This window comes from Meriones unguiculatus, chromosome 15 (assembly GCF_030254825.1).
Source record: "Meriones unguiculatus strain TT.TT164.6M chromosome 15, Bangor_MerUng_6.1, whole genome shotgun sequence".
Taxonomy (NCBI): Eukaryota; Metazoa; Chordata; class Mammalia; order Rodentia; family Muridae; genus Meriones; species Meriones unguiculatus.
The window spans coordinates 2023799-2092774 of NC_083362.1; the positions used below are offsets into that span (position 1 = coordinate 2023799).

The 68976-nt window shown below is 41.7% G+C and overlaps 2 protein-coding genes across 3 annotated transcripts; both read left to right on the forward strand.

Annotated features, from left to right (window-relative positions):
- The first annotated feature begins 5309 nt into the window (after positions 1–5309).
- On the forward strand, positions 5310–8478 carry LOC110542686 (olfactory receptor 2AE1-like). The gene has a single exon (XM_060367968.1). The coding sequence runs from the start codon at positions 5323–5325 to the stop codon at positions 6256–6258; it is 936 nt and encodes a 311-aa protein (XP_060223951.1). The 5' UTR covers positions 5310–5322; the 3' UTR covers positions 6259–8478.
- Positions 8479–33570: 25092 nt separating this feature from the next.
- LOC110566943 (cytochrome P450 3A9) lies at positions 33571–60489 on the forward strand. Of its 2 annotated transcripts, XM_060367969.1 has the most exons (14): positions 33571–33756; positions 34871–34964; positions 37461–37513; positions 39539–39638; positions 41658–41771; positions 41910–41998; positions 43753–43901; positions 46225–46352; positions 48148–48214; positions 52923–53083; positions 56045–56271; positions 58457–58619; positions 59239–59319; positions 59706–60489. In XM_060367969.1, exons 1-14 carry the CDS (start codon positions 33686–33688, stop codon positions 59724–59726), a joined length of 1518 nt encoding a protein of 505 aa, XP_060223952.1. In that variant the 5' UTR covers positions 33571–33685; the 3' UTR covers positions 59727–60489. The 2 variants fall into 2 exon arrangements, with proteins under 2 accessions (XP_060223952.1, XP_060223953.1); XM_060367970.1 differs by lacking the exon at positions 59239–59319.
- The last annotated feature ends 8487 nt before the right edge of the window (positions 60490–68976 follow it).

The following is a 68976-nucleotide window of genomic DNA, read 5'->3' on the forward strand; positions in this document are numbered from 1 at the left end:
CTCCTTGTGGGGCTCCTGTCCTCTCCATTTTCTTTTATCTCCCCCTTCTTTCGTAAGATTTCCTGAACTCTGCCCAAAGTTTGGCTATGAGTCTCAGCATCTGCTTGATACCTTGCTGGGTAGAGTCTTTCAGAGGGTCTCTGTGATAGGCTTCTGTCCTGTTCCCTGTTTTCTCCCTATTCTGATATCCATCTTGTTTGCCTTTTTTGGATGAAGATTGAGCATCTTACCCAAGGTCCTCCTTCTTGCTCAGCTTCTTTAGGTGTACAGATTTTAGTATGTTTATTCTATATTATGTGTCTAGTATCCACTTATAAGTGAATATATACCATGAGTGTCTTTCTGCTCCTGGGATAGCTCACTCAGGATGATCTTCTCCAGTTCAAGTCACTAAGCAGTGTTCATTCGTGGTTCTGTTTCAGCTCCTTCCTCCACATTCCTGCCCTGCTTAGGTTCCTGCCTTGGCCTCTCTCAGTTGATGGGCTGTGAGCCAAATAAACCTTTTTCTGTCTAATTTGCTTTTGATCACAGCAATAGAAAAGTAACTGAAACAACTGTCTAGGACTTAGTTGTAGAAATTAATTCATTTTTCATGGTGTAAAGCAGTCCTAGACAAAGATTTGGCAAACAGAAAATGAGTTGTATTAGGTCATTCTAATGGGGGATGGTCCTTCCTGTGGCCAATCCCTCTGATTTACTGCTACTGGTACATCTAGCCAAGCTGGCCGATGAATGTTCTGGTAAGAGCTGCATCTCCAGGCCAAATGTAGAGATTGCTGGCTTTTGGCTGGTGCAGGGCTCTGGGCCAGGGGCAGAACTTGCCTGGATTCACTCCGCCAGGGCCGTCTGATAAGGTGGCCACATGTTCCTATCAGGTATACAAGGAGAAATGCCACCTTGTTGTACATACAAAACAGTTGCTGGAGACCCGTTATCTTTAGAGAGGAAATAATGTGTGAGGTTCCAGGGCACAGTGTCGCCCTTCCTCCTAAAAATGTTTATCCTTGCTGTTGGTAGAGGTAGACGGGAAGATTTGGCTCATTTTCAGTGTGAGGACAGATGGCTGCAGTTGCTGAAGTCTGGGGGAGTTTTATAAGCCCATTTTTCTCTGTTCTTTCCACCACCCCTATAAAACAGTGGTTGAAAGATAACCAGGTAACTTTTATCTCTCAGATGCCATTCAGTTCCAAATAAAATCAAGGTCATTGTGTTCTTAAGAAGAGCGTTTGCAGAGTGTGGGGAGATGGTCATGGTGAGGTGCAGAGTGTGGGGAGATGGTCATGGTGAGGTGCAGAGTGTGGGGAGATGGTCATGGTGAGGTGCAGAGTCTGGGGAGATGGTCATGGTGAGGTGCAGAGTCTGGGGAGATGGTCATGGTGAGGTGCAGAGTCTGGGGAGATGGTCATGGTGAGGTGCAGAGTGTGGAGAGATGGTCATGGTGAGGTGCAGAGTGTGGAGAGATGGTCATGGTGAGGTGCAGAGTGTGGAGAGATGGTCATGGTGAGGTGCAGAGTGTGGAGAGATGGTCATGGTGAGGTGCAGAGTCTGGGGAGATGGTCATGGTGAGGTGCAGAGTGTGGAGAGATGGTCATGGTGAGGTGCAGAGTCTGGGGAGATGGTCATGGTGAGGTGCAGAGTCTGGGGAGATGGTCATGGTGAGGTGCAGAGTGTGGGGAGATGGTCATGGTGAGGTGCAGAGTCTGGGGAGATGGTCATGGTGAGGTGCAGAGTGTGGGGAGATGGTCATGGTGAGGTGCAGAGTGTGGGGAGATGGTCATGGTGAGGTGCAGAGTCTGGGGAGATGGTCATGGTGAGGTGCAGAGTGTGGGGAGATGGTCATGGTGAGGTGCAGAGTGTGGGGAGATGGTCATGGTGAGGTGCAGAGTGTGGGGAGATGGTCATGGTGAGGTGCAGAGTCTGGGGAGATGGTCATGGTGAGGTGCAGAGTCTGGGGAGATGGTCATGGTGAGGTGCAGAGTGTGGGGAGATGGTCATGGTGAGGTGCAGAGTCTGGGGAGATGGTCATGGTGAGGTGCAGAGTCTGGGGAGATGGTCATGGTGAGGTGCAGAGTGTGGGGAGATGGTCATGGTGAGGTGCAGAGTCTGGGGAGATGGTCATGGTGAGGTGCAGAGTGTGGAGAGATGGTCATGGTGAGGTGCAGAGTCTGGGGAGATGGTCATGGTGAGGTGCAGAGTCTGGGGAGATGGTCATGGTGAGGTGCAGAGTGTGGAGAGATGGTCATGGTGAGGTGCAGAGTCTGGGGAGATGGTCATGGTGAGGTGCAGAGTGTGGGGAGATGGTCATGGTGAGGTGCAGAGTGTGGGGAGATGGTCATGGTGAGGTGCAGAGTGTGGGGAGATGGTCATGGTGAGGTGCAGAGTGTGGGGAGATGGTCATGGTGAGGTGCAGAGTGTGGGGAGATGGTCATGGTGAGGTGCAGAGTCTGGGGAGATGGTCATGGTGAGGTGCAGAGTGTGGGGAGATGGTCATGGTGAGGTGCAGAGTGTGGGGAGATGGTCATGGTGAGGTGCAGAGTGTGGGGAGATGGTCATGGTGAGGTGCAGAGTGTGGGGAGATGGTCATGGTGAGGTGCAGAGTGTGGGGAGATGGTCATGGTGAGGTGCTTACAATGATATGATTGATCCCCACTATGTTAAGTGTTGGCACACGCTGGCGTCCCAGGGCTGGGGAGGTAGAGGCAGGAAGAACTCTGGGACTTGCTGAGCAGCCAGCTTAGCCTATGGGTTGAGTGCCAGTTCAGTCAGAGACCGTATCTCAAAAAATAAAATGAAGACTGTAGAACATTCTTAAGGAGTGACACCTGAGATTGTCTACTGGCCTCACATGCATGCACATACGTGCCTCTGTATACATGAAGATACAAGCAGATGGGGGGGCAGTGAGGAAGAGAGGATGAATCTCACGGATGCTGACATTTTTCTCTTTAAAGACTACTCCTTGCTGATGGCGTGGCCCCTGTCGTGGTCGTGGTTTCTATTCTGTGAACAGATTCCATGACCATAGCAGCTCTTATAAAGGAAAACATTTAACTGGATCTGGCTTACAATTCAGAGGGGTATCCACTGTCATGGCAGGAAGGTGGCATCATAGGTAGATGTGGTGCTGGAGGGGTAGCTGAGAACTGTACATCTGGATTAGCAGGAAGAAACCGTGAGCCCGTGGGCTGGGGCTGAGTTAAGCTTCCGAGAGTCTTTTCCCAGTAACAGCTGCTGAGAGTCTTCTGCCTCAGCAGTGGTTTTCTGTTTCCACTCCCTTGGGGAGGGACCCTAAGACTCATGGAAATTCCAGCTTTCATAGATATGTGAAATTAGTTTACTTCCTGAGCTTCAAGAGCCTCTTCTCTTCCTCATAGGAGGGGTGCTTCAATTAGGATGAAATTGTTATACAATAGAAAGAGAGAGAGGAAAAAAAAAAAAAAACAAAGAAAAATAGGGTAATACTTATAAGATCAATTCAGATTTTTCTTTCTCTTTTCTTTTTTGAGTCACACTTCACCATGGAAATCAAGTAGTCAATGTTATTAGTATTTGGATGAGAATGGATAAAGTATAGATAGCTTGGCTGATGAAATGGTACAATCCTAGTTTCTCCTGTTGCTGATTCACAATTTGATGGCAACAAATCTATGTAGGAGCTATCTCTGGGTGATTTTCTGGGAGCATAGGTATAGCTGCTTTGTTATGGTTATTTTTTCAAAGATTTATTTATTTATTACTTATACAACATTCTGTCTGTGCTCCAGAAGAGGGCACCAGATCTCACTATAGATGGTTATAAGCCACCATGTGCTTGCCAGGAATTGAACTCATGACCTTTGGAAGAACAGCCAGTGTTCTTTACCTCTGAGCCATCTCTCCAGCCCTGTTATGTTTTATCTTATTGCTACTCATGTTTTTCTTTAAACCAGCAGCTCTCAACCTATGGGTTATGACCACAAGTATTTACATTATGATTCATAAGAGTAGTTAAGTTATAGTTATGAGGTAGCAACAAAAAAAATTTTACAGTTGGGGGATCACCCCAACATGATAAAGTATATTAAAGGGTCACAGCCTTAGGAAGGTTGAGAATCACTGCTTTAAACTATATTTGATCAACACGAAATTCAGTGACTTACATGACTGTCTTGTATGGAACCAAAACCTGCTAATCTTTTAAGAAAAGGATGCAGAAGCAGCAACTTCTCCCCCTGACGATTCTGTATGTGTGGACAATGTATCTTGATCATACCTACCTGACTCCTTCCTCCCTCTCCCCTAGGGTACCTCTCCCACCTTCATGTCCTCTTGCCCTCTTTTATTTGTAGCTTAGCCTGGTTTACAAGCCTGAAGGAATGTGACTGATTTTGCTGGCTTGATCTTGTGAAGATAATCATAAGTGCAGTGAGTTCATGATGGCACCAGCCTTCCCATGTGCAGCTGACAGCATATCGCAGCACTCCTCCCATCCACATCTGATGATTTTCACATAAGTCTCAGGGATCAATCTTGGGGGCCAGGCTTGCATGGTACCCTGCATTATGTTTGTGGAGATATCACCTCAGCTCCCATGTTGGGCTTTCAGTAGAATGTAGATATTCTGGAATTTCACAGTAACGGTGATTTTCTTTTTTCTTTTCATCATTTATTCTTTTTTTCTTTATTAATTACACTTTATTCACTTTGTATCACCCCCGGGGTTCCCTCCCTCCTTCCATCCCAATCCCTCCCTTTTTCCACCCTCTGCATGCATGCCCCTCCCCAAGTCCACTGATAGAGGAGGACTTCTTTTCTTCCTTCTGATCCTAGTCAATTAGGTCTCATTAGGAGTGGCTGTGTTGTCTTCTTCTGTGGCCTAGTAATGCTGCTTCCCCCTCAGGGGGAGGTAATTAAAGAGCAGGCCAATCAGTTCATGTCAGAGACAGTCCCTGTTCCTATTACAATGGAACCCACTTGGATACAGAACTGCCAGGGGCTACATCTGTGCAGGGGTCTTAGGTTATCTCCATGCATAGTCCTTGGTTGGAGTGTGATGGTGATTTTCAAGAGAGATTCTTTTAGGGTACTCTTTTGAAAAATATAATTTGGATAGTTAGGAGTTGTTGGACAAGTAGAAGTAGATACAGACTCATACAAAAATGTCCAAGTGACCCAGTATCATGTCAAATAAATCTGTACAAAATATTTTTTAAAAATATGTAAAATAAAGAGAAAAATATTCTTCACATTTTTCCTGAGAAAAGAAGCAGTTTTTGTGAAGTTTTGTTTTCTGCATCATGCTCCTGTCCACTCTGTGTTCCCATAGGATCTGAGGAAAGGAGCATGTGGAGGTGGAACCAGACCTCTCTGGAAGACTTCATCCTTCAAGGGCTGTTTGATGACTCCTTCAACCACCGCTGCCTTTTCCTCTTGATCATGCTGGTCTTCCTTACCGCAGTGAGTGGCAACAGTCTCACCATCCTCCTCATCTGCTCTGACCCCCGTCTTCACACACCAATGTACTTCCTGCTCAGCCAGCTGTCCCTCATGGATCTGATGCATGTCTTTACAACCATCCCCAAGATGGCCAGCAACTACCTGTCTGGCAAGAAGTCCATCCCATTTGTGGGCTGTGCCACCCAGCACTTCCTGTATCTGTCTCTGGGTGGTGCAGAGTGTCTCCTCCTGGCCCTCATGTCCTATGACCGCTATGTGGCCATCTGCCACCCCTTACGCTACACTGTGCTCATGAGCAGAAGGGTGGGAGTGATGATGGCCGTCATGTCGTGGTTGAGTGCATCTGTGAACTCCCTAATCCACACAGCCATCTTGATGAGCTTCCCTTTCTGTGGGTCGAGAATCATCCACCACTTCTACTGTGAATTTCCAGCTGTTGTGAAGCTGGTGTGTGGGGACATCACTCTTTATGAGAACACAGTCTACATCAGCAGTGTTGTGCTTCTCCTCCTCCCTATCCTTCTTGTCTCTACATCCTATGGATTCATTCTCCACAGTGTCATTCAGATGCGCTCAGCTGGGAGTAAGAGAAACGCCTTTGCCACATGCAGCTCTCACCTCATTGTTGTTTCCCTTTGGTTTGGTGCCTGCATCTTCTCTTATATGAGGCCCAGGTCCCAGCGTACCCCATTACAAGACAAAGTGGGTTCTGTTTTCTATAGCATCATCACTCCCACTCTGAATCCCTTGATATATACTCTCCGGAATAAGGATGTTGCTAAGGCTCTGAAGAAAGCATGGAGGAGGGATCGTCTCAGCTAGTGACTGCAGTTGAAGTTTTCCAGAATGTGCCTTTGAATAGGATTTGCCTTAAACTGATTTAAGTAAATTCGTAAATTCCTGGTGCTTTTTGACTAGTGCACAGATGACGTTGACATAGCGTGTAATTTTTCTGCTCTAATGCGATTTCCACCTTCCAGACTGCTGGAACAACTGCCCCATCCTAGACCCTAAACCTAAACTTCTGCTTCTAAGATTGTCACAGTGTTTTACAAAACATCCCACATTCTTCAAAATGGCACAAACCACAAGAACCAATCCCTTCTCAGGAAGAGAAAACTATGTCACCGGGTCCACACACAGAATCCCCTGACCCTTAGTCGATTAAACTTCCCTAGTCTCACTATTAATATGGTGTGAGCCCTTGGATTTTTCAAAATAAGTCTAGAACTTCTGTCGTAAAGGTTTTTGACATCAGATTCCTTTGTTTTCTCTTTTATTTCCTAATAAAGCACCATTGGGTATGTATTATGAAGCTCTTGAAGAACTAAGGAAAAAAATACAACTAAATCCCAAACTTGAACCAAAAAAATATGGTCATCCTCATGTACATAGAGAATTCCAGTCTGAAAATTAACCAGCACATACAAAACCAACGAACCACACCCCAAGAAGACATGTAAAAGCCAATGGCATTCCCCCAAAGTTATGCTAAAACTACAATGGGCCCTAGCTAAGATTTCAAGTACTGTACTGAATAGGTGTAGGGAGAGTGGATATCCTTGCCTTGTTCCTAATTTTTTAAAAAAATGTTTATTTTAATTTTTATTTGCATTGATATTTTGCCAGTATGTATGTCTGTGTGAGGATTGTTGTGGGTTATTAATATTTACTATTGATTTATCTTTTAGTTAGTGGTTATTCTTAAACTAGTTCTATATCCAAATCACCATACAGAGATTAGGATTTATTTAATTAACCTAGAACACAATGCTGGGCAATAGTTATTCCATCCTAAACCTCCAAGCCTGTATACTTTTCTACCATTCAGATTTCACCCATTATACTTCCTCGTAGTCATATCTTATGTCCAGTTCATCTTTCCTCCTGGTTCCAAGTCCTCTCCTGCAGATCTCTCTATTTTCCTCTCCTTCTTATTGACAATACAGAGAGCAAATGGTGGCATGTTTACACAGACTTGGGACAGGTGATGCTTAAAATAATCATCACAATGTAATGTCCAGATTGAAACCAGATAGTGGGGTAGATAAATCAGCATTTGAATAAACAAGGGTAAATTGAATACATTTCACAAGAATATTATTCCAACATTTCCCCCTTTAAGTCTAATAAAAGGCCCCTTTTCTTTCATTACAATAATAATTATAAAAGTTATGAAAACTATTAGGTAAGATTTACATGTGCAATGTCCAGTCCATGAGTATTTAACAATTTAGGAGAAAGTGTTTGATTATCTATCCTATCTTGACAAGTTTAGAGTTCTATACTTAAATTAACTTTTATCCTTATTGGCATTACTTATATGAAAACATTTTCTTAAATTCTAAACAACTCAAGCTTAACTATGGAACTATAACTATTTGGTCTTCAATCCCACCAGAGACTTGAGAAGGAATAATAGTTACTGGAGTAAATAGGAAGTGTTTGTTAGCAGCTTCAAAAAAAATTGACAGAGACAGTTTTCTGCCTGAACAATCACCCCAAAACTCTATGACATTGGAGCAGCATCTTTAACCTTTTGGCTCAGAATATTTGACAGATGCATATGTGAATCAGGAATTATTGAAGACTTACCTTGTCTTGGCAAAGTTAGGCAGTCAACTTGTCCTGCATTTAAGCTTGCCCATTTTTGGCAGAATTCTGTCTGTCATGAAGCAAGGGCATTTTCTTTCTGCACAATTGGCTCATTTTCCATATTTGATGTTGTCTCCATGTGGAAGTTCTTCGATGCTCATCATCTTCTTTGAGGTAGGCAGGGTGCTGCCAGGGGATGACCTCTCTCATTGTCAAAGAATAAAGACATTTATTCTTTCAAATAATAAAGACATTTTTAAATGCCATATTCTGTAGGTCTCTGAAGTTTTTGAAGACTACCTATCTTTATGCAATTGATCTGTCTACAAAATCATATCTATCTGTTAATTCTAGGATGTATATTTTTGTGATAAATGAGACTAGTGTCTGACATGACTACGAATTGATTAACTAGCAATTAACTCTCATTTCCTAATATCCTAAACAGTTTGTAATAGCAGTTTAAAAGTATTGAAAGTAACCTTGAAATTGTATCATATACTAAAATTTACCAATGTATTAAAAATAGACTTTATTTTTGCATCAATATACAAAATCCTATACCAGAGTTAAAAATAACCTTATTTGAGAATAACATATAAGACCTTAAGTTGAGTAGATTCAATAATCTACCTTTTGTCTTATTATTCCTATAAGATATTCATGTATTCCTCTTTTTCCTGTATTCCCCTATTTTTCCTTATCAAAAAAGAAAGATAGAGAAAAGAAAAAGGAAAAGAGAGGAATTCCTGAGTTTAACCTTGTTTTCTTTCTGTAATAAGACCAATGATAATAAACATGCATAGCCACAGAAAACAAACAAAAACCTACTCAACCCCCTTAAAGGAAATTTGATGTTGTTCTCATGAATTTCTTCTAGCTTACATTTTGGACATGTAGAAATCCTGTTAGGGGACCCAAAGGAAATTGGGAAAAATTGTTAATTAAGCAAGCATTAATATTTTGTGGTCCAGTCTTTGAATGTTGAGAATTTTCAGAATTAACAGAAGTCCTGTTTGGAACAGTGTAAAATGCTGGACCAACTGACATTAGTAGCTTTCTTCAAAGCTCTCTTGGGAGCAGACTTTGATGAGAAACAACGATTGAAGCAGTTGAGGTGGAAACAAGCAGAATGCTGGAAGGATGTATTCTGTCAGGTTTGATCAGTGTCTCTGGTGTCCAGTCCTTTTGTTCTGCAATCATATAATTTCTCATAAGCATTATACAGTTCTAAAATTATAAATGTATGAGATGTTCAGATGAAACCGAACTGTAAACCAATATTAACTATGCCAGTTAAAGGAATGGCATAATAAAATTTGAGGATATTGTAGTCTAGGATTTATTGCCCATGTATTGTTGAAGTTCTGTCTGGAGACATTTTATGTCTCAGTCATTTTCAGAGTTGTTCCCATGTAAAGGGATCAGCAGTATAAGTTATCATTATTATTGAACATACAATCCTTATCATGTTGAAATCAAAACAAGATTAAAATATCCTTTTGGGTTCTTGGGCACCTGTTGTATTAGGCCAAGCTGTTATCCATTTCCTGAGAAAAGGCCTCCCATTAGTGAAACAAGTTGGTCGCATTGAGCGATAAAAAAGGCATGTTTTAAGTAAATTTTATATAAACTCCTTTTTAATTAGAATTTAAGCATACCCTAGGCATCTTGTATCTGTTTAGAGGTTTAGGTCTAGGTTTTTATATATGTTGTAGCTATTTTTGTTTTATCCCTTTTTTTATAAAGAATGGGCAGTTAGGCCTTTATAGCCAAACTTATATAAACTCCCTTTTACCTTTAGCATTTAAGCATATCCTAGGCATCTTGTACCTGGATTTTTACATTGGTTGTAGCTATTTTTGTCTTTCCCCCTTTTTGATACGGGATGGACAGTTCTGCCTTTTAAACATATGAATTATAATTTTTGAGTTTTTAGGACTTAAGTAGGTCGGCATGTACTTTGCTACCTGTAAGCCTCATGTGTCTTTTTTGCGTCAGGCATGACTGACATTTGCCTCTGCCCCTGTCTCACATTTGAAAGGATAAGCCAGCTTCCAGAGCAGTGTGACATCTTTATCTAGTCAGCATTTAAAAGTTTTTTGATGTGGGAGGCATGCAGTTTTCATGTTTGTTTCCCAGCCTAATTTTGAGTCCTGACATTGACCAACAGAACATATTTCTTAAGCCAAAATGCCCTTTTGTACCAGTTCTGTGGAAGAACCAGTTTTTGAGATTGGCTGGCCTTTTTAGAGCAGTGTGACATCATCTTTCCTTACATAAACCTAAAATTGATGTGATTCTAATCTTTAGAACATTAAGGATATAAGATCTATTATTAAGGAAAAGGAACTTACATGGTAACCTTAAGGAAAATTTTGTCATTTTGAATCTTAGATTATCTCTCCAAGTGATTAAACAGCAGGAGTTGCCATCCTGGCTTTTATTATGTAAATTAGGCAGATCTGGAACTCAGAGATCTGCCTGTTTCTTTTTACTTTATTTGGGATTAAAAGCATGTGCCTTCATCAACTTGTTTAAATATTTTTTCCTAAAATCACTTTTATTGTAACTTAAAGCCTTTAAATGAAAATAGAGCAAAGAGACAAGAAAATTTTAAGTTTTGGGTCAGTTGTGCCAATTTAGACTGTAACAGGCAAAGCCCAGATGGTTATATTTTGGAATTTGGTTGTTACAGTAGATTGGTGGACCCTTACCAGAAAGAGCTGACAAGTATCTTGAATTTTAGCCATTATTAATTTAATTTTTATTAGGAAGAGTGCCCTTTCTATTGTCTGTAACTTAGCATTCCATTCCTTAGCTTTCCCCCCCATTTTCTCCTTGAACTTTCTTGGAGAAGGCATGGAGAAGAGCCATCACCATTAAACATATTGCTGCCAGATTCATGACTATGACAGCCAAAACAAAGCCAAAAGGGATTAAAACACCCTCTGCCATGACATTTTTTTAATTTTAGATGCAGTTTTAGGCCAAGATCTGTCTAGAGGTTTGCCCACCTCTAGTTCCTTTCTTTCCAGCCATGGCTGCTGAGCTCAGCCAGCCACAGTATAAGGAAGCCAGGCTTGTGTACCCCTCCTGTTAGACTGTAGCTGCAGCCAATTTTGTTATGTTAAGTCTCAGGTCTGCCCACAGTAGGCTGTCTTTTCCTCCTGGGCTTGTTTAAGAGTCTCTCTTGAAGAGACAGTAATTAACCTGGGAGTTTTTAGGTCTTTAGTTTGAGTTGAATTGCTGGGAGTTTATTCCCCCCATCAAATTATGATAAAATATGATTTAAAGGGTGTGGATAGCTAGATTAGTTGGGTGCCATTTGTTGAGGATTATTAATATTTACTATGGATAAATCTTTTAGTTAAGCAGTGGTTATTCCTAAACCAGGTGTATATCCAAAATTGTCACACAGAGACTGGGATTTATTTAATTAACCGAGAGCACAATGCTGGGCAATAGTTATTCCATCCTAAACCTCCAAGCCTGTATACTTTTCTACCATTCAGTTTTCACCCCTTATACTTGCTTTTAGTCATATCTTAGGTCTGGTTCATCTTTCCTCCTGGTTCCAAGTCCTCTCCTGCAGATATCCCCGTTCTCCTCTCCTTCTCACTTCCTGCTCCTCCCCTCTGGATCAGGATGTCCCACCCTATTCTCTCCATTGCATAGTATTGGCTGGTTGTTTTATTGACAATACAAACAACAAATGATGACATGTTTACACAAACTTGAAACAGGTGATGCTTAGAATAAGCATCACAATACAATGTTTATTTTGAAACCAGAAATGGGATAGAGAAATCAGCATTTAAATAAACAAAGATAAATTAAATACATTCCACAAGAATATTATACCAACAGAAGATGTTGGATTCCCTGGAACTGGAGTTACAGACAGTCATAAGCTGACATGGGCATGCTGGGAATTGAACCTGGGTCCTGTGGAAGAGCAGCCAGTGCTCTTAACTACTAGGCCATCTCTCCCGCACCTTATTCCTAATTTTAATGGAAATGTTTTGAGCTTATTTCTGTTTAGGATGATGTTGGCTGTTGGCTTACTGTAAATGGTCATTATTATGTTGAAGTACGGTCCTTGGATTGCTAGTCTCTCCAGGACTTTTGTTATGAAGGGATGTTTAATTTTTCTTCATCTAATGAGATGATCAAGTGGGCTTGTTTTTTTTTTGTATTTTATTATGTTTACTATTGTTTATTATGTATTTTATTATATTTATTATTGTATTTTATTATATTATTATGGTGGAGAATGTTTATGTGTGTTGAACTATCTCTGAATCTCTGGGGGTGATGTTAATTATTCTGGGTAAATGAAGAAACTCATTATTGGTTGTCCAGTGCCAAGTGGTCAGCCTTGAAAGTATATGTGGACAAGCAACAATAATGGACTCAATAGGTTGTATTTATTAATTGCTGTAAATAAAATATCAGAAAAATGCTATCAACTTGAGAATGGGGGTGATGGCAGGGCATTTCAAAAGAGAGTAGTTAGGTGGAATAACAATGCACACCCAGCAGGGCATGGGCTTGATGCGCCATCCCCTTGTTGCGATGGACAGCCAAAGAGCACGGGGGAGGGGAGAGGCCCAGCCAGGAAGCAGGTTCAGGACCTGCGGGGGAGGTAAGCTACAGTAGAGCTCACAAGGGAGCCAAGGGAGCAGGCAAGGTTCATGGGCTTGCTGGGTGGAAGTCCTTAGACATGGCTAGGCGGGGATTGGCACTGTAGCTGCTCCATGATAGGAGCTGCTCTGGCTGCCAAGAGTGAGGAAAAACTCCTCCCCCTTGCCTTCATGCCAGCTTAGCAGGGAAGTGAGCAGCAGGAGCTCACCATGCCCTCTTGCTCCTCTCTTCCCTCCTCCCACCTAGGGGGCTTGCAACTTACAGATCAAACAGTAATTTAGAAAAAAACTGCACTTGCTGTAATGTTTAGAATTGCAGCTGAGTCTGTCTGTTTAAATATATGGCCATTATACGATTGTTTTCAACTGGTCTTAAATGGTTGATATGATAAAAAAATAATTGGGTCTGTTTTAAGGTTAAATTCAAATTCTTGTTTTAAACACGTATATGTGCCTATGTGTTTGTAGGGTCTATAAATGCATATGTTTAAATAACAACAATGTAAATTGCCACATGGTGTGGCTCAGGAAAAGAACAAAGGTTGCAAAATCTCTGAGTCAAAATGATTTTATTTCCTTTTAGGATAAGAAGAAAGTCTTATTCTAAGTTGATATTGGTTCTGAAGATTGGGTTGTTTTCACTGATAAATTTTGGTCTTAAAATCTGGTTTCGACTTTTAAAATTATGGTTATGCTTTGTAAATTCACTCCTAAAAAAGATACTTTGCTTTGATATTGCAGGGACGAGTTTTAAAAAATTGTTTAGATGTTTAAGAGGATAAAACATTTACAGTTTATCAGATTTTTTAAGCAATAACTCTTGGGCAGTCTAACAACGAACTTAAAACAGTTTCCCAACCCTTGGGAAAAAAAAATTAATGAGAGTTTTCCTGTTGTCTGAAAAAAAAAGAGTGAGCAAGAGATATTTAAAAAAAAAAGTAGCTTGTCTAAAGCAAAAATGTCGGTTAAGCCAGAAAAAAAGCTAAAAACCTCAAGGTATATAGGATGTTGCAGAAGGTTAGTGATGTATTATAAAAAGCCAGAGAGTTAATATGATTTGAAAAAAAAAACAAAACTGTATTTAAATATGTTATAATTCATTTAAAAGGCTGGTGATTCTTCATTGCAAAATGTTTTTTTATGCTCTTTTAAGGAAAAAAAATTCTGGCTGATAGGTTTGGTATGGCTAAAATACTTCATACAGTTTAAAAGTGTTCTGTACTGTTCTGTTATGCAGTTGGTTCTAAAACTTATTTGATCACTATGTTAAAACTTTTGGTTGTGGGGGATTATGGATGCTCCACAGTGTTTGCTGTGTCATCAACAGCACCTAATGGCTATGTTTAGTATTGTCAGTCACAGCCTGTGCTAACACATGGTTAGCTGCCATGATGGTTCAGGGATAGAGAGCACGTGAAGCTGTAGTTTTGCTGCCATATTTGTTTAGGACTTCCAGCTGAGTTCAGTTACACGTGGCCAGCCGCCATGCTGGTTCAGAGATAAAGAGGGTGGAGACATGAGTTTACCACCATTTTGTTTAGGTCTCTCAGTTATGTTCAGTCCTCTGATTAGTGTTAAGTGCAAAGCTTTTTACTGTTCAATTTTAATACAAAGTGGTAGGATCAGCAAGATTTACTAGCCCCTCTATAAACAATATCTGATTAAAATGTTTGCTTTAATTTTAGTTCAGAAAGAGCAGACTTAAAGCTATGCTAACGACTGCAGTTGGTTAAGATGTTGAGCTCTACCTAGTGTCTTTGTATAGGGTTTTTTTTAAGGTTAAGCCTAGGATGGGTAACTATAAAGTTTGCCTATTTGTCTTAAAATATATAGTTCTAAAACATACATGTCAAAAATATGCTGGAACTAGATTAAATAGCATTCTGTTTTATAGGACACAGTTTAAAACAGATGATAAAAACAAAGAGTAACTCAGATATGCTGGCCCTCAAGCTTATCAGAGATCTGATGAATATGGCATTTTAACATATGTAAGTTTATTGTGACAGAAAGTCCCAAAATCCTGGCAGTAGCTCCCCAAGGTCTCTGAGAAGATTTGGACAATGACAGATGACTGCAACTCTGGATTGTGGTATGCTAACCACTGGGCAATACTGCCCCAACTGGCCCACTGCTAGGGCCCCGCCTAAACTGTGGACAAAGCCGGGGACACCTGAAGAGCCATTGTCTCACATTGTGAGAGGCAAGGTGAGGTCAATCTCTCCTGTTCCTCTTTCCACAGCAGCAGTTTCTCATCCTCTATGCCTGATGGCTGGACTGCCTCTGCTCAGAAAGCCAGGAGACCACAGGAGCCAGGGACACTGCCTAGGTGATGGACTAACTAGTCATCTCTGTAATTTTGATTGGTACATTTACTTAGCTCATAATTTATCCTTCTCAGGTCTCTGATCACATTGACAGCTAGGCTGAAAGGCTAGGCTTAGTTAACAGTAACTTGGCAGCTAAAGAGCAGACAGTTAGGTTCACTATCAGCTCATTGGACAGTTCATTAGTTAGTTAAAACTACTGGGTACTATATCTTTTATATAAAAGAAAAAAAAAACAGGTTTGCCCTGCTCACAGGCTTTACATCAGTTGCCAATGTCTCATAATAATAGTTAAATAAAAAATATAAAGTTTATATAGGGTCTGAGGATATAGGAGTTCAGGTTATAAAAATCTAAAAAATGTTGGTCTACATACTGATCAAAGTGTCAATTTAATGGACGTCAGGTTAACACTTAAGTAAAAAAAAGTACAAGCAGTTTCTCACGCAGGCAATTTTACTTAGCCAAAATATAGGAGGGTTTACTCAAGGTTGCACAGAGCCTGCTGTCTGGTTACTATGGTTGCACGTAGTTCCTCAGGGTCAGAGCAGTCCGCTGTAAGACCACCAAGGTCAGTCTGTGAGAGACTGGACTTTGGAAAATAGCCAAGAGGCTGAGTTCCGCTGCTCAGATGCCGTTAACTCCAAAAAGGCTGCCACATGGACACACTTAAGTTGTTTATAAAAGATATAAAACAAACAGCTGACTGGTACCAATTCTGTTGGATATAGTTTTTACCTGTTATTCTCAAAATGTTGCTGTATTAGATTTGCTGATATGTTACTTTTCTGAGTTTCCTTTTGTGTACCAAAAATTTATATAAGTTTATAAAAATCAAAAGCTCATGAGACCTAGATCTGGCATAACTCAAATGGATCCCAGAAAAGTTTTTCCCTGCTGTTGGGATTCCTCACTTTTTCCATTTAATAGACAAATCTTAACTTCTGTCTCTAGTCTGAATTTGTCTCAGCAGATTTTCACCTGGTTGACTCTGGGCTGCAAACTGAAATCTGGACTTGTTAGAAGCTGACATGACTGCTCCCTGTCTCTTCAATTGGATCAACTAACCAGAGACTGTTAAGGACTGCCTCATTGACCAGCCTTTGACTGGCTCCTAGTAATCTTTACCCATGTACTCTCCCCAACTTTTGACCAGCATTTTAGCCTCTTTCAAACTGAGATTTCAACGATCCATCATCAGCATGAAGAAATTCCAAAAGATGGATCATCGGCCCATTGTCCCATTCTACAGGCTAAAATGTTGAGTCAAAAGAAAAAAACATTTTTTTCTTAAAATAAAATTCTCACTCTGCAGCTGCTTCATGATTGAAGCAGTTATAAGGAGAAGGAGGAAATGAAAGGGTTAGGCTAACTTTGTAACCTATATGTCCTCTAAAGCCTATAGTTTTGAGTTTTAGAACCAGGTTAAGCTAAAGCCTCTTAGTACCTTTCCAGAGAGTGAAGGAATATGACCCTATCTGTGAGGACAGATATAAAAAAAGGGCAAGCAAGCAATGACCTTCACTCAGCAAAAGAAGGACCAGACCCTTGTCCTTGAGATAGCGTTTCTTAGCAACGAACCTAGACTTCTTCTGAGTAGCTTTTGACCTCCAGTCAAGAGCCCGCAGCCCTAATCTTCAAGGATGAGCTAACCACCCCCACCTTAAATTGCAGCTGCATCCACACTTGGCAGGACTGGCCAAGCTTGAGCATCTAAGACTAACCAATTATCTTACTTTATAGCTTCCTCATCCAATCCTAAATTGCTAAAACTAAAACTTCAAATCTCCCACAATTTTTCTTTTAAAAACCTAAAGGCCTTTGTCTCCCGGTGCCACTCTTTGCTGACCAGCAAGGGTGACCCCGTTGTACAATGGTTAATAAACCTCTTGCTTTTGCAACGAGTCTTGGTTTGTGGGAGTTTCTGGGAAGGGCGCGATTGAACTCCTGAGCTGTGAGACCCCAGGTCTTACATGGCCAAGTCTGAAGACCCGAGTTCCATCCACGGAAACTACATAGTGAAAGAAGAGAACTTACTGCAATTTTCTCTCTCTCTCTCTCTCCTTCTTTCCCTCCCTCCCTCCCTCCAAAAGCTCCTGTTAACCCACAGGAGACAGACTTGGAGTCAGTGAACTCTTTTATTTGCTCTTAATATGGCATCAGAGATTAAATCTCGGTCCTTTGTTCTTCACCTCTATCCATCTCCTTAATCATCACACGGGAATGGGCAGCCCAGCGTCTTCTCATGGCATTCCCAGAGCTCAGCCTTACATATTAAAACTGGTAACAAATCAGTAAGCATGATTATATTATTTATTTCTGAGCCTAATCCTTTCTTTATTAATAAAAATTGAACTTTGACTTGTTAGGGACACAGAAAAGATAAAAAAATTCAGTTTTGATAAGATTGTTTGTTTTTAATACCTGTGTGATCAATTTCAGTTCAATGTTCAATAGTTGTCATCTGTTTATGTCTCCAGCTGGGGCTGTATTTGCTGTTACTCATCTGTGTCATGCCTGGCTGTGAGTCATCGGTCTCCTCTAGGGACTTATGGGAGACAGTTGAAGGCAGGCGGTGAATGCTGCAGTGAGTGTCAGAGGTCAGGGCGTCCTGGCACAGGGTCTGGGTTTGCACTTCAGCTCAGTTCTCAGGGTACATGTCTCTTCACGGTGAAAGATATCTGCAGAGAACAAGGTTCGCGGAAGCATTTTTTTTTTTAATTTTTGTTTTTTAATATGCTGAGACCTTACACATTGGTTTAGCCTTAATGCTGCCTGGGTTTTAGTCTCAAGGAACTACTGGGTTAGTCCACACCGTTAGACTACTGGCCTTTAGTTGAATAGGACGGGGGAAGTTTGTATTACATATAGCTACAAGATCCTCTTAACGAAGGTATTTTTTTGGGGCAAAACATGATGAGTTCCAGAAGGGATTTTATATTTTATATATGCTTGTGTGTTTGAATGTAGTTGTGTGTTTTCTTATGTATGTGTGTGGGTGTGTGTGTAGGGAAGCATGTTTGGGGCCAATGGCCAACATCAAGTGTCTTTCTCAATTGCATTCCATCTTGCTTTTTGAGACAGGGTCTCCAGCTGGATCTGGAGCTTGCTGATTGGCCTACACGGACTGGTCAGTAACCTCGAGGGATCCTCCTGTCTCTGGCTTCCCATCACTGGGGTTATAGGCATGGTTTTTGTGCTTGGATTTTAGGGGATACAATTTAGATCCTCAGATTTATGTGGTGAGTACTCCATTCATTGAGGTCTTCCCCTAGCCTGCTCTACATTTTATTTTATTATTATTAGTTTTAGTTATCTATTTACTGCCTGATCCCAGCCCCTCCCTCCTTTCTTCTCAGTCCTGCCCTCACACCCCTTCTTCCATCTCCCCTCCTTCTTCTAAGAGAAGGGGAGGCCCCTAAGGGGTACCAACCCTGGCACCTCAAGTTACAGCAGGACTAGGCACATTCTCTCTTACTGAGGCCAGACAAGGCAGGCCAGATAGGGAAAAATGATCTAAAGGCAGGCACAGAGTCAGAGAAAGCTCCTACTTCCATTGTTAGGGGACTCACATGATGACCAAGCTGCACACCTGCTACATATGTGTAGGGGGTGTAGGTCCAGCCCATGCAAGCTCTTGGTTTGGTGGTTCAGTCTCTGTGAGCTCCCATGGACCCAGGTTAGTTGACTTTGTAGGTCTTCCTTTGGTGTCCTTGACCCCTCCGGCTCCCTCTACCCTTCCTCCCACTCTTCCACAAAACTCCCTGAGCTCCACCTATTGTTTGGCTGTGGGTCTCGGCATCAGCTGCTGGACAAAATAAGTAAAAGTACAAAAAAAAAAAAAGGCTTTGAACTTGGGTAAGCACATTAAGTTGTCAACAGTTAGGATACAGTAATCTCTTCATTTTTCCCCCATATATTTTGGACTCTTTGGTTGGTAGCATAGAAGGGGACCTTTCACACAACACCTTTCACATTGCTATGACTGGACCCTTGATTTGTCCTTGCCAGGATGAACTGGTCTTAGTTCTAGAAGACAAGTGTGGGACCTGCTGAGCGGGAACCACAGGCAAGAATCTGAACTTCAGCCAAATTAACTGTTTAGCTGTTGCCTACAGTGATGGTTGTGAGGGATGAGATGTGCTGTCAGTCTACCACAGCAATTTGGTGTGTGTGGGTTGCATGCACGTGTATATGTGCGGGACCGAGTGCATGTGAGAGCACGTGTGTGCAGGGTCCTGAAATCGGCCACCTCCCCATCACTTTCCATCTTTGTTTTTTGAGATTATTTTATTTTTACTTATCTGCAAGCTTACATCTATGTGCATATGCCACGTGCATGCAGCTGCATATGGAGGCCAAAATCTCTACATCTCCTGGAGCTGGAGTTATGGGCTGCCTGAGGTGAGTGCTGGAAACTGAATTCCAAGTTTCTGCAGGAATGGCAAACATGCCCTGTGTGATGGCCCATATCTTTCATGCCAGCACTTGGGAGACAGAAGCAGGTGGATTTCCATGAGTTTGACCCCAGCCTACATAGTGAGGTCAACAGAGTGAGGATGAGGCCGGTCAGGGCTGCATAGTAAGATCCTGTCAATCATCATCATAACCATTGTAATAATAATAATGACCAGTAAACCATCTCTTAATACCCTCCTCCACCTTTATTTTTGAATCAATGTCTCTCCCTCAATCTGAAGCTAGGCTGATGGGCCAATGATCCTCAGAGACCTGCCAGTCTTCACAAGGCTGGACTATGGCACACAACTACTTGTGGCCTTTATGTGTGTTCTGAGCATCTGAACTCATGTCCTACTGCTTGCATGGCAGTCATTTTATTGACTAAGCCACCTCTCAAGCCCCATTTTCTTTTAATTGAGAGTCTCAGGTATCCCAGGTTAGCCTCAAACTTATTATGCAGCTGAGGATGACCTTCAATCTCCTGATCCACGGGATTCCAGGACCGTGCCACCATGCCATGTTCTATGTAGTGCTTGGGATCAAATGCAGGGCCTTAGGCATGATAGGCAAGCATTCTGTCAACTAAGTCATATCCTCAGTCCCAACTAGAGGAATTCTAAACCTCCCTCTACATTCACTTAATAGATGATGTTTTTGTTGCCATAAAAGTTGGTATGTGGGGTTGGAGAGATGACTTAGCAGTCAAGAGTACGTGGCGCTCTTCCAGAAGACCAAGGTTCAGTTTCAAGCTTCTACATGTTGGCTCAAAATTACCTGTTATCCCAACACCGGGGGAGTCTGATGCCCTCTTCTGATTCTTCAAGTCTCAGGCATGCTCTTGCTGGACACATATACATATGAGGTAAAACACTCACACACATACAATGAAAAGAAGCTAAAATAATCTTTAAAAATTGCTCTTGCAAAGCTGCTAATTGTCACTGAAACTCAGTTTTAATACCTATAAAATGGGGAGAGCAGCATGACTTGACCTGATGATGCCTGGTAAAGTGAAAAAAGTGACAGAAATGCCAGAGACTTAAGTGGCGTTCCATCCCTTGGTAGTCTGCATATCTCTCAGCTTCCCACGTGCGCCTTTAATGTCCAAGTGCACTTTCATTTCTTTCCTTAGTTATCTCTGTGTGAGGACTGTGTCATCCCAGATTCCAGAGGCGGACCACATGTGCTGAGAACTCAAGTCCCCTTCCTCTACAGATCTTATGAAAGAGGACAGTGGTGCACCTAGTCCACACCTGGGAAAGAATACCCAAGGGATATTCAGACACTGGACCTCTGGCTCCACATCTGTCTCCCAGGTCATCTGGTAGCCCACACAGCCCTGCCCCACGGCCTTGCTGGATGCGGTCCACGCTGCCCTCTGCTGACTGCCATGTCTTTCCTCAGCGGAAGTTTCAGGCGCCCAGCACCTGGAGGTCTCTACACAGCATTGTTCTCACTGTCACACAAGTTTCACCCCTTGCCCACTGGGATTATGACCTAACACAGGGTCTGGCCCCTCAGCTTTCCTGAGAGGTATGATGGAAACCTCTGTGCCACCACAAGGCTCACAATCTCCACTCTAATGAAATCTGGATGCTGATGAGCTCTGCCCACAGACACATCAGTTAAAGGGCAAGTTTGGGCCACAGCCGTCCTATGAGGGTCCAACGGTTGAATGCGGTGAGACACTTTCTTGGTTGTCTGTGCAGCAGTTTTCCCTGAGCCACTCCATCCTGTAAGGAGACGCCGTAAGACTCAGGAAATTCTAAAGGGAAGCTCAGTAAGACTCAGGGACTAAACAACTCAAAAGCCTTAGTCCTGGAGACTGCTCAGATGTACCAGGCCCTCCCTTCTCAAAGCTTCACAAGTACAGAGCATTACTGAGGACAGTAAACTTCTGGACCTGTTAAAGTTGCCTGAAAAATGTACAGTTTCAGGGTTCAAGCTTTTTTTTTTAAGTCATTGTCCATGATGGGATGGGGCCATGGGTAATGCCCTTGAGCTCTCCAGGCTCCTACAAGTAACTTCTCACCCCTACTCCTGCTCACCTCTGATCCTGTGAGTCATCCCAATAAAGCAGCTCGATTGCCACTGCGGTTTGAACTTAGGTGTAAGTTCAGGTCTGCCATCAGTCCCTTATCTGGGGTTAAGAGGAGTTCGTGTTCCGTCTCCTCGGGAAAACTGTCACACAGTTTGCTTTGTGTGAGCAGCTTGCCTTGAAGCTCTCAGAGCAATCATTCAAACAACTTCAACTTTTCACGCTATTGAGCCTGTGATGGATAAGGACAGACAATACCTGAGATACCCTCAAGACAGCTTTCCCACTGCCCCACTATGAATGACTTGGCTTCTTTTTTAAAAATTAGTATATATAAATTTTTACAAAAATATAAGGGAGTCTGGCATGCAATTTTACATGAAGATTCTTTGATCATATTTCCTGTCATTACTCAAACTTGGTATCCTCCCACTGGTGCCCTCTCTACTCCTTTATAACTATACTTCTCTGTCTAGATCTTTTGTTTGTAAGGTTCCATATGTGGGACCTGGAGAGATGACTAAGTGGCTAGAGCACTTTCTGCTCTTACAGGGGGCTGGAGTTTGGTGCCCAGCATCCATGTTTGGTGGCTCACAGCTGCCTGTAACTCCAGTTCTTGAGGCTCTGGTGTACTCTTCTGGCCTCTTCAGGTGCTTACACACGGGTGTGCACAAACACCCACCACCAACATGACTGAAGATAAAGTAAAACCTAGAAAGATGCCATATGCAAAGCTCATCTTTTTGAATCTGATTTAGTTTGCTTAACATGGTGATCTCTGGTTCTATTCACTTTCCTCACAGTGACAGGAATACAGGGAAGGATGTAGAAACAAGCCTGTGCTGCTGTACGTGATGTAGGAGAATGGCAGAGAAGGAGGTTCCAGAGGCATCAAGATTGATATACGGAAAAACCAATGACAGAAGAAAGGTGAAAACCCATCTTTCTTTGTTACTGTTCTAATACTCTGTAGAAACACCATGGGCAAGGCAACTTATAAAAACATTTAATTGGAAGCCTCCTTACAGTTTTAGAGGACGAGTCCATGATCATGGTGGGGAGAATGGTAACAGGCCGTCATGGCGCTGGATCAGTAGCTGAGAGTTTACATCCAATCCAAAGGTATGAGGTAATGGGACACACACACACACACACACACACACACACACACACACATACACCCCTCCAAAAATCTCAGAAGGCACTATGTAAATAATCTATAAAGAAGGGGCTAGAACAGTAGAACCTGAAACTCTTGGTGGGTGCCCTTTGCTCTTTGATCCATGCATAGAACACATCTGATTTTTGAGAAAGGTGCCAAAAATACACATGGGAGAAAAGATAACCTTTTAAACAAATGGCTAGGAAAGAGTGAAAATTTTTTCCCTGTTCTTGTGGGATTTTATGGGGTAGCTTTAATGCTTTAAAATGTTTATTATGTGCATCTATTGTACATGATACAGGGTTGCATAGACATTCTCATAGGAGCGTATATTGTATTTGAGTGTGCCCATCTTCACCCCATCTTCCCTTTCTCACCCACCTTCATTCCTACTAGTTCCCTTCGTTCCTCTAGTGTTGCTTTCTACTTTGGTGGGAAAGATGTGATCCTTGTCTCTCACCTTATACAAAAATAAATTTTAAAAAATGAACCAAAGTTTCACTTTATGAATGAAATATGTTTTTTCTAATTAAAAACTTTATTATAAAGAACTAGAAAATAAAAAATAATCTACACACCAAAAATTAAACACACTCAAAGTTTACACATTGCATTGAACTTCTATGCAGTTAGAACAGCCATTCTGAATTTGAGGCGCCTCACATTAGATTTTATACTGTTGCTATCAAAATATATTGTGATGCACATATCCACCACCCAAACCTGAAAGATCAGTAGCAGAGCTGAAAGTAGAAAAACAATTAGCTTTTGATCTTCTTTCATTATGCAAGTGTCCTGTATCTGTGTTCATTCTTTTCTCATCACTTAATTCCTTCTTTACTACCTAGTGTTTGCCTTTTCTTGTTACCCTCTGCAGATGTTATATGGTACCCACATGCACCTTTGTTTACATATGTATGTATTAGGCTAGGATCTGCATTTGGATATCTTATGCAGATAGGATCTGAGGATGTGTCCTCCCTTAATATTACACATTTATGTTCTTACATTTTCTACAAACTTGTGTGATTTCATTTTTCTTTACAGCTGAATAGTATTCCATTTTACATATGTACTAAATTTTCATTATCCATTTATATGGAAAGCTAGGTTGTTACAGTTCTTTGCTAGAGAGCGTGAAGCAGTAATTAACTTGGTGGTGAAAGTATCTCTATGATAGAGTATCGAGATGCCTGGGTATATGTCTAAGAGTGAAATAGCTGGGTCACATGGCAATTGTAGTTTTAAGAAAGCTCCAAAGTGATTTTTATAATGGCTGTACTAATATGTAATCCAGTCAACAGTGGATACAGCCCGTTCTCCCCACATCGCCAACACTTGTCTGATTTGTTGATAATACATAGGATGAGGTGTTTAGTTTTGATTTGCATTTTCCTAATGGCTAGGTATATTGAATACTTTAAAAAACAGTTATTGTTCATTTCGTGTTTTTTTAAAAATTTTTATTTATTCACTTTACATCCCTATTGAAGCCCCTCCTTCCTCTTTGCCGGTCTCTTCTCCCACCCTCTTTCCACTTTCTGCCTCTCCTTCTCCTCAGAAAAGGGAGCTCCTTTACGCCAACCCACCCAAACACATCAAGTTGTATCAGGACTAAGTGCATCCTCTTCCCCTATGGTCTGAAAAGGCAGCTCAGTTAGGGTTAAGTGATCCAAGAACAGGCAACTGAGTCCATGTCAGAGACAGGCCCTGCTTTAAAAAAAAATTTATGTATTCATTTTACATCCCAATTGTAGGCTCCTCCCTCCTCTCCTCCCAGTCCTTCCCTTTCCTCCCTCTTTCTTTCCTCTATCCCCTCAGCAAATCCAGTCACATCAGGACTGAGCACTTACTCTTTCTCAGTGTCCTGGAAAGGCAGCCTCACTAGGAGGAAGTGTTCATAAAAACATGCAACAGAGACCATGTCTGAGACAGGCCCTGTTCCCCTTACTAGGAGACCCACATGGAGACTAAGCTGCCTATGTAGGGGGCCTAGGTCCAATCCATGCATGGTCCTTGGTGGGTGCTTCAGTCTCCACAAGCTCCCCAACCCCCAGCTCAAGTTAGTTGAGACTGTTGGTTTTCTTGTGGAGCGCCTGTCCTCTCTGGGTCCTTCTGTCTTTCCCCCAACTCTTCCACGAGGCTCTCTACCCCTCTGCCCAATGTTTGGTTGTGGGTCTCAGCTTCTGTTTCTATTCATTGTTGGGTGGAGCCTCTCAGAGGACAGCCATGCTAGCCTTCTGTCTGCAAACATAGCACATTGTTGTTAATAGCATCAGGGGTTGGCTCCCTGGGGTGGGTCTCAGGCTGGGCATTCTCTAAATTTCTGTTCTATCTTTATCCCTGCACGTTTTGTAGGCAGGGGAACTTTTGGGTTGAAGTTTTTGTGCATGTGTTGGTGTTCCCCTCCCTCCTCTACAAGTTCTATCTGGTTAGCAGGTGGCTTCTTCAGTCTCCATGTTCTCTGCTAGGAGGGGGTCTCTGCTAGAGTCACCCCCATATCCTCCCAGGAGCCTGTTCTGTCATAGGCCTCCATCCTGTCTCAGAGATGCCCCAGGCCACAGTTTCTCTTCTCTCTGCAAGCCCTCTGTCCTCCTACCCACCCCTACATCAGATCCCCATTTCATTTCCTTCAGCGCTCCCTCTCCTGTCCTGTTTCCTCTCTTCAAACACTTCCTTTGTGTATTCTATTTCCCCTTTTCAGTGAGATTCATACATCCTCCCCTGGGCTCTCCTCGTTCCTTAGCTTTTTTGAATCTGTGGGTTGTAGAATGGTTATCCTGTACTATAGGTCTAACATCTGCTTATAAGTCAGTACATACCATGTGTATCTTTCTGGTCTGAGTTAACTCACTGAGGATGATCTTTTCTATTTCCATTCATTTGCCTGCAAATTTCATGTTATTATTATTTTTTTAATAGCTGAATAGGATTTTGTTGTGTAAATGTACCACAGTTTCTTTATCCATTCTTCTTTTGAGGGACACATGGGTTGTTTTTTGTTTCTAGTTATTACAAACAAAGCCATTATGAACATAGCTGAGCAAATGTCCTTGTATGGTGGAGCATCATTTGATTATACTCCCAGGAGTGGTAAATCTTGTCTTGAGGTAGAGCTGTTCCCAGTTTTCTGAGTAAGTGCAGATTGACAAGTTTGCATTCTCACCAGCAATGATGGAGGGTTTCCCTTTCTCAAGATGGTCCCCATCATGTGCTGTCACTTGAGTTTTTGATCTTAGCCATTCTGATGGGTGTAAAATTTACGTTTACACAATTGATTTACATTTTCAACAGGCCCTGCTTTAATTACCTGGAGACGCTCATGAAGACTGAGCTGACCACCAGCTACATGTGTAGGGGACCTAGATCCAGCCCATGCATGCTCTTTGGTTGATGGTTAAGTCTCTATGAGCCCTCTTGGTCCTTGGTTAGTTGACTCTATTGGTCTTCCTGTGAAGTTCTTGTCCTCTTTGTGTCCCTCTATCCTCCAAACTCTTCCACAAGACTCCCCAAGCTCCATTTAATGTTCGGTTGTGAGTCTCTGCATCTGTTTCAATGCCCTGATGGGTGGAATCTCTCAGAGGATAGTTATGCTAGGCTCCTATCTACAAGCACAACAGAGTACTGTGAATAGTGTCAGGGGTTAGCTTTCTCCTATGATGTGGGTCTCAAGTTGGGTCAGTCATTGTTTGGCCATTTTTATCCTTGTACACCTTGTAGGCAGGGTAAATTTTGGGTTGAAGGTTTTATGGGTGGGTTGGTGTTCCCCTCCCTCCACTGGAAGTCCTGTCTGGCTATCAGAGGTGGCCACTTCAGTCTCCATATCTCCTGCTGCTAGGAGACTCAGCTAGAGTCACCCTCATATCCTCCCAAGAGCCTCCCCTATTATAGGTCTCCAGCTTGTCCAGGAGATGCTGTTCCCAATGGGTTTCCTTTTCTATCCCAGGCTTCTCATCTTCCACCCCGTCCTTTCCCCACCTGATCCCCACCCTCGTTACCCTTCCCATCCCCTCTCCCATCCTGTTTTCTCTCTTCATCCACGTTTGAAGTCTGTTTTATTTCCTCTCCTGAGGGAGATTCAGGCACCTTCCTTTGGGCCCTCCTTGTTACTTAGCTTCTATGGGTTTGTGGATTGTAGAATGGTTATTCTGTGCTATATGGCTAATATCCACTTATAAGTGATTAAACAAATATGTTCATTACAGTTGTTCATTTGTTGATTGGAAGTTTTATGTTTTTTTTTACTATCCACTTTCTGTAATTTTTTTGTAAATTTTATTCTGGATATTAACCTCTTCTCTGTAGTATAGATGGGAAGGATTTTCTCCCATTCTGTGGGCTGTCTGTTTTCTCTGATAATAGTTTCCTTTGGACTGTAGAAACCTTTTATTTTTGTATAGTCCCATCTGTTGATACTTGGGGTTAGTTCCTAGTCTTACTAATGTTCTGTTTAGAAAATTCTCGTCTATCCTAATGTCTTGAAGAGCATTCCCTGTGTTTTCTTTTAGAAGATTAAATTCTGAGCTGGTTTTTGTGCGATGTAAAAGACATGGATTTAATTTTATTCTTCTGACCCAGTTTTGTCAAAACCATTTGTTGAATGGATTGTTTTTTTCCCCCAGCATATATTTTTGCTTCATCTGTCAAAAATTAAGTAGGTATAGTCTTGTCATTTTATTTCTGGGATCTCTATTCTAGTTCATTGATTTCCTGTCTATTTTTATCCCAGTACCAGATGATGCTTATTGCTGTGCTTTCGAAGTATAATGTGAGTTTGGGTATTATAATACCTGCAACAGTGTTAGTACTCTTTAGCATTATTTTAGATATTCATTGTATTATACAGTTCCATATGAATTATTATGTTGTTTTTTCTAAATCTGTGAAATATGACCTTACAATTTTGATAGATAGTGCATAAATTATTTTTCATGGTTTAGTGATTTTACTACACATATTCTGCCAATCCAGGGGGTGGGAGAAAGGTCTTACCATTACCTACTATTTTCACTGCTTTCGGATTTCAGTGTCTTGAAGTTCTCATTGTTGAGACATTTTTATTCTTTGATTATATATCCCCCAAATCTTACTTTTTGGGAGGCTATTTTTTAAAATTAATTTTTATTATTTTATTTTTGTGGGGAGGTTACAAGCGTGGAGGATGGATATGGAAGAACTGGGAAATGAGTGAGATTGGGGTGAATGATGTGAAATTCACAAATAATCAATAAAAATTATAAAAAAAATTTCTGCATGGCAAAAGAAACTATCAGCAGGGCTGTTAGGTAGCAGTTTCCTTCCATCTTGGACGAAAACTTAAGACATAGGCTGGAAAGGGAAGTGAAACAACAGGATATTTTAGGATAGAATGTTTACAAGGTGAACATCAGGATGTTCTAAGGGGGAGGTGAAACTCTCCATCCTGTAGGGAAGCTCCATTAAATGATTTCAGGAAGTTCCTGAAACTGAGTACATTCACTAGGGTCCTCTCATCAAAGAGTATGCAATAGTGGCTTCTAAGAGTTACTCTCAGACAAGCTAAATTGCAGAGTCTGAGAGCATCCAAGCAGCATGGTAGGTGGAAAAGCCAGTTAAACTGTCTAGAAGAGAAACAGAGACCAGCTGAGCTGCCTGGAAGAGGACTCACAGCCTGTTGAAGGCTGTGCTGTATGCTCCAGATTCCCAGCTTTGTGAGAGGCTAGGCATCCTGGGACGGGCTTTGGTGATGCAGCTGTCTGTGAGTCATTTCTGCTCCTGAAAGTAACCCCAATAAAATTGTTTCAAGTTGGACTTTGGTGGTTTCTTTACTTTGATCTATCATTTGTTTCCTCTCTGGGTGAGTAGACATTTGTTCACATCTCTCCAGAAAAAGTCTGTCACACAGTAAGAGCAAACAGTCCACAGAAAGGAAGAAAATCTTTGCTAGTATCCTTCAGATAGGGAGGTTAACATCCAGAATTTACAAAGAACTGAAATATTAAGCACCAAGGAAACAAAACAGTCAATCAACAAATGGACTAAAAAAATGAATTGACAGTTCTCAAAATAAGATACAGAGAGGCCAATGAATATTTTAAAAAAGTGTTCAGATTCCTTATGCATGAGGAAAATCGAAGCTACTTTGAGATTCCACTTTGAGAGGGGTCAGAGATACTTCTATTCGGCAGACAGAAAAGAAGCTCTAGGCAGATTAATGTACTTTTCACTTAAACATTTGAGATGGCTGGATTCCAGTTCCCTTCCCCTTACCTCTAAGACAAAAACTTGGTGGGATTTCACTTCCCCTTGCACTTGTGGGGGGGCTATTTTGACTAGGATAGTTTTCCTAATTTTCTTCCCCAGAGTACATTGTTGGTATGTCTTAAGGCTACTGATTTATCATATTTATTTTGTATATTGTAACTTTACTGTATTTATTAGGGTCAAAGAGATTCCTAGTAGACTCTGCAGAGTATTTTAAGTAAAGAATCATGTCATCTCAAGATAGGGATAGTTTGGCTTCTTCCTTTTCTATTTTTTATTCCTTTTGTGTTTTTCTCTTGTGTAATTTCTATAGCCAAGACTTCAAGCACTATATTAAATGAGAGGAGGAAAATGGGTATTCTTATTTTGTTCCTGATTTTAGAAGAAATACTTTGCTTGTTTCCTTTTAATATAATGTTGGCTACAGTTTTGTTGTATACAGTCTTTATTATTTTGAGCTGTGTTCTATCTATTTAACAAATGTCCATGCCAGAACTTTTATCAAGAAGTCATGTTAAACTTTGTCAAAACATTTCATTATCAGTTGGAGTGGTTATATAGTTTTTGTCCTTAAGTCTACTTATGTAGTGATTTACATTTATTTAATTATGTTTATTGAGCCAATCTTGCCTTTCTGAGATGGTTGAAATGTATAATCTTCTTAATGTGCTGAATGTGCAAGTACTTTGTTGAGGATTTTTGCACTTATGACTGTAGGCTTAGACTTTTCACCAAACCTACTTTATTTAGGGTTCTTATGCACTTTTACTTTCCTTCCAACTCCTTCCCTCCTTCCCCACAATCTCAGTTAGGAGATTAGTAGCAAAAAGGGCTGTAGTCCTTTTTTTATCTATTTCTTGCTGATAAGGGTAGATGGGTCTTTAGGAGATTACCAGATTCAGTCATCAGGATACCTGCAGTCTAGTCCAAAGGTCAACACCGAGCAGCAACATGAATTCAGTTGGATTGCCCTGAGAAGCTCTCTGGAATGTTTCTCTCTGCAGTCAAGTGTCAAAGCACAAAGATAAGCACAGTGACATAAATCCAAAAAGCATTGCCTCACTGTCGATGGGCCTCTATATATCTCCTCTCCTCAGAGTCCACCCAGGGATGTTCTCAACTGGCCAAAGTCCCTCCCCTTGAATGTGAGAGCTCACAACAAAACATCACGTGCCCAGCTTGCAGCAAAACATCACATGACAAAACTCAGTCTTCAAAGAAACAAGAAACTTCCACTTCATATGTCCATCAAATAAATTAATCTGTAGTATGGTTTTTGTGTCAGAATCATATTGACTTCATAGAATGAATTTGGTAGACTTTCACTTTCTATTTCATGGAACAAGTTAAAAAGAATGGCATGAGGTCTTTGAAAATTTGATAGGCTTCAGCAGTGTATCTGTCTGGTCTTGGGCTTTTCTTTGATAAAAGGTTTTGATTGTGATCGCATGTCTTGTATTGGGTCTGATGGATGATATGCATTCAGAAATCCTATTTCTTCTGGGTTATCCAGCTTTTCTGAGTATAGTTTTTCAAAGCAATCCCTAAAGATTTCTTTGGGCTCAGCTGTAATCTGATCTCTAATTTGTTCTCTAATTTTATTATTTTGTGCCTTTTCCCTCTTTCTTTTTGTGAGATTGCCTAAGGATTTCTCCATTTTATTAGCTTAAAAACCCAGAACTTTTCAATTGATTTTATGTGTTTATTTGTGTGGATTTCCAATTATTGGGAATTAAAGCATCTTGAGACAAAAGGACAGTGAGCTGGTTAGCTTTTTTTTCAGGTCAACACAAATGTAGACATATCCTGGAAGAGGAGATCACGGGAGGAAATTGCTTCTACCCGACTGGCTGTAGGCATCTCTGTGGGGAATATTCTTGGTTAGCGATGTGGAAGGACCCACACCACAGAGGGTAATGCCAGGTCTAGGCAGGTGATTCTGGGTTCAACAAGAAAGGAAGCTGAAGGGCTGCAGAGAAGGCTGAGTGGTTAAGAGAGCATATTGCACTGCCAGAGCGCTTGGGTTTAGTTTCAGAAGAAAAAACAGGCTGACCAAGCCCCAGGGAGCAGGAAGTAGGGACTGAACATTCCTGCCTCTAGACTTGTACCTCGACTTTCTGTGCTAACTCTCCTTCATGGTGGACTGTAAGTTGTAATAGGAAATAAACTTTTTTCCTCAAGTTGTTTTTGGTCATAGTGCTTTGATCACAATGGCAGAAAGCAAACTAAGATAGAAGCGATAGAGGAGAATTAAAGCCCATGATTTCTTTTCTTTTTTTTTTTGGATGTAACATTTATTATTATTATTATTTTAAATGTTTATTATGTATACAATGTTCTGTCTCCATGTATACCTGCATGCCAGAAGAAGACACCAGATCTTTTTTTTTTTTGAGGGTGATTATTTTATTTTTTTTAATTTAATTATTCACCAGATCTTTTCTTTTCTTTGAGGGTGATTATTTTATTTTTTTAAATTTAATTCTTTGCTTTATTTTTATTATTAGTTACATTTTATTAACTCTGTATCCCAGCTATATCCCACTCCCTCATTCCCTCCCAATACCACCCTCCCTCCCTCATCTCCTCCCTGCCCCTTTCCAAGTCTCCTGCTTGGGGAAGACCTCTTCCCCTTTCATCTGACCCTGTTTTATCAGCTAACTTCAGGACTGGCTGCAAAGTCCTCCTCTGTGGCCTAGCAGTTCTGCTCCTCCCTTGGGGGGTGGGGAGGTTAAAGAATCTGCCATTGGGTTCCTGTCAGAAATAGTCCTTGTTTCCCTTACTATGGGAAACCAATTGGTTACTGAGCTACCATGGGCTACATCCGAGCAGAGGTTCTAGGTTATATCTATACATGGTCCTTGGTGGAGTGTCAATCTCAGAAAAGACCCCTGTGCTCAGATATAATTGGTCCTTGTGGAGCTCCTATCCTTTCCATGTCATACTAACTCCCCCCTTCTTTCATATGATTCCCTTGTGTTCTGCTGAGGGTTTGGTTATGAGTCTTAGTATCTGCTTTGATACACTGCTATGTAGAGTCTTTCAGAGGCTGTCTGTGGTAGACTTCTGTCTTGTTACTTGTTTTCTCCTATGTCCAATGCACATCCCATTTGTCTTTCTAAGTGAGGATTGATCATCTTACCCCGTGTCCTCTTTCTTGTTTATCTTCTTTAGGTGTATAGATTTCATTATGTTTATTATATCTTATAGGTCTATATAAGTGAGTATATACCATGTGTGTCTTTCTCCTGGCTTGACTCAATGATCTTTTCTAGATCCCACCATTTTCCTGCAAATTTCATGATTTCCTCTTTTCTTGATTGCTGAGTAGTATTCCATTGTGTAAAAATACCACAGCAGGGTCGGGCCTGGTTAGTACTTGGATGGGAGACACCAGATTTTATTGTAGATGGTTGTGAGCCACCATGTGGTTGCTGGGAATTGAACTCAGGACTTCTGGAAGAACAGCCAGTGCTCTTAACCTCTGAGCCATCTCTCCAGCCCCCCATTATTATGATTAGTATAGTATTATTATTATTTACAATTTATTCACTTTGTATCCTGGTTGTAGCTCTCTCCCTCATCTCCTCCCAGACCCACCCTCCCTCACTCTTCCTTACTATCCTTCTCCCCTAGTCCACTGATAGGGGGAAGTTCTCCTCCCCTATTGTCTGACCCTAGCCTATCACATCTCATCAGGACTGTCTGGATCCTCTTCCTCTGTGGACTGACTAGGTTGCCCTACCAGGGAAAGGTGATAAAGGAGCAGACAACTGAGTTCATGTCAAAGACTGTCACTTTTCCCCTTACTAGAATGCTCAGATGGAGACTGAGCCTTTTATGGACTACATCTGAGCAGGGGGTCTAGGTCCTCTTTATGCATGGTCTTTGCTTGATGTATCAGTCTCTATAGTCCCCCCTGGGACCAGCTTTTTTGGCTTTGTTGGTCTCTTTGTGGAACTCCTTCCCCTCCAGGTCCTTTTCTATCCCCCCTTTTCCATAAGACTTCCTGCGCTCTGTCCAAAGTTTGGTTGTGAGTCTCTGCATCTGCTTCGATCCCCTGCTGGGTGGAGTCTTTCAGAGGCCCTCTGTGGTAGGCTCCTGTCCAGTTCCCTGTTTTCTCCCTTTTCCGATGTCTGTCACATTTACCTTTCTGAATGAGGATTGAACATCTTCCCTAGGATCCTCTTTCTTGCTTAGCTTCTTTAGGTGTACAGATTTTAGTATGTTTATCTTATACTATATGTCTAATATCCACTTATAAGTGAGTATATACCATGTGTGTCTTTCTGCTTCTGGGATACCTCAGTCAGGATGATCTTTTCTAGATCCAACCATTTGCCTTCAAATTTCATGATTTCCTTGTTTATAATTGCTGAATATTATTTCATTGTGTATCATGAACATGATATCACTTGAATTTTTGATAAGAAGCAATCACCTTTGCACTCAGAGATAATGATAGCACTGGTTGCATTTTTGGTCGATATTTCTTAGCAAATAAATTCAAAGATCAAAGTGGATACATGCTGATTCTTTGCTAACCACTAGGATAGAGAGTAACCCAACTCTTGGAACTGTGGGGTAATGCAAAACAGTGTTTCCCTTGGCTGCAAGTTCAGCCCCACCCCCTTTTCCAGTACTTAAGCACTGCAGACTGGCCTTGACTCACACACAGCTGGCCAGTGAAGGGAGCTCATCAGGCTCAGCCCTGCAAGGTGCAGCACACAAAACTGATGGTAAAACTTGGAGAGAGACTTGATTAAAGAAAGCAGCCATGGACCTGATCCCAGACTTTTCTGTGGAAACCTGGATGCTCCTGGCCACCAGCCTGGTGCTCCTCTACCTGTGAGTAAACTGCCCAGGCTCCTCTTCTCCATGATCAGGACTTGAGGATGTGAATCAGACAATTCTTCCCTTTACCAGCCTGGAAAATCTAAAGAGAAAATGAAAGGGGCATTGCTTGAGTGTAGGATGTGGCTAAGACCTAAGGTGTTGCAAATCCCTCCAAGGGGATAAGCAGACATTCGTCTTCTACTGAACTCCACTTTCTGTGGATAGGAGGATTGGGTAGCCTAGGTTAGACTTGGATTGTCCTTTGACTGAGTCTCGGTCTTTCCCCAGATTAACCAACCAGAGCTCAGCAGAAGCAGATCACAACTATCTGGTCGCTATGTTTGGTGGGGTTTCCCTTCTGCAAGGTCTCAGGCTGTGGGAACAGGAGGAGCTTTGGTGCCGTCTTCACCTCTGTTCTCTCTGATGCAGGAGATGAGGAGGGTGGTCCTATGCACACATTGCTACTTTCTGCTCCCTTGTCCCACCTCTAGGACCATTTATGCATTTTTCCTGGTGTACCCCAGGCTCTATGGTTGGCTCAGATTACTGCTTGTTTTGTTACACTCCTCAGTGTTTGATATACCTGTCTGTCAGGACTTTCAAATCCCTCAGTGTGGGTGGATAAGGAAGAGGATGGGCCAGTGATGAAATAGAATACCTTCAGGTGTGAGTTAGGAGGAAGTGGAGAATATGACTCTTCTCTCAAGGGAGAACTTTCAAATACACTTCTGCGTTGTGGCTTCCACTGAAGAAAAGTAGGGCAAATGATTTGCATCCAAGCAATTTCCTAAGTAAAAGCAAGTGAAAGAAATGATAGCTAAGAATTGAGCCTCAATGTCACATGAACTCTCAAACTCAAGTTTCAGGACACTTATTAATGATTAACTGTAGGATTTAGAGCCCAGATATTTTATTTACTTTTTAATATAGTCTTTGTGGTCTTTGAGAGTCCCACAGCGAACTCATGAGAAGTGAAGACCAAACATAGTTATTGATGTTAGAGTTTTTGCTGTTACTTGTTGCCTACATGTTGCTTGAATTTTATAGTGTCTGTGTCCCTGCCTGGTGAATCACTATAGTGTACAATGACAATCCCAATGTACTAGCAATTTATTTCGCATCACAGATATGGAACCCATTCACATGGAACTTTTAAAAAGTTGGGGATTCCTGGGCCCAAACCTCTGCCTTTCTTGGGAACAATTCTTGAATACAGGAAGGTAAGTGAGGGTTTTTTCAGCTCCCTATCTTGCTTCTTGTGGTTCCCAAGACTGGCTTAGTTCTGTAAATAAAAAGGCAAGGTCTTGAGCAGAACTGAGGTAGAGTTTCCCCATGAAGCAAGATCAATTTCCCTGAGGCTTCGCTGCTCGTCTTTGGAGAATCTGGTTAGGCACAGTTGATCAGCTCAGACCTCTAACATAGCAACACTCATTTTGAAGCCTTGCTGTTTAGACTGGTGATCCTCAAAAGGCAATGTCCTTTTATTACTCTTCCAATTTCCCCTTCTGTGGACCCTTCTACTAACATGCAGTGAATCGCTTGAGACCTTTTTATATTTGTTTATATATGCCTCATCTTTATTTCAGCAAAGAACAACCTGCTTTTGGAATTTTTATTTCGACAGTTAAAACTTACACCTGATCTTAGCAGAAGTTTTCTTTTTGAGTTTCAGAACTGAAGACTCAAAGCATCTAATTTTCAAGGTTATGTGTAGAGGAGAAAGAATTTTCCTTTGCCGTGTTCTGTGTAGAGGTGGCATCTCCCCATCTTTCCATGTTGACAGGGAAGTGTAAAAGCAAATTCTCTTTGTTACTTTTTTTTTTTCCTGAGACAAGGTTTCTCTGTGTAGACTTGGATGTCCTTTTTATTATTTTTTTATTACACTTTAAAAATTTTTATTATTAGTTACATTTTATTAACTCTGTATCCCAGCTATATCCCACTCCCTCATTCCCTCCCAATACCACCCTCCCTCCCTCATCTCCTCCCTGCCCCTTTCCAAGTCCCCTGCTTGGGGAAGACCTCCTCCCCTTTCATCTGACCCTGTTTTATCAACTATCTTCAGGACTGGCTGCAAAGTCCTCCTCTGTGGCCTAGCAGTTCTGCTCCTCTCTTGGGGGGTGGGGAGGTCAAAGAGTCTGCCATTGGGTTCCTGTCAGAAATAGTCCTTGTTTCCCTTACTATGGGAAACCAATTGGTTACTGAGCTACCATGGGCTACATCCGAGCAGAGGTTCTAGGTTATATCCATACATGGTCCTTGGTGGAGTGTCAATCTCAGAAAAGACCCCTGTGCTCAGATATAATTGGTCCTTGTGGAGCTCCTATCCTTTCCACATCATACTAACTCCCCCCTTCTTTCATATGGTTCCCTGCGTTCTGCTGAAGGTTTGGTTATGAGTCTTAGTATCTGCTTTGATACACTGCTATGTAGAGTCTTTCAGAGGCTGTCTGTGGTAGGCTCCTGTCCTGTTACTTGTTTTCTCCTATGTCCAATGCACATCCCATTTGTCTTTCTAAGTGAGGATTTGCTGCTGTTCCCCCGCCCCTGTGCCTGTGGAAGGAATGATTCAGAGAGTTTGAAGATTTTAGGGACAGCATGTAGAGAAGCAAAGGCTTTAGAGAGGAATGCGGTCTTGACTATTACAGTGAAGAGAAAGAGGCTGAGCATGTGCAGTGGGTTAGCAACTGTTCACAATCACAGGTGAGATACGGTGCTTGTGCAATGTTGGTGAAAATTCAGGAAACTTTAATATCCCCATTTCAAATACCTCTAGAATTTAATTTCCTTTCTACCCGGACAGCTGTGAATAAGAAATTCCTCTTTTACTGCCATTGAGTGATAGTAAACCTGATTTTGTAAGAATCAAATCATTTGCCCACGATTAGAGATAGGAACACTATATTTAAAATAATAATGGATTTTCATTTTCCTTGAAATCTATACACCTAAAGAAGATAATCAAGAAAGCAGACATGGGGTATGATGATCTATCCTCATTTAGAAAGACAAATGGGATATGCATTGAACGTATGACAGGAGTCTACCGCAGAAAGCATCTGAAAGACTCTACCTAGCAGTGCTCCAAAGTAGATACTAAGACTCACAACCAAACCTTCGGCAGAGTGCAGGGAATCATATGAAAGAAGGGGAGTTTGATGTGGAAAGGATAGGAGCTCCACAAGGACCAAACGTATCTGGGCACAGGGTCTTTTCTGAGATGGACACTCAACCAAAGTCCATGAGAGGATAAAACCTAGAACCTCTGCTCAGATGTGACCCGTGATAGCTCAGTAATCAATTGGTTTCCCATAGTAAGGGGAACAAGGACTATTTCTAACATGAACTCAATGACTGGCTCTTAGACCTCCCCACCTCCCAAGGGAGGAGCAGTACTGTTAGGCCATCGAGGAGGACTTTGCAGCCAGTCCGGAAAATACCTGAAAAAAGTGAGTCATATGAAAGGGGAGGAGGTCCTCCCCTATTAGTAGACTTGGAAAGGGGCAGGGAGGAGATGAGGGAGGGAGGGTGGGATTGGGGAGGGAATGAGGGATACACCTGGGATACAGAATTAACAAAATGTAACTAATGAGAAAAATAAAATTATGAAAAGAAAAAAATTAAAAAAAATAGGATGATGAATAAAATATTTAAATAAATTAAAAAATAAAATAAAATAAAATAATCATGGATTTTCATTTTCCTTACCTTTCCAGGGATTCTGGGAATTTGACGAACAATGTCATAAAAAATATGGGAAAATATGGGGGTAAGTACTATGGCAACTTTCACTGGGCTGATCTGACATACAGAAGCTCACAGAGGTGGAAGCTACGTGTTAGAAACATTTTCTCCCAAAGGTCCCGTTCGTCTCTGCTGTCATGATTCACAGACTGAATTTGGCCGAGAAAGTTGTATGTTTTGGTTTCCTCCAGGACTTGAAGGTTCAGGAATGGTTCGCCTGAGTTTCAGTCCAGTGTCTAGATATTTCGCTTTTCCAATTTTCCCTTCTGTAGACCCCTCTAATCACATTCAATGAATCGCTTGAGACATCTTAATATATGTATATGGATGTCTCATGTTTACTTATTTTGGCTTTAGAGACAAAATTTATTTAAAAATTGAACCTAATATGTGCTTTAAAGAAAGACTGTGAGCTACCATAGAACATTGAAAACACATCTGTTTTAAGACTCCATCTTCTAAAAATGTGTGTAGATTTTTTTTTTTTGTTCATGTGAATGTCTCATTAAGGGAAGTCTGCTCGATAGAAATCCACATGACTACAGCTGCTGACTCTTGTTGTCTTGTTTGTCCTAGAGTCAGAGTCTTGTGTAACCCAAGACAGTCTTGCTTGATATTAGCTGCCTAATTATGTCCTGGGAAAACAGATAGCCTTTCTGAACAATTGAAGCTGCCCTCAGACTCCCGATCCTCCTGCCTCTACTCCGTGAATGTCGGAATTCTAATAGGCACACACATGCTACCATGTCCAGCTCATGATACCCAACTTCAAAATTTTGTTTATTTTCATTTTATGTGTATGAGTGTTTTGCCTGCATGCATGTCTGCGTACAATGTGTATGCATGCATACATTGCCTCAGAGGCCAACTGTCAGATCCACTGGGGCTGCAGTTACAGACGGTGTGAATCACCATGTGGGTGCTGGGAACCAAGCACATGGATGAACAGCCATGTTCTTAATCATGGAGTCATCTTTCCAGCTTCATGAAACTGACTTTTTCTTTGAGGCAGAGTTTCTCTGTGTAGCCTTGGCTGTCCTGAATTTGACTTGTAAACCAGGCTGGCCTTGAACTTACAGAGACGCACCTGCCTCTGCCTTCCTGAGTGCTGTGATCAAAGCTGAGATCATGCCCAGCTATGACCCTGACTTTGGACAGTAAGTGTGGTGTATAATTACAGGACCACATTCCCTGTACACTGATGGAGTTTTTGATCTTGGAAGTTGGCTAACTGCTGCAATAATTATTATTATCTGTTATTAATAATGGTAATTATTAGCAGGAGACATTTAAGCTGTGCTATGTTATTACCATCTTCCTTCTTTCTCCTTTGCTTATCCTTCTGGAGAAAGTGATGCTCACACTTCACCAACAAGCTTATAATGAATGATAATAAATTCTTCTTTTTCAGGAGCACGGGAGGTTGGGTGAGAGCACTGCCAGAGGCGTCAGCATTGTGCTGCGTGCAGCACACAAGCTAGGGAGGCGTGGCCTCTTCGCGGCTCTCTAGCTTGTCCCACACATCTTTAGAAAACTAAAGGCTGGCCACAGCATTGCTCAATAAACACATCCCATACAGAGCTCTGAGCCTGCTCAGAGCACACAGCACTGGATCTCCTCTGGCTCATCCCCAGCTGCTCTTTTCACTGTTTTGCACTTACATTACCCACCTTCACTTTTCCATTGATTTAATATCCTTTATGGTAATGTAATTTTTTGACCATGCAAAATTGTGAGAAATAGTATGTAGGCAATATTCATGCATGAACTACCCAGGCTTAGAAAATGTCCCAATTTAGTTCTAAATATCATTTCTTTGTAGAGCTATTTTGTGTTTGTCTCTTGCCTGCATGAGCTATACCACCCTTCACTTCATGAGAGGCCACAGACCTGTGGTCAGAGTCCCTGACTTGACCTAGGTGCTCATGTTGCTGGGTGCTGTGTACCTGTGGATTATATCACATCTAGATCAGAATCTGGGTTCCCGGGTATGCTTCCAGCTGTATAAGCTGTCCGGTTGGGTTTAATCCTCTCTGCTTTGCCAATGCAGGTTGTATGACGGTCGACAGCCTGTTTTGGCTACCATAGATCCAGATATAATCAAAACTGTGCTGGTGAAGGAATGCTATTCTGTCTTCACAAACCGGCGGGTAGGCCTCCATCTCCAGTATCCTAATTTGTATGTACTCACATATTAAGGTCTTTTTGAAGTGTAAGTATTTCTGTGCATGTGCATGTGGAATATGTACACACCTCCACACGTACAGAAGCTGCAGGAGGAGGTCGGATGTCCTGCTTGAGGATTCTCCTTATTCCCCTGAGGCAGGGTCTTTCGCCGAACCTGGAGCTGTCAGTCAGCAAGCACTGGCAATTCTCCTGTTTCTGCCTGTCTGAGCTGGGGATACAGGTGCACAAAGCCACCAGTAATAATGTTACATGCCCCTATTTTGTAGTGTGTGCACACAGGTGTGGAACTCCACCCGTTTTTATTGGTGCATCTATGTATAACAGCAGAATTGTTTCTTCGCAAGTCTATTAGAGTTGCCACATATAGCTTGTCATCTCCTTAAAGATGATGAAAACTGTCATCTTTAAGTTCTATATTATTGGCATGTTTATGACACAAAGCAGTGGGTTTTCTTGTGACATTTTCACTTTTAAAGTCATTTTGTATTTGTGTGTGTGTCTGTGCAATTGTGTGTAGGCGCCCACAGAGGTCAGAGGGGGGTGCAGGCTCCCTTAGAGCTGTAGTTATGGGTATGTACGAGCCACCTGATACGTTCTGGGAACCAACTTCAGTCCTCTGAAAGAGCAGCAAGTCTTCCTAACTGCCGCTCCTTCTCTCCAGTTCCTATAATGTTTTGTTATATGCGTGCAGTTTAAAATCTGTTATCAGTACTGATAGGTGATACTTGTGTTTCTGAATCTGTGTTCACTTAAAGTGAAGATTTCCAGTTCAATTATTTTTTTCCTGCAAATGATATAATTTTGTTCTTCTTTATGGCCAAATCAAACTCCATTGTGTACGTGTATGTCTATGAAACAATGTTTTTAGTGTTGTCAGCCTTGTAAGTGTGTGTAAGATGTGTCTGTTGTATGTGGGTGCATGTTCATGTGTGACATGTGTGCCTTTGTGAACCTGCAGAGGCCCGAGGAGGATTTGGGTGTCCTACTCTATTACTCTGCTGTTTTGACTAGTCTGGCTGGCCAGTGAGCTATGGGCTTCTGCCTGTTTTTGTCTCCCCAACACTGGGTGATAGAAAGCTGTGCCTATGGCCAACATATTTTAAAATGTGGCTGCTGAAGATTCAAACCCAAGTCCTCATGCTTGAGCAACAAGTCCTCACCTTCTGAGCCATCTCTCCAGAAGAGCGTTTTGATCTATGAATATTTCACATTTCTTCACTTTTTTCAAAATTTCATTGATTTCTTTTCTGAGCATTCTCATTATTTTGTTGGATTTTGTTAGATTCCTACCTAAAGTATTTCATTTTCTTTGGAATGAGTGGAAAAGTCATCGTGTGTTTAATGCAGTTTTGCATATTCCTCACGTACTGTACCAGTGTGCCCGAGTTTTGGTGAACTGACTCATTTTTAAGCTCCAGATGCTCGCTTCTTCATATACTCCATCAATTCTTTATCTTTCCATTATTTTAATGAAAAACAGGGGAATTTTTTTCTTTGTGATCTAAATACTTTTTATTTTTTCTTAAAGTGCTGTGCTAGCTGGGAGCTCCGTACTGTGTTGAACAGAATGTTGAGAAAGTACATTTATTTTTAAAGGATATAAATTTCCACAATTGGCCCCAATTTTAGCTGCTCCTCATAAGTTTTTGTGACTTTCTGTGCAGTACATCACTTAAAATTTTTCATTGCTTCTATTGATTGGATATATTAGTGCAGTTAAGCTTGATATTGAAATGCTGCATATTGATACGTTGCTCAACTCCAGCTTACCTTTATCAGACCTCCATAACTGATACCCCTCTTTCTCTGCCTCCAGCCTCCTAAGGAGTGAGGCATTTCAAACATCTGTTTCCTTTATCATTTAATGACATTATAGTTCTAAATAATTTGTAAGTAAGTGATGCCTGTTAACATTTTTTTCCCACAACTTTGCAGTCCTTCAAACCTATCTATGGCCACATCTTTTTTGTTTTGGATTCTAGAGTTTTGGTCCATCGGGAATTTTAAAAAAAGCCATCTCCATCTCTGAGAATGAAGAATGGAAGAGAATCCGAGCTTTGCTGTCTCCAACCTTCACCAGTGGGAAGCTCAAGGAGGTAATGAAGAAATAGTGGGGCCTCTTGCTTTGTCCTTGGAAAAGCATTGTCCCCCAGGAATTGAGTGCCTCACTAACTATACATGGTATTTTGTGTGTGTGTGTGTGTGTGTGTGTGTGTGTGTGTGTGTGTATCTAGATGTTCCCCATCATTAACCAGTATACAGATGTGTTGGTGAAGAACATGCGGCAGGGGGCAGAGAAAGGCAAGCTCACCAGCATGAAGGAGTAAGTACCAACGGCTGGTGGGTGCTGGGCTGTTGTTTTAGTTACTTTTCTGTTGCCGTGACAAAACACACTGACAAAAGTGACTGAAGGAAGGAAAGTTTCATTTTGGCTTACAGTTCCAGGGGGATACAGTGGCAGAAAGACTTGGTGGCAGAAAGATCAGGAGGCTGACTGATCACACTGCATCTCCAACCAGGAAAGAGGAAGTATGGCCAGACTCTACAGACTTGAGGCCTGCCCAGAGTGACCACCATCTTTTTCCTCCTCTTCTTCCTCCCCCTCCTCCTTGTCCTCCTTCTCTTCTTCTTCCTCGTTCTCCTTCTTGTCATCCTCCTCTTCTTCCTCCTCCTCCTTATCCTCCTCCTCTTCTTCCTCCTCCTCCTCCTCATCCTCCTTCTCTTCTTCTTCCTCGTTCTCCTTCTTGTCCTCCTCCTTGTCCTCCTCCTCTTCTTCCTCCTCCTCTTCTTCTTGGTTTTTTGAGACAGGGTTTCTCTGTGTAGCCTCAGCTGTCCTGGACTCACTTTGTAGACCAGGCCAACCTGGAACTCACAGAGATCTGCCTGTCTCTGCCTCCCAGAGTGCTGGGATTACAGGTGTGTGCCACCCTCCCCCCCCCCCAGTTGACCTACTTCTTCTAATGAGGCCATACTTCCAAAAATTTCCATGTTTTTCCCAGACAGCACTACTAGCTGGAGACCCAGTGATCACACACATGATCCTTTTGGGGAAATAAGCATGTTCTGATCATAACAATAGTGCTTGGGACCCCTTAACTGCCTGCCGGGGAGTTGAATTTCCCATTGTGAAGCTACTTCAGGACCAGTCAAAAGCAGGTTGTATAATGTTACAAGTTATTACAATAGCTCAGATTACCACTGAAGTTGAGACAAGAAAAAACGGAGACATCTCTGTAGCAACATTAGGACCACAATGGGCCACCCTGGAAAGGAGTATCTCCTGCGAGCAGGTAGGGTGCCGATGGAGAATGAGTCTCACCTCTGTATACAGGATGCAGTACTAACCTGTCAACTCAATTGTCATTTTTGAAAGTCCAGAAAAAGATAGGTTAGAAGGAAGAAACATGACTAAACAAATTTATTAGTGTTGACTCAGTAGAAAAGAGCAGAGGGAGTACTCGGCACACCTTAGGATTCTGTGTGTATACTAGGAAAGTTAAAATGTCATGGGCTTTTCCAGGCTATCAGTGAAATAAGAAATCTTTCCTTGGGCTGGCAAAATAGTTCAGCAGGTAAAGGCACTTGCCACCAAGGTGACCTGAGGTAGATCCCTGGGAGCCACATGGTAGAGGGATTGACGCCCACAGTGAAGAACAAAGTAAGATGAATGCATGATCAATATTCAGCTTATCTTCTCCACACTTAGCCAGGTCAGAACCACCCATAGTGGCTCATGTCTTCCCCATCAATTAACACAATCAAAGCAGTCCCCCACAGGCCTGTCCAGCTTGACAGAAGCAATCTCTTTGAGACTTTCTTCTAAGGTGATTCTAGACCACGTCAATCTGATAGTTAGAGCTAACATTCACAGCATGCATGCCGTCCTACAGCAGACAGACAGGCACAACGCTGTCCCCTGACAAACTTCTCAGAAGTGAGTGTGATAGAAGCAAGAGATCCTAGAAAGGTACTCTGACTGTCTTGGCTGGACATGTGAATTTACTCCCGATTCATACCTCATAGAACTTAGGTGGACTAAGAAGACGTTTAATTGTTAATTTCCATTTCTCTCCTCAGCATCTTTGGGGCCTACAGCATGGATGTGATCACTGCCACATCATTTGGAGTGAACGTTGATTCCCTCAACAACCCACAGGATCCTTTTGTGGAAAAAATCAAGAAGCTCTTAAAATTTAATGTCTTTGATCCATTGTTCCTGTCAGTGAGTACGTGAGCTAATGTTTCACTCTTTCTGTCTCTTTAAGTGACAGGGTAGTGAAAGATAATACACATATGCTTCAACAGACCAGTAGGTGGTTTTCATTATAGTTAAAATGTTTTCAGCCATCACTGTTGTCAGCTGTGGAACATTTCTGTCATCTCAGAAACCGTACTTTAAAGGATCAACGTCTTACCTCCCTCAGGCAACATGTAAATGTACTCTCTAACCATATAGATTTGCCTGTTCTGGTTGCTTCACATGAATGAAACTGTATATTCTGTCACTTTTTGTGTCTGGCTTCCAAGTCAGTATGTTTTAAAAGTTCATGCACCTTGAGATGTCTATTAGGACTTAATTCTTCATATTCCATTGTATGGGTGTGCCACAGTCTATTTATTTATGACTGATGGATACTTCCAATGTTCTGGCTTTTTGGCTGTTGTGAACAGTGCTGCTATGAGGATTCTTACACAAGTTTGTGTTCAAACACACACTTTCAGTTGTTCTGGATATATGGGGGGGCGGGCTGAGTTGTATAGGAAGGTGCTGAACAAATTAAGGAAGAGTCTAACCATAATAGGGTGTTAGCTTTTCTCAAAGACTTTGTATCTGTTCATCTGTTTTACTCATTTTTATTTGCATTGATATGCTACAGAGCAGAACATCCTTGAGGGGAGCCCTATCTATTTAGGATATAATATAATTCTTTTATAGTCTCTTGATTCAGTCTTCTAACATTGTGTTGAAAACTTCGCAACCATATTTACAAGTGATGTTTCTTTGCAGTTTTCTTTGCATGTGAGAGATTTCTGTCTGGTCTTAATATTAGTGTCTTTTGGAGAATTTTGGAGATGTTTTCATGTCTTTTTATATTTGGAAGTGCTTGAGAAGGAATGCTTTTTTTAAAAAATATTTAGAAAATTTCAGCATGGAAACCTTCTGGTTTTAGGGTTTCCTTGTGGATATTATTATTTTTTCAAACTTGGAGGAGGTAAAGATGAAATATGCTCCTGGAATGCACTCATATGACAATCTGCTTTTATCATAGTTCTTCTCCATTTTCTGTGGACTGTGAGGATTGCTGTGGGCCTCTGTGTATTTGCTTTGCAGCATATAACCTCTCACTTTGTCACAGGTCTGTTATGCATGGCATGCTTTTTTATTTGAGCTAGTTTCTATACTTTTTGCGTTTGTAGGAATCTGTACATTCTAGCTAAGTTATATAATTGAGGCTATTGTTCTAGTCTTCCAATGATTAATAGGATTCCTTCATATGTCCTTGTGTTTTTCATAATATTATTCCCTCTCCACTGTGCATGCTAGCAATCTGAGTCACCACCATTTCTAGAACAATCCCAGCTAACATTTTGCTAATTCTGAGATATTTTCAAAGAAGCATCTTTTGTTTTCATTTATTTGCCCCATGTTTTTTACTTCATTAGTTTACTCCTTGGTCAGTAGTATCGACTCTCTCTATGCCTGAAGTGTGTTTTCACTTTTCTTTTAGTGGCACATGCTATAAAGTGCTTTCATGTGAGATTAGTTTTTCTGTAACACCCATAAACTCCCTTTTGGTGTTGCTTTATCTCCATCTACAAGTCTTTATTTTTTGTGTTTTTGGTTAATGCTATCATCATCATTACCACTTTTATTATTTTCTGTGTGTACATATGTTCATGAACGGGTGAGGAGGTGCGCATGAGTCTGCAGAGGTAAACCTCAGAGGAAAACTTCAGGCATCTGCCACCTTTCATTTGAGACAGGCTCTTTCACTGGCCTAGATCTTCCCCAAGTGGGCTGAGCTGACTGGCCATCCTAGAACTTCACCAAGTGGGCTGGGCTAACTGGCCATCCAGCTTCCAGGAATTCATTGTTTCCACCTCTCATGTGGCCATGGCTGAGACACTGCACATGACTTTAACATGGGTCCTGGGAACCGAACACAGATCCTCACATTTACAGGGCAATCACTCTACCCGCTGAGTCATTTCTCTAGACCTGAAAGACCTTTCTTGAACATCATGATGAGCTGCAACTATAGACTAAAGCCTGATTTATCCAAACAGACCTTAGCCTGACATGGAAATGGTCAGAGGTCAAGGAATTTAACCTGAAACTATGCAGCGAGATCCACTAATATATGTTCCGTGTTGGTGGCCATACGCTGATGTACCTCTTTCCAGTTAGTGGTCTGGAACCTGAGCAAGAGGGAATGACTCTTGGTTGAGATCCTGATGAATTTTACTGTTCTGAATGGCAGAGTAAATGTAATTATTCCAGGTAAACTTTGACTTTTCATCATGGTTTCTCTTTTCTTTCCCCTCTAGCACTTTTTCCATTCCTTACCCCAGTATTTGAAGCATTAAATATCAGCATGTTTCCAAAAGATGTCATAAGCTTTTTTAAAACTTCTATAGAACGAATGAAAGAGCATCGGATGCAAGACAAAGAAAAGGTAATAACTGGTCACACAGGATTTTCATTTATTAATATTTTGCTTCCCACTCCATAAAATAAATATATATGTATGTATATATATATATATATATATATATGTATGTATATATTCTCTGCATCTTTAAAAGTTAGGTGGAGGAGTGTATGTTAAGGACAAGTAATTTTGATATTTTGGAGAAAATAAAGAGTGTAGTTGTTGGAAATAGAGAAGTAAAATGAGCCAGAGAAAGAATTTAAAATTAAATGATATACCCGGCAATCAGATTAAGTATTAGTAGTTTTAATTAGTGAATAAAAATAGTTTAAGACTAGAACTTCACCACACTCCAGAAAAAAAGAGATTCCTTGCATACAATTTGTGGGGATGTAAATTAAGGAAATTATGAAACACTCTGTGGATATATATTAAAAAAATTGAGGTCTGTTATAAGTCTCTCAGTGCTGATATAAAACTCAGGCCTCTACACATGGTCAGCAAACATGTCATCCTTGAGCAACAGTCCAAGTTGCCCTGGGTGTCCAGCTCAGTCCTATCTGAGACTTGCACATTGAGAACAGGGTTTATGACTGATGTTGGATCAGGAGATCCAAGGGAACAACCTTTATTAATAGCTCATCTCTTCAAAGATTGAGTCTTTTGTGATCTTAGTTCACATCACAGAAAAAAGATGAGCAAAAGTTAAAGTACAACCTCCACGTGATCTATCCATCTTCTTGCTGGTCAGACAATGACACCAGCTCATGTGAGAGACCTCTGTATGCCCATGTTCATTGAAGCCATGTAAAAACTTCCAAAAGCTGCGAGAGGAAAGGACTTTGTAAGCTCTCATGACAAATGAGTGATGAATATTGAGAAAAATGTGTTTAATCAGATTTAAGCAAATTTCAATATATGCATGTATCAAAATTTTATTTTATTCAGCTGCCATGCACATTTTTTTAAATGCCTCAGTTAATGTAAGTTTGAAAAATAGACAAAAGTTACCACATCCCTTTCCCAAAAGGACAATGACTCTCCATAAACATTTATGTTCAGGTATTTTAGTTCCCCAGAGCTCATATTGGCAAGAAGTCTCTTCATGTCCAAGCTTACCAATTTCCACATTAAAAAGAGTCATGTTATCCTACCCGGCCCAGTTTAGTCTGCTTTATTTTTAATTTTTATTGTTTTGAGACCCAGGCCTGGCTCTCTCCATCATTCCGAGTCTAGAGCTGTGATTACAGGCATGTGCTAACAAATCTGGCTGGTCTGACTTAAATTTGAGCCCCATCTAGCCTGGAGTAGCACAGAGCTTCTCTGGGTAGTCAGGCTTTTCTGCATACAAATAGACTAGGGAGCAAGAAAGGGCATCAGGACCGGGTACCCCTACTATCTCAGAAAATCAAAGCATTCTAGCTTGGTGGGCACTTGAAGATATTCACCCCCAAACTACTGATGGGGTCTGGAAATGGCACAAGTTTCATCTGTAAGGACAATGGTTTGGGACTAAGATAGGAGGAAACAAGATTGAAGGCCAGAACTTTTTTTATGTAAGCACACATGTGAAGGAAAGGGGCTGACCAGGACTGTTCAGAAGCCAGAGAACTCAGGCTCAGAGACAGGAAAAAGACCAAAGCCACTGGACACACATCCAGAAAGTGTGCCCACGGATATTTTTTTTTTTTTTTTTTTTGCTGACTTGGGCACCGTAGCCAGACTTCCGGACTTCCTCAGAACAGTGGGTAGTTCTGAACTTGTGACTCACTTTGGCCTCTCAACTGACCTTGCATCTTTCAAAATTATTTTCTTTCAGCAAAGAGTGGATTTCCTTCAGCTGATGATAAACTCCCAGAATTCCAAAGTGAAAGAGTCTCATAAAGGTAAGCAAGGATGCTTCATGTTTAACAATGGGGAACCTCAGAGTCGGGGGTTGTTCCAGAAATATGCGGGAGGCTTTTCAGGGAGATGAATATGTTTCCAAATTGCAAACAAACAATTCCAACCCCTCCAAACCCAACCTAACACACAGATGCAGACAGTGCATACAGCAGGCAGAAGAACTTTCTAGAATCACAGGATTCAAAGCCTGAAGGGCAGCTGTAGGCATATACTTCAGGTTTGGAGCTCATTGGTGGTCTCTGGATCCTGTGTCATAGAACAAGTTCCATCTCAGCCTCATCTAGATCCCCCGAGTCAGAAACTGTGCCTGGAGATTTGTGTCTGCACACCCAGTGGTCAGGAGCAGCCCCACAATGGTGACAGTCACTGGCCACAGGGTGCAGGTCCTCTCAGCGTTTGAGTTACAGTAACGCTTTGGTTTCCCGTGCAATCGATTTAAAATGTGTGGAGAAAGCCCTGGTCTGAAGCACACACCCCACTTCTCTTCATAGTTTTTCACCTACACATTTTCCCATCACGCACGGCTTTTGAGGAAACTGTTGCTGTGATGGTTGAAAAATGGTGGCTTTCTAATTCCAGCTCTGAGCTATTGACCCTGTAGGAGAGGGAAAAGTGTCCTGCTTTCAGGGTTTCATTCAAAGCATAGTTTACACGTTTTAGAGAAGTGATAGGCTCACAGCTGATTTCAGCTGAACACACACAGGATCTCATACTTTTCTGCCCTCATGTGCACAACCTCCCATTCTTTTTAGAATACATTTCAGAAATTCACTTATTTTGTTTGTGTATGTATGTGAGCATGCACATGCAATTGTGTGCGTGTGTGTGCGCGTGGAGGTAAGAGGATAACTTTCATGATTTTGTTCCTTCGTTCCCCCTTTGGGTTGTGGGGATGAACTCAGTTCACTGGGCTTGGCAGCAGGCCTTTTGTCTGCTGAGCCAATCGCTGGGCCACCACACGCTCCCATTTTTTAACATTCATCAATGGGGTAGTATGCTTGTCATGAGCATCGAGCTTACATGCTTATATTATCACGGAAAGGCCCACAAATATAGTTAGGATTCATTCTTGGTCTTGTCCATTGTGTTGATTTGACAGATGTGTGCTGGTATGCCACACTGTAGCAACACACAAAGATGCCATTTCCACATCTTTATAAATTCATTTCTTTCTTTCTGTTGCAAGATATTACAGCTCTGATAGATTTCTCTGATGTCACCGATTTATTCAAAATTGCAAATTTTCAGTGTGAAATAAAATGTCAACCCAACCATATATGGATTTAATCTAGGACCCCTGCACAGGTGTAGCCCATGGCATGTCAGTGTCCACTTGGGCTCCATAGTAATAGGAACAGGGATTGCCTCTGACAGGAACTGACTGGCCTGCTCTTTAATCACCTCCCCCTGAGAGGGGCGCAGCCTTACCAGGCCACAGAGGAAGACAGTGCAGCCACTCCTGATGAGATCTGATAGACTAGGATCAGAAGGAAGGAAAAGAAGACCTCCCCTATCAGTGGACTTGGGGAGGGGCATGCGTGGAGAAGGGGGAGGAAGGAAGGGATTTGGGACGGGAGGAGGGAGAGAACCACGGAGGGGGATATAAAGTATAATTAATAAAGAATTTTAAAAAAATAAGTAAAAAAAAGTCAACCCAAAAGCTGGGACCTAGATTTAATTATTCTTTTGGGGATTGTTCCTTCTAGAATTCTTTCAGTGGAAAAAGTTATGAAAATAAAGTATGAATGCATGGAATAGAGAAAAACATTTCTCATTTTAAAATTTTGTGTGTGTGTGTGTGATATGTGTGTGTCCGCCTTCACAGGTGTGTAGGGCCACAGATGTGCATGCTTGTGGAGGGCCAGGGCTGACGTCAGGGGTCATGCTCCATTGCTCTCCCGTCTTGTTGACTGAAGCAGGGTCTCTCGGTGAAAGCCAGTGTAGCAGGTTCAGGCAGTCCCACTAGTCATCTTGCCCTTGCAGTCTCCTGTCTCTTTCCCCTGAATCTGGGATTACATGCAAGGCCTCTGTGCCTATCTGGCATTTATGTGGGCTATGGGATTGGAGAAAACATTTCTGTATCCACATTCAATGATATAATCTCCATATTCATTCATTCTCTCTCTCTCTCTCTCTCTCTCTCTCTGTGTGTGTGTGTGTGTGAATGCTAGTGAGGAAAGAATTGGCGGTGGATGAATTCACCCTTGGGAACACACAAATATCATTGGGTGAGCTGCAAGGGGGCAAGGGTGAGCGTGCGAAGCAACTAGAATTCTGTCTGCAGAACGGGCTCCGCTCTAAAGAACGCGAATGAGCATCCTTATGTGCGGTGTCATGGCATACGATTCATACCATATGACTGTGCAGCAAGTTTATACTTACTGTATATTTGTACTTTATGGGAAGTTAGCATGAGTCACTGTGCACACAATTTTTTGTAATCTCTGCCTTGTAAAGAAGAGCCATGCAAATAAGGAGCAAACACACAAGGGCAGTTCTGCTTTGTGTAAGGTCAGCCCTAGTGAGAAGCTTGGTTCTTGAGGAACAGAGCTGCAGTTCACAGGGTCGGGCACAGCGCTCCACGGATGCAGTTCATTGGCAGGTGAGGCTCCTCCCATGTGAGATTTCTTCAAAACTCTCTAACGAGGATCAGTTTATTAGAATATTGCTAGTCATTACCCTTTGAATAAAAAGATTCTTTTGTAACTTATATCCGAGTCTGTGTGTGTGTGTGTGTGTGTGTGTGTGTGTGTGTGTGTGGTCTATGTGAATGTATGGGTGCAGATGCCTGGGAGGTCAGAGGAGGGTATCAGATCCCCTGGAGCTTGGGTTACAGATGCTTGTCAGCTGCCTATAACTGAACTCAGATCAACTTGCATTCTTTTTTTAATATAATTTTTTATTTATTATAATTTATTTACTTTGTATACCAGCTGTAAGTCCCTCTGTATCCCAGCTGTAAGTCCCTCCCTCTCTCCATACCTGCTCCCATGCTCCTTCCCCAGTCCACTGATAGGGGAGGTTCTCCCCTTCCCTCTATCCCTAGCCTATCAGGTCTCATCAGGACTGTCTTTCTCAACTTACATTCTCAATAGGCTGATCCATTCTCTAGGCCATCACTCTATACTCCATAATCATTCCTTTTTCTCTGTAGCTCCCTTAATTTCTGAATTGCGTTTTGAACATTGACAACCCTTATTTGTTCAATAGATTATGCAAGTGCATACCATAGCTCTTGAAAGTCCAGATGCTGACCGGTAGATTGAGGTGGACTGAGAACCTCCCAGTTGTTGCTGCTGCTCCACTGACCACACTTTAAGTCGCTTTAACATCATTGCCTCAGATTTCTAGAGACAGGCACAGTTTATGGATTTTCTCATGTTCCATGCAGTCAAGATTTTCTGTTGCATACCCACTCACAACATTTCCATGTTTTTATGTGGGTGCTGGGTGTTCAAACCAAAGTCCTTAAAGTTACAAAATAGGAGTGCTCTTACCCACTTGGCCATTTTCCCAGTCCCAGGAAGGAGTGCTCTTACCCACTGGGCCATTTTCCCAGTCCCGGGAATATGAGTGCTCTTACCCATTTTCCCAGTCCTAGGAAAGCTAATTCATATAAGCAAAATAGATGACAGTATTCTCCCTTAACAAAAATTAAATTATTCTAAAATTTAACTTGAGGTCATGGCTACATGTGCCTGCATAGCCCCCAAATTGGAGGGTGGAAACAGGAAGACCCAGAGCTCAGTGGCTGGCCAAACCAGCTGAAATAATGAACTTCTAGTTCAGCAAGAAACCATGTCCCCAAGAAATGACACAGAGAATGATGGAAGAAGACACCAGAAGTCCTCTTCCGAGTCCATGTCCAATAACGCGCATACCCGTATTCATGTCCTACACCTGTGCACCATGTGCAGAGTGCACACAGGCGTGCACACACGTGCAAGTAAAATAAAATTTAATAAAAGCTAAAAACTGAGCAGACTAAAAGTTAAAATATGCCATACCAGCCTGCCAGTAACTGAGCAGTTATGATTTTGATTCTTACAGAGTGACAAAATAGGTAGATTCCTAATTATCTGTGGGGTATGTTGAAGAAACTGTGCACATTAGACAGAGATGCTTCCTCCTGAGACTTCACTGGGGGGTGTTGAGGATCGCAGAAAGGGAAGATGGCCAAAGACGTGTAGACCTTAGGGACACTGGACAGCAGTGACTTGCCCATTTCAGTCCCTTGTCGGACCAACATGAGGATAAGGACCGCCTTCAGGTGACTCTGAATTGGTTTTTCATGATCTTTTTAGGGATTTGGGATATTTAGTTGGGTTGTTTGCTTCATCCAAACCATGATTTTTAATACTGGTCTCCATTACCTAACTGTAGGTGGTAGCTGGTCTCCATTACCTAACTATAGGTGGTAGCTGGTCTCCATTACCTAACTGTAGGTGGTCGCCCAGCAATATTGGTTAGCAGATAAGGGTACTCGCTGCCACGCCGAACTCCTGATTTCAAACTCCAGGACCCAAATGTTGTGAGGAGAGAATGAATTTTTACAAGTTGTCCTCTGACCACCACAAGAGTGCTATGGCATACTCCCTTTCACACAGACACACATACATACGTACTTACCTGCACACACCCACAGACACGCAAATGAAATAAAAGAAAATGTACTGCCTTTTCCTTCAGCTTTATCTGATCTGGAGATTGTGGCTCAGTCAGTTATCTTTATTTTTGCTGGCTATGAGACCACCAGCAGCGCCCTTTCCTTTATTATGTATTTGATGGCCACACACCCTGATGTCCAGAAGAAACTGCAAGACGAAATTGATGCCGCTCTGCCCAACAAGGTAAGGGCACAAACTTGGAGAGGGAGGAAGGGAAGAGGAGAAGCATTGGCCAGAATGGCTCCTTATTCCACCCAGGGAGAAGTTTTCAACAAAATTATAAGCATTGATTCTTTCACCATCTTTAATTAAGAAAGTTCTGAAAAGAGAAATTAATGAAGACTAGACACTGGATGCTGTTTTTTTTCTTTTTAATGCAATAACATATTTACAGGTGAATGTTGGTATATCTTTATCCATTATCTGTCACCAAAAACTACCAAGAAACATCCTCAAAATCACAGAGGCACAGAAGTGTGAGCACTGGCTACTCAAGTGTCTGGATAGTCTGATCTGTTGATGTCATGCGCTGTGCCGTTACCTGCTGTTGGCTGTGTGGGACTGGCCATGGCTGGCTGTGCTAGGCAGATTGACTTAGCACTGCCCCACACATCTTTCTCCGCTCATAGGTCAAACTGTTTTTTTTTTTTTTTTTTTTTACAAAAAGGATAAATTAACTTTTGTTGCATATGGAAACCTTTTTCATGCAAAGTATTTTAATCATATTCATCCCACAATTACTCATTGATTAATACCCCTTCACTACCCAGCCAATTTTTTTCTTTCATGAATTTTTTTTTATTCACTTTGCATCCTGGTTGTAGCCCTATCCTTCCTCCCCTTCCAGTCCCACTCTCCCTCCTTACCCCCTCCCCTATTCCTGAGAAAAGGGGAGTTCCCTTTCCCTCCATCCCAGCTCATCAAGTTGCATCAGGTCTGAGCACATCCTCTTGCCCTGTGGCCTGGAAAAGCAGTCCCACCAGTGGGAAGTGATCAAAAAGCTGGCAAGTGAGTCCTTGTCCAATGCAGTCCCCACTTCCCTTATTAGACGACCCACATGAAACCTAAGCTGCCCATCTGCTACATCTTTGGAGGGGTCCTAGGCCCAGTTCATGCATAGTCTTTGATTGATGCTTCAGTCTCAGCAAAACCCTCTGGGCCCTGGTTAGTTCGCTCTGTTGGTCTTCTTGTGGAGCTCCTGTCACCTCCAGGTCCTTTTCTCTTTCTTCCCACTTTCCAACAAGACTTCCTACTCATTGCCCAATGTTTGGCCATGAGTCTCAGCATCTGTTTTGAGACACTGCTAGGTAGAGTATCTCAGATGACAACTCTGACAGGCTCCTGTCTACAAGCCTAGCAGAGTATCATTCATAATGTCAGGTGTTGGCTCCCTCCCATAGAGACAGTGGGTCTTTGGTTGGATCAGGCATTGGTTGGGCATTCCCTCAATCTCTGCTTTATCATGCCTGCACATCTTGTATGCAGGATAAAATTTGGGTTGAAGTTTTGTGGGTGGGTTGGTGTTCTCCCTCTACTAGGAGACTAGTCTAGTTAGAGGATGTCATCTTCAGTCTTTATGGTGTCTTCTACTAGGGGTCTCTGCTTGAATCTCCTTATGGGTACCCTACCCTGACTTAGTCTCTAGCTTGTTACAGAGATGTCCCCACCCTCAGTTTCTCTTTTCTCTATAGGTTTCTGTCCTCTCTTCCCCTCTCTCTCTCCAGGTCTGATCTCCACTCTCTTAACTCTCTGCACCCCCTCTCCTACCTTCTTCCCTCTCTTCAACCACTACCTCTGTCTAGTCTGTCTCCCATTCCAAGTGATATTTCTGCATCCTTCTTTGGATCCTTCTTGTTATTTATTGTCTTTGGGTCTGTGCCTCATAGTATACTTATCCTGTATTTTATGGCTAAAAGCCCCTTATAAGTGAGTATATACCATGTGTATCTTTCTAAGCTTGGGTTACCTCACTCAGGATAATCTTTTCTAGTTCCATCCATTTGCCTGCAAATGGCATGACTTCTTTGTTTTTAATAGCTGAGAAGTATTTCATTGTGTAAATGTGCCACAGTTTCTTTATCAATTCTTTGATTGAGGGACATCTAGGTTGCTTCCGGATTCTGGTTATTACAAATAAAGCTGTTATGAACATAGTTGAGCAAATATCCTTGTTGTATGGTGGAGCATCTTTTGGGCATATGCCTAGGAATGGTATAGCTGGGTCTTGAGGTAAAGCTATTCTCAATTTTCTAAGAAAGTGCCTGATTGATTTCCAAAATAGTTGTACACATGTTTACACTCCCACCAGCAATGGAGGAATGTTCTCTTTTCTCTGAGTCAGACTCTTAATCTGACATTATGGTCTGTCCAAAAGATCCCATATAGCCATACTCACAAGTTTTTCACATCAGTCTTTACAACTCTGCCCAAACCAGGAGACTGTGGGTTGTGAGATTATCTGGTTTATGGGTGGTTTATCTGGCTCATCGTTATCTTCAGACCTCATAGGAAAGCCCTGAAAGAACAACCAGCAAGGTGGAGCAGCAACAGAGATTGGGGCTAAATGATGGATTGTAACCTTTACCAGGGTTGAAATTGAACACTATGATGGTAGCAGTGATTTGCATCTGTCTTTTGTCATCTTTAATATAGAAGAATCTAGTATCTCCTCAGACCTAGCTAATGCTTCCAGACTTTATGTACAATCAGAAGAATGGCCATATAGGACATTTTCATATAGATATGTGTTCTCTTCCTATGTTGTCTATACCTTCAAGCACAGGTGTGTGACTCCTCTTTGGAAAGGTAACTCTCAGTGTGTCAAGTTTCTGTTGACTTTAATTATAATAATCTGTTAGTTATGGTTCCTCAGATAAGAAAGAAAAAGCAGTATATGGTAATTCTGAGGATTTCAGGTCTTGGATTTGGGATTGTTAAAAAGTCTTTCTGTATTTCATAATTACCCTACATTTCTTAGAGATGCATTGAGCAGACTGAAGTATGCCATTTTTAAAATGCTTTGTAAATGCTAAGGTTCTCCATCAACATGAATTTTCCTTTGGTAGTGTAATACCTTAGCAGTTCTCCACAGATAAAAGTTAGTTCAAAATATTAATTTATGAAAATCTCTCTCCCTTCTTGTAGGCACGTGTCACCTATGATATCCTGCTACAGATGGAGTATCTAGACATGGTAGTGAATGAAACACTCAGATTATATCCGATTGCTGGAAGACTTGAGAGGGTCTGTAAGACAGATGTTGAGATCAATGGGGTGTTCATTCCCAAAGGAACTGTGGTGATGGTGCCAATGTTTGCTCTCCACAAAGACCCAAAGTACTGGCCAGAGCCCGAGAAGTTCTGCCCTGAAAGGTACAGGCATGTGGGAAAGAGAAACTCTCAGAACCAACTAGTCCCTTCATTATGTGTTGTCTCCTGGTGTTGAAGACACATAAGTAGAAATAGCAGTCTGTCTTTGTGTCTACTTATCATCTATCTATTCATCCATTTACCTGTTCAAACTTTTACGACAAGAGTAGCATTTGTCACAGTGTCCTCAGTGCTATCTTGTTTTATTTTCTTGTTGTTCCTCTTAGCGGTTTCCACTACCTTTAGAGAACATTTACATTTTTTGTTTGTTGAGAAGTTGCTTCCTGGGTCCTACAGAATGGCTGTAATGGTGCCATTAAGGCCTGATTTGAGCAGCCCTGCTGAGGACAGAGGATACAACATGTCCATGCACTATTGCCTCTGGTTGTTGTTCTAGACAGCTCTCTTACCCCATGTCCAAAGCTATGTCACCTGCCGTCTAGAAGTCTGACACATCCTTCTTGGGAGGTGGCTCCACTGAGTTCTTCTGGAATACTGGAACTAGGGTCAGGCTTACAGTCTAGTTGTTTTCTTGTCAAATAAAATAAAGAGTGGTGTTTTTAGGACAGAGGCTGCCAAGCCTAAAGGCCCAGGATCTAGACAGTCATTGCTTTTAACTACGCACCTCCTGATTTCTGGTACCTTATGTTGTTAAGGTAATGTGCCATTTAGGCACCATGAGGTCTACATATATAGTACTTGCTGAGGAAGTTAACCAGAGCTCATCAGTTCTTCTGTCTTCTAGACCAGATGGCTTCTGTGTTCCCTCCAGTTTCTGCAATTCCACTTCTTATAGCTTTGTGACACACAGACAATTGACTGTATGCACTTCTGTTACATTCGTTTAAAAATGAAACAAGACAATAAGTGCTTACTGTGTATGAGGAGCTACTCCAAACACTGTAAATCAATCTTATTAAATTTCTACAACAGAGAATGTTTGACCAAATAGCTGTATGCAAATCAATATCTAGAACACTCTGGATGGAATTCTATGTGACCAATAACCATTCACCCGCGTGATGTTTATTCACACACCTCTACAACTCTTATGTTTTTGAAACTACAATGCTCTAATATACATCAGAACTTTATAAACCATTAAAAAACACTTCAAATACATAGTCACATTGCAATTACCACTTTTCTCTTAAGTATTATTAACATGTATCTAATTTGCATTAAATTTGTCTGTCCTTTCTGATTTTTATAACTATGAGAGCACACAGAGAAATAAATTAATGATTATATCATATCATGTGAAGAAGGAAGAGATGAAGAAGAAGAAAAAGAAGGGAGGGGAGGGGGAAGAAAAGGAGGCTAGAGAAGGAACAGAAGGAAGAAGGAAGAAAAAGGATGAGGAAGAAAAAAGAAAGAGGGAGGGAAGAAAAGAGTGGAGGAAGGAAGGATGGGAAGTTGGAGAGAAGTGTGGAGAAATGGAAGGTAAACACCAAAGAAAAGAAATGAGAGGGAGCAAGTTGAAAAGAGAATAACAGAGAAAAGAAAAAAGAACAACAGAGAGAAGACAAAATAATAAAGAGAAGAGAAAGAAAAACAATTTCAGTAGTGGTGAGTAATTTAACCTCCAATTTCAGTGAGGGTTAATTCAGCTAACAACACACTTTTCCTCAATTGGTTTCATTTCTTGTTTCTCAGAGAATGAATAAATCACACTAAATGCAATGATCATGTTTAAAGATAAATGTTTTTCAAACAGTGCTTACTTCATCTCAATATGATTAAGAACTTCTCCATGGTAAAGCAAGAGGGAAGACCTGTAACATATAATTCCTCTGGCAGGGCACCCACTCTGAGGCCCAGGGAACATCACAGAAGTAGGGGTGGAAAGGCTGTAAGAACTGAGAAAGGGTAGGGGTGCTAGTAATGTCTTCTGGCCATAGCCATCATGAACATACGACATCTGTGACCACTTGTGAGAGACTTGCACAAAATAGACAAAGAAATGGAGGGGGGCCAAGTTGGGAAGAAGAGGGTGAGTAGAGTTGGGGAGACTGCACCATAATTAATGCAGGAGCAGAAAATAATCCCAGTGCATTGCACGCAAGTGAGAAACTGGAATAGTCACGCCAGCATTTCCACAACCAGCTCAGGTATCTAAAATTAGCCACAATCAGCTGTTGTGGTTCGTGCGTCATGAACTTGTCTTCCTCTGCTCCTGTGGTACCAGGTTCAGCAAGAAGAACCAGGACAGCATCAACCCTTACACATACCTGCCCTTTGGGAACGGACCCAGGAACTGCATTGGCATGAGGTTTGCTCTCGTGAACATGAAAGTTGCCCTTGTCAGACTCCTGCAGAACTTCTCCTTTGAACCTTGCAAGGAAACGCAGGTCAGTGTGCTTTCTCAGCAAGTTATGCTTTTTTGGAAGTTTTGCTTTTTAACCGGGAAATTGATTTGCAGAAAAATATATTGATCAAGGACTTTATTGCAATATCTATTGAAGAGTTTAAGTATTTCAGTTTTAGAGTTGTATCTTTTGTTTTAAAAGGTGGAAGTACAAAGACTCTAAATTCAGGTGATAGGTTAGTCAGTAAGTTTCTTGCCTCGAAAAGATGTGGACTTGAGCTTAATCCCTAAAACGCAGGCAAAACAAAGCAAGCAAACAAACCAAATAACCCACATACCTACCCACCAAAAAAACCCAATCAAACAACCGAACAACCCACCTAATACCAACCAGGTGTGTTGGTATGCTCTCATAATCCCAGCATCAGGGAGGCAGAGAGCAGCAGTTTCCTGGGCTCATTAAGTAGCCAGCCTAGCATAATTTATGAGTTTCAGGCCAGTGAGAAACTCTGTCTCCAAAAAGGTAGACAGCATCTAAGAAAGGATGTTGGCAGTAAAAGTAGTTTTTGTGCTTGTAAAGCACTTTCAGCATTTGTGTGTCTCTTCTTTGCATTTGTGGTTCATTTCATTGATTGCTTCTTGTACTTGCATAACTGTTGCAGATCCCTTTAACATTTAGCAAGCAAGGACTTCTTCAACCAGAGAAACCAGTCTTTCTAAAGGTTGTGTCAAGAGATGATACTGTAAGTGCAGCTTGATGTAGAATGATCTGTTATGATGCTGCATCCTGCTGGACCAGAAACCAATCCAGATTGTAAATGAATCCAGAGACAAAGACTTTAGTAATCTTGTGCACTAATAATTCTGGGTGTTCTTTGATCTTGCTCAGCATCTGTGCTAGTTACCTCCTGTGGAACATAAGATGTGATGACACTAATCCAAGGTAGATATATGCAACTCCCTGGTTCGTGGGACTGTCTATGTCTACTTCATTGTTACCACCAAACTCCCTGATTTCTGATGAGAAAATAAACACCAATTACTAGTTTTATCAACAAGTATTACTGAAAATGAGAATTTTTATTGTTATGCTAATAAATAAATTTGTGCTAAACCTTTTTATTTACAGAATACTGCAATGAATTACTAAATTGAGAAGTCAAAGAACATGACGGTGTTGACTTAGAAAATTGTAAAGGAACAGTTATTTACTCCAGATATGGCACTATTGAGAGACCAAAGGGACAGTTCCATCCAAATCTAGCTCTTTGTACCAGCGAGTTTCCAGGGATGCTCACAGGAGCATGGATGAGGGTTTGTTTATATATATACAGGTGATTCAAAAGCAGCTGGATCCTGAAATTCTCTTCACCTTAAAGCTATCTCTCATTCGAAATTGTTACTGCTTATGTAACCTGAGAGCTGGGCGCTTACAGCACTTGTAAGTTTCAGGAACTTTGTTTGCATCCTGAGTCTGGTAAGATTAACTTACTTCTGAATCTTTTTCTTTATTCCTCTTCCTTACATTACACTCTAGCAGCACGATGGCAGAGTGAGCAGTGCCGCTTGCTGACCTGATGCTCACCACACAACACTGCCCTCTTCGGGCCAGATTAGGACTCAAGTCTAATACACACCAGCCTTGAGGAATGTGCCAAAGAAAAGATAAGAGCCTTGGAATTGCTTGATTAGGGTCTCCTTTGGTATTGCAGGCAGGTCTTGAACTCACAGCATGGGACCTGCCCTAGCCTCTCAAATATAGGGATTACAAGTGTGTGCCATCATACACAAACTAGGAGGTTTGAAATTTTTTTTTTTATTTTTATTTTTTGTGAATCTAAATCCTGGGAAAAATTGTGGTATCAGAAAAATGATTTGTCACATGTAAAACTCAAATAAATGTAATTTGCTTATACTTGTCCCCACTTCATCATCTTTCCTCCTTCATCCCTCTCACATTCCTCCTACTTTTCCTCAACTGCTGCTATTCTGTTTGCATGTCACACATGTGTACCTAAGTATGTATACACAGATAGATGATGGATGATAGAGTACAGACAGATGACATATACAAAGATAGTCCACAAGAGTGGACACATGCACCAGTATATACATATTTCTTCCTCCTTTCCCTTCCCCTTTTCCTCCACTCTCCTACATCTTAGAGCTCTACCTTTTCTCATGGTCTCCTCACTACATTTATGTTCTCTATACAGATGCCTGAAAGCAGGGGGGAGTTGTCCTTATGAATTATATTGTTTCACTTAGTGTGTTAACTTCTAGTTCCTTCAATTTTCAGGAAGGGAAGTGTGTGTGTGTGTGTGTGTGTGTGTAGATAGGCCCTAACTGGCTAGCCCTTACAACTATTCATCTTCAAAAATGTATAAAGAAATGTGCAAACTAAAGGTTCACACCTGTCTTAGGTTTTATTGCTGTGAAGAGACATCATGGCCACAGCAACTCTTGTAAAAGAAAACATTTAATTTGGGCTGGTTTACAGTTTCAGAGTTTAGTCCATTGTCATCATGGAGGGAAGCATGGTGGTACACAGGCAGACACGGTGCTGGAGAAGAGCTGAGAGTTCTACAGTGTGATCCTCTGGCATCGGGTCTTCCTGCAGCTGAAACACACTTCCTCCAGCAAGGCCATACCTTCTCCCACAAGGCCAAACCTATGGGCCACTCCCTATGGGCCTACGGGGGCCATTTTCTTTCAAACCACTAGAACCCTCATCACAGTTATCAAAATGGGAGCAACCTCATGGGAACGCCACCACTATACCTTGTTGTAGATCTCTGAGTTGACTTTCGTTGATGTTGCTTATAATTTATGGTGTCCTTTAAAAAACATGCAACCTCTTCTGAAAACCCAGAGATGTTCAATGCATCCAAAATTCAAGTAAGCAATGCAAGGAGAGGGAGAGAAAGGAAGCACAGCAAAGAGGCAAAAATCCCACAAGCAGTTCACATCTTTCTTTAAAAAGCCAGAAGGGGACTGAGCCATGAAAGTGCCAGGGAAGTATCCACAGACAGTAGGGCAGGTGGCCAAAGGCTGCGGGTTGGAGCCTGAAACCACTGGTGCCAGGAAAGTGTCCACAGATAGAATATCAAATGCCAGAGAAACACTTAAAGAGGTGCTCAACATCCTTAGTCACCTGGAAAATATAAAGCAAAACGACCCTGAGATTTTACCTTACACCCATCAGAATGGCTAAGATCAAAAACTCAAGTGACAACACATGCTGGAGAGGATGTGGAGAAAGGGGGGTGGGAGCTGAGAAATGTTGTTTTCTGTACATGGTGGAGCTATCACAGTTGTGACCGCATGGCAGCTATGGTTACCTGCACAACGAAGCCAGCCAAAATTCGGGCATGCATGGGGTGGATGATCTCCAGCCCTCTGCCCACCCTGAGGAGCTTTTGGTAGCTGGCAGTCTCTAAGGGACCCAGACTGTGGTCTAGGATTCCCCGATCCAGGAGGTGGCTCCGCATGCATTCATATGAGCTGCACTAAGTGGAGATAGTGGGGCATTAAAAAAACAAAAATAAAAGACCGGAAGTTGGCGGGGAGTCCTGCTGGGGAGGATGGAGAAGTAGGAAGGGAGAAAGAGAAGGTTGTGTATGATCATATTTCCTTGTATATATGTATTAAATTCCCAAAACAAAACAAAAATTGGAAAAAAAGTTTCTGTCTGTGGTGACTGGCTCTGTTGCTGTGGACATGTGGCAAGTCTGAATGAAATACCACAGTAGGGAGTATGTGGCTGAGAGAAAACACTTGCCTGATGGTGACTGGGAAGGAGATAAGGGGAGAGAAGGAGGAACTGAGGAAAATGGAGGGTCCGATGAGAGAAAATATGCCCTTAAAAGTCAACCAAAGAATCCCAGCTGTAACGGTCCTGGCAGGATTTCCTAAACTAGCCCCTGGTGTCTTCTCTGTGCCCGTGGCACAATCACCCATCCATCACAAGGCAGAAGGATATTTTTTTGACAACCATTTCCCTTAAGTCTGTAGCTGGAATGATTTTTATTTCATTTTATTTGGGGGTCCTGGGTGTCCTGGGTGCTCTTTGTGGTGGCCTCTGTCATAGATTACTGGCCAAAGTGTCTATGGTCCATTCATCCTTTCAGGGTACCATGCTCTTCATTCAGTTCACCTATATTGAACTTGGACATGAAGTCTTCCCACAGACAAGATTTTGGCAAAATTGAGGACTGGGAAGATGGCTCAATGAGTAAAACACTTGCCGAGCAAGCATGAGAGTTGGCACTCAGATCCGCTGCACACATACCAGGCAGATATGGTGGCCTGCTTGTAATCCCTGTGCCTGGGAGATGGAGAGAAGAACCCTAGAGCAAAGCCAGCTAGAGTCAGTAAGTTCTGGGTACAAAGAAGAGACCTCCAGATCAATATATAAGGTAGAGATTGATCAAAGAAGTCACTGGAAGTCTGCTTAAAATCGCATCATGAAAATATGCATGAAAGCCAACAATGTTCTTTGAAGGTACAGAACAAAACAAAATTTTGCACTGGGCATAATAAAAGATGTCCAGAGGAAAAAGCAGTTTTAGTTGATGAGACTGGTGAGGAAGGACTCTTTCAGATGGATTTTTGACTGAGGTGGGTTTGTTATTGTTTTATCTTTAAAAATCTCTCTCTATTTTTCAGTTCCCCACCATTTACCTGCAAATTTCATGATTTCCTTGTTTTTAATTGCTGAGTAATATTCCATTGTGTAGATATACCACAGTTTCTGTATCCATTCCTCAACTGAGGGGCATCTGGGTTGTTTCCAGCTTCTGGCTATTAAAAATAAAACTGCTATAAACATGGTTGAGCAGATGTCCTTGTTGTATACTTGAGCATCTTTTGGATATATGCCTAGCAGTGGTATAGCTGAATCTTGAGGAAGCGCTATTCCTAATTGTCTGAAAAAGCACCAGATTGACTTCCAAAGTGGTTGTACAAGTTTACATTCCCACCAGCAATGGAGGAGGGATCCCCTTTCTCCACATCCTCTCCAGCATATGTTGTCACTTAAGTTATTCATCTTAGCCATTCTGATGAGTGTAAGGTGAAATCTCAGGGTCGTTTTGATTTGTATTTCCTTGTATTTCTTTAAGTGTTTCTCTGCCATTCGATATTCCTCTATTGAGAATTCTCTGTTTAGCTCTGTACCCCATTTTTTAATTGGATTACTTGATTTGTTGCTGTTTAACTTCTTGAGTTCTTTATATATACTGGATATTAGCCCTCTGACAGATAAAGATCACCCTGAGTGAGGTATCCCAGAAGCAGAAACACACACAGGGTAAACACTCACTCATAAGTGGATATTAGACATAGAATATAGGATAAACAAACTAAAATCTGTACACCTAAAGAAGCTAATCAGGAAGGAGGACTCTGGCTAAGATGCTCAATCCCCATTCAGAAAGGCAAAGAGGATGGACATCAGAAGAGGGAGAAAACAGGGAACAGGACAGGAGCCCACCACAGAGGGACTCTGAAAGGCTCTAACCCTCAGGGTATAGAGGCAGATGTTGAGACTCATAGACAAACTTTGGGCAGAATACAGGGAATCTTATGAAAGAAGTGGGAGATAGTAAGACCTGGAGAGGACAGTAGCTCCACAAGGACAGCAACAGATCCTAAAATTTTGGACCCAGGGGTCTTTTCTGAAGCTGATACTCCAGCCAAGGACCATTCATGGAGATGGCCTGGAACCCCTGCATGGAGGTAGTCTATGGCAGTTCAGTATCCAAGTGGCCTCCATAGTAATGGGGAAAGGGACTGTCTCTGACATGAACTGATTGGCCTGTTCTTTGATCACCTCCCCTTGAGGGGAGAGCAGCCTTTCCAGGCCACAGAAGAAGACAATGCAGCCACTCCTGATGAGACCTGATAGACTAGGGTCAGAGGGAAGGGGAGGAGGACCTCCCTCTTCAGTGGACTGGGAGAGGGATACGGGTGGGGAAGAGGGAGGGTGGGATTGGGAGGGGAGGAAGGAGGTACGGGGGATACAAAGTGAATAAACTGTAATTAATAAAAATAAAAATAATTAATAAAAAATCTCTCTCTCAACCTTGGTATTCTCAAAGTACAAATAACATACATGTTTTGAAAATTAGAATTGTGTGGTAGGCTAACAGAATGTCACATTCTCTCAAGAGTCTCTGTAGGAAACAGCAAGGTTCAAGACTACGGTAGCAAATTTGGTTGAGATTCAGATTCTTGCCTGTGATTGCTCCCTCAGGAGAGCCCACGTGCATCTTTTAGAATTAACACTTAGTCTCATATTAGCAGAGACATGTCAGTAAATGTAAAGGGAATCTTATGGAAGAGTGGGGAGACAGAAAGACCTGGAGGAGACAGGAGCTCCACAAGTTGACCAACAGAGCCAACAAATCAGGGTCCATGCAGGCCCTACAGAGACTGATGCACCAACCAAGGACCATGCCTGGAGAGGACCTAGACCCCCTGCTCAGACATAGCCAAAAGGCAGCCCAGTCTCTATGTGGGTTCCCTAGTAAGGGGAGCAGGGTCTGTCTCTGACATGGACTCTGTTGCCTGCTCTTTGATCACTTCCTCTTAGTTGGGGGGGGGCAGTGTCTTGCCAGAGGAAGAGGATGCAGCCAGTCCTGTTGAGACTTGATAGGCTGGGGTCAGATGGTAGGGGAGGAGGGCTCCCCCTTTCTGAGAACTAGGGGAGGGAAATAGGGGAAAAGAGGGAAGGAGGTTGGGACTGGGAAGAGATGAGAGAGGAGGGCTACAATTTGGGAAGACCCCTGTGTTCAAATTTTCTGGTTCTGCTGCTCTCCTTGTGGGGTTCCTGTACTCTCCAGATCTTATTATTTCCTACTTCTTAAATAAGATTCCATACACTCTGCCCAACAATTGGCCATAACTCTCAGTGTCTGCTCTGATATCTGCAGGGCAGAGCCTTTCAGAGGCCCTCATAGGTTTCATAGGCCCTCATAGCCTTTCAGAGGCAGGTTCATAGGTTGTTTCCTGTTTTTTTTTTTTTTTTTCTTCTTCTGATGTCCATCCTCTTTGCCTTTCAGGATGGGGATTGAGTGTTTTAGTCAGGGTCCTCTCTCTTGATTAGTTTCTTTAGATGTACAGATTTTAGTAGGTTTATCCTATGTTATACGTCTATATGAGTGAGTATATACCGTGTGTGTCTTTCTGCTTCTGGGATAGTTCACCCAGGATGATCCTTTCCAGGTCCCACCATTTACCTACAAATTTCATGATTTCCTTATTTTTCATTGCAGAGTAATACTCCATTGTGTAGATGTACCACAATTTCTTCATCCATTCTTCAGTTGAAGGGCATCTGGGCTGTTTCCACCTTCTGGCAATTACAAAGAAAGCTGCTACAAACATGGTTGAGCAAATGTCCTTTTTGTGTACTTGAGCCTCTTTTGGATATGTGCCTAGGAGTGGTATGGCTGGATCTTGAGGAAGCACTATTCCTAGTTGTCTGAGAAAGTGCCAGTGGTTGTACAAGTTTACATTCCCACCAGCAGTGGAGGAGGGTTCCCCTTTCTCCACAACCTCTCCAGTATGTGTTGTCACTTGAGTTTTTCATCTTGGCCATTCTGATGGGTGTAAGGTGAAATCTCCGGGTCGTTTTGATTTGCATTTCCCTAATGGCTAATGACGTTGAGCATTTCTTTAAGTGTTTCTCTGCCATTCGATATTCCTCTGTCGAGAATTCTCTGTTTAGCTCTGTTCCCCATTTTTTAAGTGGATTACTTGGTTTGTTGCTTTTAGCTTCTTTAGTTCTTTATATATACTGGATATTAGCCCTCTGTCAGATAAAGGGTTGGTGAAGATTCTTTCCCAATCTGTAGGCAGTTGTTTTGTTTTGCTGATGGTGTTCTTTGCTTTATAGAAGCTTTTCAGTTTCATGAGGTCCCATTTATTGATTGTTGCTCTTAGAGCCTGTGCTGTTGGTGTTCTGTTCAGGAAGTTGTTTCTGTACCAATGAGTTCTAGGGTTTTCCCCACTTTTTCTTCTAACCGATTTAATGTGTCTGGTTTTATGTTGAGGTCTTTGATCCACTTGGACTTTAGTTTTGTGCAGGGTGATAAGTATGGATCTATTTGCATTTTTCTACACGTAGATATCCAGTTAGACCAGCACCATTTGTTGAAGATGCTATCTTTTTTCCATTGAATGGTTTTGGCATCTTTGTCAAAGATCAGGTGTCCATAAGTGTGTGGGTTTATTTCTGGGTCTTCTGTTTGGTTCCATTGATCCAGCATTCTGTTTCTATGCCAGTACCATGCAGTTTTTATAACTGTTGCTCTATAGTAAAGCTCAAGATCAGGGATGAGGATACCTCCAGAAGATCTTTTATTGTAGAGGATTGTTTTAGCAATTCCGGGTTTCTTGTTATTCCATATGAAGTTGAGAATTTTTCTTTCAAGTTCTGTAAAGAATTGTGTTGGTAATTTGATAGGAATTGCATTGAATCTGTAGATTGCTTTTGGTAAAATGGCCATTTTTACTATGTTAATCCTGACAAGCCATGAGCATGGGAGATCTTTCCATCTTTTGATATCTTCTTCTGATTCTTTCTTCAGAGACTTGAAATTTTTTTCATACAAGTCTTTGACTTACTTGGTTAAGGTTACACCAAGGTACTTGATGTCATTTGTGGCTATTGTGAAGGGCGTTATTTCCCTAATTTCTTTCTCAGCCCTTTTGTCTTTTGTATACAGGAGGGCTACTGATTTTTTTGAGTTAATTTTGTATCCAGCCACTTTGCTGAAGGTGTTTGTCAGCTGTAGGAGTTCCCTGGTAGAATTTTTGGGGTCACTCACATATACTATCATATCATCTGCAAATAGTGATAATTTGACTTCTTCCTTTCCAATATGTATCCCCTTGATCTCCTTCAGCTGTCTCATTGGTCTAGCAAGGACTTCCAGAACTATGTTGAAGAGATATGGAGAGAGTGGGCAGCCGTGTCTTGTCCCTGATTTCAGTGGGATTGATTTAAGTGTCTCTCCATTCAGTTTGATGTTGGCTATAGGCTTGCTGTATATCGCCTTTACTATGTTTAGATATGTGCCTTGTATCCCTGATCTCTCCAATACTTTAAACATGAATGGATGTTGGATTTTGTCAAATGAGTTTTCAGCATCTAAGGAGATGGTCATGTGGTTTTTCTCCTTCAGTTTGTTTATGTGGTGGATCACATTGTTGGATTTTTATATATTGAACCACCCCTGCATACCTGGGATGAAGCCTACTTGGTCATAGTGGATGATATCTTTGATGTGTTCTTGTATTCGGTTTGCAAGTATTTTGTTGAGTATTTTTGCATCAATGTTCATAAGGGAGATTGGCCTGAATTTCTCTTTCTTTTTTGAGTCTTTGTGAGGTTTAGGTACCAAGGTGACTGTGGCTTCATAGAATGAGTTTGGTAGTGTTCATTTTGTGGAATAGTTTGAAGAGAACTAGAGTTAGCTTCTTTGAAGGTCTGGTAGAATTCTGCACTGAAACCATCTGGTCCTGAGCTTTTTTTGGATGGGAGACTTTCGATGACCCCTGCTATTTCCTTGGGGTATATAGGACTTACAGGACTATTTAATTGATTTACTTGGTCCTGATTTGGCTTTGGTAAGTCGAATCGATCAAGAAAATTGTCCATTTCATTTAGATTTTCAAATTTTGTGGCATATAGACTTGAAGTAAGTCCTAATGATTGTTTGGATTTCCTCAGTGTCTGTAGTTATGTCCCCCTTTTCATTTCTGATTCTGTTGATTTGGGTGGTGTCTCTCTGCCTTTTAGTTAGCTTGGCTAAGGGTTCGTCGATCTTGTTGATTTTCTCAAAGAACCAGCTCTTGGTTTCATTGATTCTTTGAATTGTTTTATTTGTTTCTAATTGATTGATTTCAGCCCTGAGTTCGATTATTTCCAGCTGTCTACTCCTTTTTGGTGTGTCTGCTTCTTATTTTTCCAGGGTTTTTAAGTGAGTCATTAAGTTTCTTGAATGAGCTATCTCAAATTTCTTCTTGAGGGCACTTAGTGCTATGAACTTTCCTCTTAGCACTGCTTTCATTGTGTCCCACAAATTTGGGTATGTTGTGTCTTCATTTTCATTGAGTTCTAGAAAGACTTTAATTTCTTTCTTTCTTTCTATATTTCTTCCCTCACCCAGCTGTCATTTAGTAACAAGTTGTTCAGTTTCCATGTGTGTGTAGGCTTTTTGCTATTTCTGTTGTCGTTGAGGTCCATCTTTATTCCATGGTGATCAGACAAGATACATGGGATTATTTCAATCTTCTTGTATCTGTTGAGGCTTGCTTTGTGACCCACTATATGGTCTATTTTGGAGAAGGTTCCATGAGGTGCTGAGAAGAAGGTAAATTCTTTTGTGTTT

Bases quoted from the DNA above. Each gene is read 5' to 3' on its own strand.
- LOC110542686 (XM_060367968.1), top strand. From the start codon at position 5,323: ATGTGGAGGTGGAACCAGACCTCTCTGGAAGACTTCATCCTTCAAGGG.
- LOC110566943 (XM_060367969.1), top strand. From the start codon at position 33,686: ATGGACCTGATCCCAGACTTTTCTGTGGAAACCTGGATGCTCCTGGCC. The intron at 37,514-39,538 runs GTAAGTACTATG...TTGCCAATGCAG, and splicing joins AAATATGGGAAAATATGGGG to GTTGTATGACGGTCGACAGC. The intron at 53,084-56,044 runs GTAAGGGCACAA...CCCTTCTTGTAG, and splicing joins ATGCCGCTCTGCCCAACAAG to GCACGTGTCACCTATGATAT.